Below are 63754 nucleotides of genomic sequence, written 5' to 3' on the forward strand. Positions count from 1 at the left end.
AGTGAAGTACGCTGGTGCACCTGTCACATTTTCACTCAGAACTGAGGTGAAGTGTGCACCATCTGTTGCCAGGCAGCGCCCCCATAGGAAGCCTCAAGCGCGTTCAAAGGGGCTCTCGGCTCAGGTGACCACGTGGGTCTCTCACAAGCGTGCCGCAGCCGGAGCGAGAAGCAGCTCGTGTAGGCGGCCATGATGTATGCTCGCTCCAGATGCGCCTGGCTCGGACCCACTGGCAGCATTGGGACTGAGCACAACATCAAAGCCCCATTCCACCACAGGGAAGGGGTTCATCACAGCAGCTGGAGAGGGGAAGGGCAGTGCTTCCAGGACAATCCACCATTTCAATAAAAGCCAGGAATCTCTTGCTATCTCTCTCACTGTCCCTCCCTTAAGAAAATGTTTCTTTTTTTCTTTTTTAACACTTGGACCAAATGTTTCTCCATTCTATTAGGTCAGCTGTATGACAGGGTGGAAACCAGATTGTGTCAGTAGAGAGGAGGTTACAGGAGGGCACTTGCTGCACCCAGTACTTTCACTTTCAATGCCTGCTATTTGGGTCCTCCTTTTCAGAGGAGGAGTCTTTATAGGTTTCTCTGCAAACAGGATGTTGTATGTGTAATTGGAAATGTGTGTGCGTGTGTGTGTGTGTGTGTGCGTGCGTGTGTGCGTGCGTGTGTGCATGCGTGTGTGTATGTGCATGCTTGCATACCTTTTGTGTCACCTAAGAGTGAAAGGTGACACAAAAGTCCCAACCCACAAACAGAAGATGTCTGAGGCTGCTCTGCCCTCCGTGGCTGTGATAATTTGCCCTTTTTATAGGAAATGATTAATGCCATCACCCTATCTCTATACAGGACATACGAAAGACATCTGTAAGTTTCCTGTCATAGAAAGGACTGAAGACTACAACACCATCTTAACCTGCACCACAAACATTGTAGTATTAGTTGCAAAGACGTGCTTTTAAAGTGAAAATGTATGGAGAAACTTGAGAAACTTGGATATAGTAATCATTCAAGTGTAATGCAGCCATGTCAGGTTGTGGACATCAGCGGTGGGTTTAGTAGAAGGGGAGGGGGCTGTGTACTTGTGTGTTTTCCACTTGGTGGGAAACCCCCTGCTTCTGCTAGCAAGCACCACCTTTGTAGCTCCTCCCACCTTAACTCAACCGCCAAGCCAGAATGACAGAGGACATAGCAGCCAAGGTAAAGTAGTGGGTGCTACAACACAGCTGGAAAGATGTGGTTTGGGGGTGGTTAAATCATGGAACATTGTAAAAAATGTTGCAACACCATAGTTATTTGCCACCACCTCACTAAAACTTACTGCAATGTAAAAACTAAATAATAATAATAATAATAATAATAATAATAATAATAATAATAATACTGTTTTATGCTAACTAAGACATGTGGAAGGAACAAACAGCAAGAGTATACAGCCATGGTACCAGATTACTAATAAAATAAAATTAAAATAAATTTAAAAACCTTGGTCATTAGTCACAATCAATGTACAGCACTACTCTTCCAGCTGACATCAACACATTTTTGAGCACACATATTAGAAGTAGCCACAGTACTAATTAATTATTATACACATTAATTAAGAGACATTTTGAGAACACCAAAATAAATGCTTTGGTATGCTTAACTTATCATAACAAGCCAGTCCCAGTGTGTTTTTAAACTGCCAGTTTTCTAAATTTGCTAAATAATCTTCATACCATAAATATACAAATAATATCAATAATATCATTCAACAGCACGTGCAGAAAATTACGTTAAATACATTTCAGGTTCTCGCGCCAAAGAAAAAACAAGATATTTTAGAGCTTGCAGGCATATGCACGAGAGTGTGCATATTTGTGTGAATAACGTTAGATGTTCTTAAAGTAGACTAGCCTATACCCTATTCTATTGTGAAATGATGTGTTTTAATGCACTGTGACTGGAGAGGGTTCATTATTTTAACAGTTTGTAAATGTGCTTTGACTGTAAAAAAAAAAATAGCCTAAAAATAATAAATAAAAAATGAGGTATCTTAATTAATATAGGCTTATTTTTCCTGAACGCCATAAATATGCCAGGAAACCAAAAGTCTTTCACTTCTTACTTTTACTTTCACTTCTGATTGCGTTACAGGTTACTCGTATGATGCGCGCTGACAATTGCAAGATTTTCCTTAGGCCATGTACCGTCGACAAATTTAAGCTTTCCGATCTAGAAATTAATATTTTTTAAGGAAAACTTGTCCTGTAATATAGTGCAGAATTATATTCAAGTAGAACTAAGGCTTTGTGCTGCGAATTTGACGACAGATGGTCGCTGTCTTCAGCGAGTGCCGCAAAGTGGCGAAGTTGGATCGGTAGTACATATTTTAACTAACGCTTGTGTGACTAAATTTCTCCAGTTTAAGATGAACGGTAACGGAATGCATATGCGTCTCCGCCAGTGGCTAATTGCTCAGATAGACAGCGGAAAGTATGCAGGGCTGAGCTGGGAAAATCAGGAGAAAACCATGTTTAGGATACCTTGGAAACACGCAGCAAAACATGATTACAAGCAGGATGAAGACGCTGCGTTATTCAAGGTAAAGTAAACTGTGGACCATAATTTTATCACAGGCTACTGTGACTGCACTATATAAATTGATGAGTTTCTGACATTACTTTTCCATAAAACAAGTGATATTAAGATTAATACCGCCTTCAAAAGAATTTCAACAGAGGTTGTTAGATTCACCTTCAAAGCTATTTTATTTGTGATGATATACATTTCATGATCGATAAAAAATGAAACATGTCATATTAGGCTACTTGCTCACTGAGTAGGGAACTGAGTAAATTGAAAGGGAACAATATTCTTAGGCCTGGTATGACTGTAAAACGAGTAATATGAGTGTAGTGCACACACATGTACATGTATTTCAGGAAGGAATTTAGTTGGAATCATGATTTTATATTGCCTAGTTTATGTATTCCTCTCTCTCTCTCTCTCTCTCTCTCTCCTGTGTGTGTGTATGTGTGTGTGTCAGGCCTGGGCAGTCTACAAAGGCAAGTATAGAGAAGGACGAGACAAAGCTGACCCTTCCACATGGAAGACCCGTCTGCGCTGTGCCCTGAACAAGAGCACAGACTTCCGAGAGGTCCCCCAGCGCAGCCAGCTGGACATCTCTGAGCCCTACAAGGTTTATCATATTCAGACAGAGGGAAGCAGTGCCATGGGTAAGAGAGCAAGCCTCCATCAGAAGCAGGTGGTAAAACAATGAATGCCCAACAGAACAATGTCCCCTCTGTGCCCTTGAACACACACTCACACTCAGCCAGACCTTGTTTCACTGAGCCCATGGTTCTCTGCATCCCACAGTATCTCCTGTGCCTCAAGAGATCTACCTGGGCAGTCAGCCTGACACCCACCTCAATGTACCAGCCAGTCTCCAGCCACAGGTAACATTGATCCTGACCTGACAACTTTGTTTCATCTGTCTCTGTCTGTTAGAAAAACTTTGAGAGTATCTGCTTCGGTCAGATTTTATGGGGTGTGAAGTCCCATGATGTCACACTTCTGACACCTAGTGTCCAGGAGGTGAAATTCATATATGGAAAATATTCATCTCAGTGATTTAATGAGAATGGACTCTACTCTCCCACAAGTGTGTACAAATGCTTTATCCTACTGAACATAGTCAGAGTCCATCACACCATCAGAGTACAAACAATCTTGTGTCCCACAGTTTAGCTCTCATGTTGTGGTGGATGGTGGTCAGAAGGAGAGGGTGGATTCCAGCAGTCAGGCCCTGCATATTGTCAGCCTGGGCACACAGACACAAGCCTCGCGGGCCTCCACAAACTGCGGTCAGTACCTCTATATTCATTCATCATGGAGGATAGAACTTTACTGTCATAATCTAGCATGTGCGTTAACACTTATTTATGTAAACTTAGGGAATACAAGTATTATCTTCACTTGTTTAGACCAGCTCTGCTGATAAATAGTTGGGCTGATGACTGCTGTGGTTCTCCACAGAGGAGAGCTGGAAGGCTGAGCCCTTCTCATGGTCCGCATCCAGAGTGTCTGACTCTTTGTCAACTGGTTGCTTCCTGCCTGGTGCAGACCTGTCTGGGTTCCGAATCACAGGTAGGGGGACTCCTGTCATGCCTTCCAAAAACCCTGACTCATATGTTTTGTCTGACTCTTCTCTATCAAATTAATATATGGCTTTGCAATCACTTGTTCACTAAATTAAGATGATGGTTTTTAATGGTATGCATAGGTCTCACCTTGTGACTTTTCAGGCACATATGTCAACATCTGGTATCATGCTGCCTATCGTGGCTAACCCCAAACATGTTCAGGCCAATAGATTACATGGAAGTCCTCACTATTATACCGCACATGACCACAGATATTGGAAGTGACATCAATGCATGGACGGATCTAAGCCTGCTCCCTCATGACTGTTCTTTTCTGGCCAGTGGTTTAAACAAGGTGCCACCACAGTAGAGTGATGTGTAGTATGCCACTGTTTCCCCAGATTTCCGTCTGCAGGTGCGTCTGTACTACCAGGGCCGGCTGGTCCGGGACGTGACCACCAGCACGGCGGACGGATGCTGGATCCTGCAGGGCTCGGTCCCCGTGGAGAACGAGCGCATCTACGGGCCCTGTACGGCGGAGCAGGTCCGCTTCCCCCCGCCCAAGCTGGCCCGGGTGCCGCCCGGAATCGCCGAGGCCATGGGCCGTCTGCTGCCCCACCTGGAACGCGGCGTGCTGCTTTGGGTGGCCCCCGACGGGGTCTTCACCAAACGCTTCTGTCAGGGCAGAGTGTTCTGGGGCGGCCCCCTGGCCCAGCACCAGAACAAACCCAACAAGCTGGAGCGGGAGAAGACCTGCAAGCTGCTGGACATGCCCATCTTCCTCAAAGGTGGGTTTTGGGGCTGGACATAGGTGTGACAGCTCTCTCCTAGGGATATCCAGTGTGTTTGACTCACCCAAAGCACAGTGGTGTCAACACTGGAGGGAGGAATATTAAGATTCAGATGCATCCTCAGACTGGTTTAATCTATCCTGAATCTATTCTTCTTAATCGCGTCTGTGTGAAAAACCTTTTCCTTTCCTGTGCCACACCATGCCCTGCTCTCTGTCCTCTGCACACAGAGCTACAAGAGTACCTGCATGGACGTGGCCCCAAACCACGCTTTGTGATCGACCTCTGCTTTGGGGAGGAATTCCCAGTATCCAACCAGAACAAAGCCACAAAGCTCATCACAGCGCGAGTGAGTGTGTGGCAGAGACCACGTGTTGAACAGGAATAACAATAATGGTGCAAGGTCCAATAACTGGGTTTTGACTATTCAATGACTATTTGACATGTAAAAAACCTTGTTAATTTAACAAGAATTCATTTCAAAATGTCTATGCTCATGCTATGTCTTGTGCTGTCTGTGCTGCAGATACACAATTCAGTCGAATATCAGAAAGGTCAGCAATACAGCGTACATAGCTTGCTATATCATGTTAGCCCAAATAATGATAGCATAGCTTCTAAATGGAGCTAGCAGCATATATAATTACAATAATCACAATGTGTTCATTGCACGATCAGTGCTTAACTGTGTTATTCACACTGCTGCTACCAAGAGGTGTAATGGCATTGGAACCGTAACATTATACAAAGCCATGTGCTATGTGTACAATTCTGTAATGTATTTCACATTATTTTCATTCCCATTGCAGGTGGCACTGACTCTCTGCTGAGCATATTCAGGTTTATTTGGTTAGTGTTAGCTGGATTGGTGCTGTACATTTATCTTGTGTTCCAAACTCAACTTGATGTTATTAATTGAAATGCAAGCAACAGAATTTAGAAATGGCTATTGTGAGCCAACAGAGGGCAGGGTAGCCCACATTTACCGGTTTTTCACACAGTGCTCTTACTGAAATCCATTTCTTGGTAGGTTGAACCCCTGTTTGCCAGAAATATGTTGCTGAACATCAAGAAGTCAGAGAAGGAGGATGCCAGTGCTGTAGGCGATCAAGTCTGGGGCAGAGGAAGACCGACAGAGCTCGCTGCTCCTGGGTCAGTCGTAGCGACTGCAGATACACCGCTTTCACTGAGGCCCCTCATGGAGACAAGAAGAGGGACTGAACAAGAGAGAGAAAGGAGTGAGGTGGGGAGGGATGGAAAGAGGGACGCAGAGCAAGATCAGTTAGACAGCAGTGTTGCATAATAGTTAGGGAATTGACTGGTCTTTTAACTCTGTTTCTGGGTTCCAGTCCCACTGCTGTCATACCCTTGAGCAAAGTTCTTAATCTGAATTGCTTCAGAAAAAAATGGTTTGTATGTAAAAATATAGGTTACTTTAGACAAGCTTGACTGCTAAATGCCAAAATGTAATGTAAGAAAAAGAGACTGGGAACAACCAGGCCAATAAAGATAGAAGGAAACAGAGGGAGAGAGTCCTTGCACGCTTTATTGTTTGGGCTAATGCTCTTTTGACTAAACTCTCTGTGCAAAAATGAGTCAATAAATGCAGAATTTCTTTGTGTGTGTTTAATTGGAGCAGCTAATATACTTTTCTTCTTATTACATAGATGAAAGGTGATTTTTTTGGTGAGATTTATTTTTTTAATTGAAATGTTCTGAAAGTTAATTCTGTCATTTGTACTCTAATTGTTGTCCCTGTGATTTCATTTTTGCAATTAAAGTCTTTAAAATTAATGCAGTTGTAATTACAGTTTTTATTCCAGTGTAAAATCAACCTCTTTTGTACAGCACTTTTCTTTATTAGTTGATTAGTTGATTATTTCATTGTGAAAGTGAAGCCCGTCATCTCTCTTATAAATAGTTTCTGTTAAAGCAGTAAAAAGTAAGCGCAGTTATTTACGGCCTAAGCTGTAAGGCAACACCTTGAATACCTTAAGTGTCTGAAAGAGGCTCCTGTGAAGAAAAGGAAACAGAAGGTATGTGTTAAGCTGCATTGATTTATGTCTGGGTTATGGCAGCTGCAAGATAATAAATGTATAACAATTTCAAATGAAATTCCTTTTACAATTTATAGCCCATCATTGATATTTTATGTAAAAGTATTTTCATTTAAGACACAAAACTATCTCTGTTGACCTGGTAGATTTTTTTTTTCACCTTGCAGAAACAAAAAAAAAACAAATGTCATACTTATAAATCTATAAAGCTCTTTTTTTATTTCTAGCGAACATCATAATACAGATTCACAATTTTAAAAATATACAGTTTTATAGCTATAACATTTACAAAGGAGAAATGACAACAAAATTATGTTCTCAGTCAAAATGAAAAAGAGCTAAAGTGGAGAAAGTGATCATAAGAGATACCCGTATCTGAATTCAAAATACTCTTCTTTGTTTTTCCCTGCACTCAAACATACGATGAACAGAATACAAATAAAGCATAGAGGGGTCAGCAATCACAAAGCAATGTGTTCCAACATGTTATTAGCACCATGACTCTCACTTTGCACATGCTGTTTTAAACACCAATGTACGCCAGAGGCCGGGTCAGGAATGACCATCTACCATGTGCCACTAAGACTTACGTGTGGGTTCGGATCACCCTTCATTAGTGTTTTTTTTTCCTTTCCAAGAAAAAGAAAGTAAAAACAAATTGGAGTATAACGCTTAGTCAGTGAGCGTGTGACGTGACTCCCCCCTCTCTCGAAGAAGGCAAAAGGAATGCATTCATTCACTCTGCCCGCCTCAGACCATCAACCTGTGACTTCGGCTCAGAAGCGAAAAAACGAATTACAAAAGTGACGAAGAAGTTGCATTAAACTGACATATCGCTTTAGCATATTTATGTAACATCTGTAATATATATTTATATATATATATATATATATATGTATTTTCTTTTCCACAGAATTTACTTTCATGATACAGATAAAAAATTTAAATCCTGCAGTAAACACTTTCAATAGGCGTGGGACAACGATTACAAAAACAGAACGTAAACACATTGAGAATGCGCTTTTGATTGTCTCCATTAAAGTCATATTGTCTTTGTGCATTAGACATTGTATTATTTTTTTTTTAAAACATCATCCTCTCTTAACACTAACACAACCAGACACATGCGTGCACAGAGAGAGAAAGCATCCATTTTTTTCCCTGGCATTTCCGAACAGCGTAGATGACGCTGAGCGTTTCTCTGATAGTCTTCCGCATTGAACCTGACAGGCCGAGGTACTGCTGACCCTGAGCTCATTCCTCCTCTCCCCCCTGCGCTGTGTGGGTGTGAAGGAGCGAGTGCATTGCCTTAATCTCTAGGCTGTGCAGGCTACCCATGAGGAACTGTTGTAGGGAGGGGGTTTTGGGGGGGGGGGGGGGGGCTACTGTTGCTTCCTGTGCTTGGAGCTGTGAGGTAAATCTGGGGGGGTCCTGTCAGTCCCTAGGAGCTCGGGTGCAGACCATCGTCTCTTGCGCCCCTGTGTCAGCTCCCCGGAGGGTGGTGCGTGTGCCAGAGGCGGAGGTGGGGCGGGAGCGGGGGGCGCCATCTTCTCTGGCCTCTGCGCGCTGCACTCATACCCCGCTCGATTGTGCACGCCTTGCGCCGCGCGGCCTGGCTCCCCTTCTCGGGCGTGGTTGCGGGGCAGGGCGGTCGAGGGCAGGGCGGGTGGTGCAGGCGTGAGTGCCAGGCACACGTCGCCCACACTGAGCTGGCGGCACCGGAGCCCATACAGCTGGGCAGTTCTCTGTGGGCAGCACGAAGACCAGCCTCGGTCGCGAACAAAGAACGGGTATTCCACTAAGACTTTCAGTAACTCCTGCGGAGATGAAAACACACAGAGCGCAAACAGCGTGAGTGTACCTGCTCTGCCCACAAGGGGGCCCTACAAGCATCTGAATGAAGCACAAACATTCACATGCATAAATCCAACACGTAGATTCCAAAATAAAAAATAATTTTTATTTTTCTTTTTGAAACAAATTATGACAACATTTCTACATTAAATATAAAAAATCAGGATTTTAGATCCCTCAGATGGCACTCTATTATGTCCTGTCAAGATAAATTCATTAGATGGTGCATTTAAATTAATAAAAGGAAAGAATCAGCATAACAGAAGAAAAATGTTTGACAAAAATCTAATTCCAAAATATGAATGCCTTTGAGACATAGAATGCAGTGTCTTTAAACGTAAAATCAGCAGCTAAATTGCAGCTTGTGAATGAGTAGCATGCCTAGTGGGGACATGGCCGCACTGCAGAGTGGATGCCTAGCAGGGACATGGCCCCACTGCAGAGTAGCATGCCTACCAGGGACATGGCCGTACTGCAGACTAGCATGACTAGTGGGGACATGGCCCCACTGCAGGGTGGCATGCCTAGCAGGGACATGGCCTCACTGCAGAGTAGCATGCCTAGCGGAGACATGGCCCCACTGCATAGTACCGTGCATAGTGGGGACATGGCCCCACTGCAGAGTGGCATGCCTAGCGGGGACATGGCCCCACTGCAGAGTATACATGCCTAGCGGGGACATGGCCCCACTGCAGAGTATACATGCCTAGCAGGGACATGGCCCCACTGCAGAGTGGCATGACTAGCAGGGACATGGCCTCACTGCAGAGTAGCATGCCTAGCGGGGACATGGCCCCACTTCAGAGTGGCATGCCTAGCAGGGACATGGCCGCACTGCAGAGTGGCATGCCTAGCAGGGACATAGCTCCACTGCAGAGTGGCATGACTAGCAGGGACATGGCCTCACTGCAGAGTAGCATGACTAGTGGGGACATGGCCCCACTGCAGAGTATACATGCCTGGCAGGGACATGGCCCCACTGCAGAGTATACATGCCTAGCGGGGACATGGCCCCACTGCAGAGTATACATGCCTAGTGGGGACATGGCCCCACTGCAGAGTATACATGCCTAGTGGGGACATGGCCCCACTGCAGAGTGGCATGCCTAGCGGGGACATGGCCCCACTGCAGAGTATACATGCCTAGCAGGGACATGGACCCACTGCAGAGTGGTATGCCTAGCAGGGACATGGCCCCACTGCAGAGTGGCATGCCTAGCAGGGACATGGCCTCACTGCAGACTAGCATGACTAGTGGGGACATGGCCGCACTGCATGTGGTGCACACTCACCTGAGTGTTGCAGTCGGTGAGCAGGACCTGCAGGTGTGAGAAGCCGGAGGCGGGGGACGGAGAGATGAGCAGGATGGTGCAGGAGCTCAGGTGGAACTCTGGGCTGGTGTCAGCACAGAGTAGGAAGTCCTCTGTCTGTAGATCCTCCACCCGCTTCAGTCGCCCGCCACTCAACTCGATTAGGGAGCCCCTGGCAAAGTGAGGTAGGAGGATGGAGGGCTGGGGAGCCGGAGGGGAGCTGGTGGAGGCCCCGCTGTGGTGGGCGGCTGCCGTCGCCGTGCTGTGCGAGCGGTAGCCTCCTGGGGAGGTGCTGGAGTGACTCGGGGGTTTGGGGACGGGGGTTTGATCTGGGCTGTGACTGTTGTGGCGACTGATTGCCTCCACCAATGGCGACAGCTGTGAGTTTCTCAGGGGGTGGGATGTGTCTGTCTGCAGCCCGTAGAGAGGGAGTACAGGGGCCTGGTTGTGGGTACTGTACAGTGGATATGCTAGCGGTGGCTGCTGCAGGCCCGAGTACATCGGTCCCAGTGCATAATAGATATGTGCCTCCCCGGGAGAGCCCGCCATGCTCAGGGCGTCCAGGGGAACTTTGAAGGTCCGCGCGTCAGAGGCGTTAGGGGGCGGAGCTTTGAGTGTGGCTCGGGGGCCCTTATCCTGCAGGGAGGAATGCGTGCTGGGGCCCTCAAGTGCATGGCTGTCTTTTAATGCAGCCCCGCTCATTGACCTCTGCTCGTCCTGGTATCTCCTCTTTCCGTTGGTGTGAGAGGAAGTGGTCTGCTTCACCTTGGTGTCATACAGGTAGTCCTCCGGAGCCGATACCAGCCGCCCAGCGGGCAGGTGCCGGCCGTCCATCCTGTCGAAACCATTGGGCCTCTTGGTTGGGTAGCTCCTCCTGGGGTCCGGGGGGTCCTTTGGGTACAGCGGCGGCTGGGGGAAGAGGTGCGTGTGGGAGAAGAGGGAGGGGCTGAAGCTGTGCTTCCCCGCGTTGTAGTAGCTCCATATTTCGCGGGAGTCGGTGGGGAAGTGGCTCTTGTAGGCGCCGTGAGATGCCTCTCCACGCTGCCACCGGGAGTGGTGGGGCGTGGCCTGGTCAGCGGGGTCCACACCCCGGGCACACTGGTCTCTCCAGGCAGGTGAGTTTGAGCCGCATCTTTCCCCCATCTGGGTGGAGAAGGGGCCTGGTGTCGCCGTCGGGTAAGACAGGGGCCACGGCAGGGCGAACTTGTGGGCCGGGAGGGGTGGGGGCGGGGGCGGCGGCGGGAGTAGGTCCCTGCCGTAGTGCGGAATGGGGGGCGGCCCATCGCCCGGCTCCTTGCTCTCAGGCTGCCTCCCCCCTGGCCGGGTCCTGAGGGGCGCGGGCGGCTTGAAGTCATCGGCGGGGGTGAGCTCGGACGAGCCCTGCCTGGACTCCCTCTTCTTGGGAGGGAGGCATTCTTTGGCGCGGTCCGGAGCGGAACTCATCTGCGTGTCCCGGCAGACGCCTGCGTTCCCCCGGGTGTGGACTCACTAGGTCACATGGGCCTCTTGGGTGAAAGAAGGGTCTGGAGAAGGGCTCGTTCTTTGGCACAGCATCACTGGCACATCAGTGGGCGTCTCCCTCTAAGCAACCACTTACCTGGAAAGAGAAACAATGTCACTGGAAGTGTTGCACAACCTGCTGGGGTTCGTCTAATAGCTAAGCATTTTTCATGGATCGTTTCCTCAACCTTGTAACCACACACTAGTTATTCAACATTCATATGTTCTGTGTGCTCTTGGCGGTACTCATGCTTCCTACAGTATATAATGCCTCCATTCGATGCTGCCTCAAGACCACACAATGAACAAATGCTGGAGGAGTTAATGAGACATCAAGAAAACAGGTACAGAAACAAACCCTGAAACCCTGTTTGGAAAAAACCCTGAAAACTATGAAATGCTGTTGACTTGACAACCTTTAACACTGCTGCCCTGTCTTATGCAAGAGAAGGCGAAGCAGCTGCAGTCTGCGTTAAACATGCTGTTACAGGTGTCTTCCTCTCCTCATCACCCACATCCCTTCTTCTTCCTCTTCCTCCCTAGCAAACCCAATGCCGCTCCGTCGCAGTGAGCCGATGGACGGAGACCGTCCCACCTACCCGGAGCAGATTTGGGAATGATGTCCCGGTTTCCCTGTGGAGGAGTCCCTCTGATATCCTTTGTGTGCTCCAAATGAAATGCTTTGATGTGACTGTGATGCTTGAGGCACATCTGGGCTTTTCTCCGTCTGAGACTGCCGTCTGTGCTAACTGAACCCTGCCAACTTTTCCCGTCTCACTAAGTAATAGTTACTATGGAAACGAAGTACATATATATGTACAGCAAGAGAGGTTAGGTCGGGATACGCAGCGGAAGGGAGCCGAAGCATTATTGCCGACACAAAGAAGAAAATAAAGCTTGGGCTATCGCGTAATCGTCGGGACACACAATTTCATCATTGGCGGTTAATGTTTTTTAGACAGAAGAGAGCGATTATATCGTCGCTACCCTAATTTTACTGCTCTGAGACCCTGCCCATTGAGCACCCTGTATGTATCACCGGATTGAGAGCACTGCACAGCAAGTGCTTTTCATGGTAAAACGCTTTCCATGCTTGTAAGGAACAAAACCCTGCCATTTTTATATACAATGAACATACAGATTATATTCATTTGACAGAATTATGCAGAAAGCACAAAAGCACAATTACAGATGAACGCAGCGAAGTATTTTAGTGCTTAGCAATCCATATTTACCATTCTTTAATGGATGTAAAACACTTCTCTGGTGGGTATGGGGGGGGGGATGTCTGGAGGGGGATTTCCTCCCCAAAAATATCCAAACTTCCTTCAAATGTAGAATTATAATTCTGTACTTTTTTATTGATTTCCAGTCTGTTCATTTTTTTCATGAATTAACACATCCTCAGAAAATACTTGAGAATTTCCTTAAATATACTGAAACATACATTTTACATTTGCAACGACCTTTCCATTCCTATTTAACAATTGCAAGTACTGTGCTGTATGTGTGTGGGTGGGTGTGCACGCAGTTGTCCTTATAACTCGATTCATAACCTTTACATAACCCAAGAAAGTTATTTTATCCTGTATTATAGTAACAAAGTCGATATGTCTTAGCTGTCAGCATTTTTAAAAATAAACAAAGGCTCAGGCCAAAATGAAGAAGACAAGGTTATTCTATATACAGGAAAAGAGCAGCAGCAGAACGCGCTAGGTTTAACATTTCACATAACACCAGTGTCTCACTGCATGGAAAGGAGTCTCATTCTTTTTTTGAAAGCGGGCCATTCTGATGTACCATACCTCGTTTTATAATGCTCAAGTGTTTTATAATACAGTGGGCATGCACAGGAGCCCAATCTGTTTTTAAAGCCTCGGAAGTATGGAGGTGATTTATCCGTTCCTGTAATTTAAGTAATGCACAGTAAACCAGAGTCCATTTCAGCTCTATAATTATAACACACAGGAATAGTAACGGTACCTTTCAGCAGACACTTTTCAAAGAGGGGAAAATAACATTATAACGAGCCGGGGCAGAAAAACATCAGTCACACCAAGCACAAGGAGTTCATGTAACCTGTCAAATTATTCACAAATCAGCAAGGACAGGGCTGGGATCCCTGAATGTCTTTTCCAAGGGTGGCTTACGGCACCAGGAAGTTTACATATTGCATGTTCTGTAACTCATTTCAATACATAAATATTACAGGAGAGTAGCTGAAGGCAACACTCCTTGCTTAAGGGTACGATAGCCAGCTGCCCAGGATACAGACCTTTAGTTCTCAAGTCTAGAGTCCAAAGTTCTAATCAGTACTGAACACTGCTGCCCTACATTTGCAGTGATCTTGTATGACCACTGACCTTTGCAAAAGCAATGTGCTCGGGTTAATAATTACATTGGCGACACTTAAGCTACACGTGAGTTATTCTCTCATACGTAAAATTGCATTGTGGTAAGAATTTTTACAGGAAAAAAAGACTTCAATAAATGCAAAACAAATTTTCACAAAGCCAAACATCTTCCCATATAACCGCATAACATTTACACTTACAAACCAATGGCTTTAAATCTGGATTTAAAAAGATAAGTAAACACATTTAAAATTATATTCTGAGCTGGAGTGCAATTGAAATATTTCTCTCTTTCTAGTCAGTATCTGCTCCTCTCTCACCTGACTGGGAGCACACCTGACTTGCTCAGATCAGCATGATGCTGGTGGAGTTGCTCATATCAATATTCTGGTATGAACTGAATAAGTTAACACCTGACATAAAATGACACATCACACTGAATTTTGACACAGACAAATATTTAGCTGAACTATTTTTTCTTGTGAATGTGATCTGTGTCCAAGATTGTAGAACTGAAACGCCCCAAGAAAGATCACTCAGGAAGAGCCATCAACGTGTGGACAATTTACTGGACTGCATTTTATTAAGAAAACCCCACCCAAAGCCCCCAAAGATGCGCATTGAAACATATTTCCAGATGATAAAATCATCAAAATATATATTTAATTGGATCTCATGTTCACTTCACATGAAATAGATTTAAAAAAAAATTTAAGAACAAATGAAAAGTTCCATTCCAGACCATTTAATTAATTGCATAGGCTTGTGGTAACTAACCTTGGTGCAGGCTCTCCAAATATTCAAGTGAAGACTGCTATCCATGCTAGAATCCCGAAAGCTGACAGCACTACCCACAGAATGAGACCATTAGCAGAACGCTGCCAAACAGTACACTTTTCAGAGCAGAAAATGCCATTGGCTTCTAGTGCTGTTCAAGAGTAGCTGACAAGTCAGAGGCATGAACCTGCAAAAGCCAGAGTTTGCATTTGTGTGTGTGTGTGTTGCATGTGTTGGTGCTTGTCTGAGACTGCTGCACATGGGTCTGAGGAAATGAGTAATAAGTAGCAGTGAGGAACGTCAGCTCTGCAGTGCCATATAACCGCCACCCACTCGCCATTAATCACTGATAAACGCATGGTTGCACACACACACACACACACACAGATATCCACTGACGTACACGCCCATATGCACATGCATGCACACATGCCACACACACACGAATATACTCGTACAAACGCACACATACATATTAAATGAGACTGTTCACAGGTTTTTTTTTTTTTTTTTTTTCCGCCAGGCGGCAAGCATCTGCATGTGAATAGAGCTGAGGAGGCTGTGAAGGACAGGAAGAGAGGAGGAGCTCAGCCCACACTGTCTCAGGCCCCAGGCTGCTGCTGACTCAAACACAAACTGCACCACGCAGCACGCACGCACCCTGTCTGGCTACACACCTAGCACACGGCTCCTCTCCGTGGCCACGGCACGGCAGGGTCTGTGCGCCGGGGTGTGGTGAGAGTGGGGGTGGGATGGATGGGGAGTGCTGTTACGCTGGGAGGGGCCCCGCTGCATTGTGGGAGCAGAGGGAAGACAGGCAGAGGAGGATCCAGGGCAGAGGCGGATCAAGCACGCGGACCAGGCACGAAAGAGCGATGATGAAAGAGATCAGCTGCTAGCCTTTTCACCACCTTTACACCCACCACTCTTCTCACTGCAGCTTCTCCGCCTTGTTATTCATTTAGAAAACTGACTGCAATGTTATGGTGCTTTTCTCTGTCACACAGGCTTCTGTTTGTCTCAGATTCCTTCCCCCTCATGTTTTACCAGCCAGAAACCGCCCAGCACATGACACTCATGCCAAGTCGGCGTGTCACTGTGGCATCGGTGTGACAGCGCAGGGGAAACATTGCAGCAACGTTCTGAGATCGTCCCATCGAAGTTGACTGGGGAATCTGAACGTAAGTGGAGAGATGTCGGATTTGCAGACTTGACTCTGTACATGGACTTGACAGCAGAAGCTGCATGAGCCAGCCAGTTTAGAAATAACTTCCAGAGAAGCATGGAAAATCATTGACCACTGAGAATAAAAACCATGGGCGGCTAGTGGTGTACAGTTTCGGATATGGAAGCAGCCTAGTTATTAAAGGGAGACACAGCAGTGTCCTTGAGCAAAAGACATAAACTGGATTGCTTCAACATACAGTATTTAAGTTTTCCAATTCTTTTAGCATCCTTAAAATACTGTGAGATGTGTTAAATATGCAAGGCATAATTACTCTGGAAAAAAAAGCAAGGAAGTAAGCAAATAAATACAAGAGAAATGCCAGAAGCCGGAGTATATGTCAAATAAGCAGGCTTCAGAGGTTTACAGGCTGTGGCATAGGGTTGGGTAATTTTCAGGTTTTAGTACGTGCGGAGGTCTAGCCCCTGGACACAGCCAATAAGATGCGCAGGCTCGGGCCTGATCAGCTGAGGCTCTAAACGGGGAATCCTCCCACATCCCTGGCACACACTGGCTCCAGCTCGCAGTCCCTGGCTTCCCACTGCACTCACCTTACAGCAAGGCTGCACACATTCACCTGCCAATAAAACAACTAAGTAATGTTACAGACAACCAACTGTAAGAAAGGTTACAATCCCACGCTACACATTGTAATCTAGCATTTTGGCAAGACAACACAGCATCCAGAATATAGAGACTCTAAGCTTAAATACTCGCATATATTGTGAATTAATGCTCAATTCTGATTGCATGACAGTTGTACCATGTATTCATGTAAATGCAGAATAAAATTCAGAATCACAATTCAAAGGCATTGTGCACAACATAACAAAGAGTACTGAAGTTCTGTTTTCATAAATGACACAGCCTTCATTAATTTGATAAATCAAAACACAAGAGTGTATATATAGGTATTATTATTATTATTAATAATAATAATAATAATAATAATAATAATAATAATAATAATTATAATAATAATAAATATTTACTGGTGACAACACTGTCACTCAAAGTATTTATTTGCTGTAATGTCACAGATAATGCCCACCGTTCCCCTATCTTGGCTGCAGTGATTATGGGAATAGGACATAGTACTCTGTAAATCAAGCCTTTTGAAAAATCACAAATATGAAGGTGCCCGACAGTTGTCACTAAATTAGACATGCTGTGGGTGTACAATTTCTATAGCCTCTCCAGCATTTCCAGATGCTGATGGCGAAAGCCGCAGTGAGGTGAAACCACTTGAATTGTACTAATAATTAGCTCTCTCAGGAAGCGGCAGCATGCAAAACAATCCACTGCGAGGGCACACGCTGTGGGGGACATGGGTTAAACTGAAAGGAAAAGACGGTGGGCGCGAAGCTACATGTACAGATAACAGTGAGGCACACGTTCCACTGCGCTTTTCTCATTCTTTGAAAAATGATGTATTTATCAATGTGTCTGTGTATCTGACAGAGAGCGAGTTAGAGACAGAGAGACAGAAAGAAAGAGAGAGAGAGAGAGGAAATCATCATAATGAATGATGAATGTAGGAGGCAGACTGCGGTCAGAATAAGACAATAATGATGATGTGTTCACTTCAGAAAGGTTAACAGTTTTATTATCTTGTAAAATCAACGAAAGCTATGGCCTTTAATCTGGAACACTAGGTATGACAAGGAGTCTGATCTTTCTACAGGCAGACATTTGAATCAGTCAAAAGACCATGTTTGTGTCTCAGAAATATGTCTCTGTAAAAATGTGATATAGGGCAATGCCATGGCAACAGAATTTCTCTTACAGAGAAAATTACTATGACCATTGAATAAAAAATTCACAGACTTATATTATATAATATTTTACCTGTAAAAAAATTAACTGTGTATGTCATCACTATAACAAAATATATTGTTAGTTTGTTTAACATTCATACATACAGAAATTTTCTACTTTTCAAAGTAATTGCTGGAATTGATCATTCCAATCATTTTGGAATAATTTCGCCTTGTTTATATGACATATTTTAGCATCAAGCTACAATCTCACTTAATTTGGTTTTAAATCCGACATAAATTATATATATGGGTCGTAATTACTGAGGAAATACAATAAATTGCAATTGTTTTGTAGTTTAGATTTAAAATACTTTTAAAAATGATATACCTTCAGACATTCGATTTCATGTGTAAATAACAATCATTAATCAGACCTAATAACAATTTTACACAGATCAGCATTGAATAAAGTTGAAAAACTTTGTGCTGTCAAGCTATTCAGCATGTTTATATTTTATTTTATTATTTTATACTGGATATGGATAAAATATGTGAATGTTTTGCAATGCATTCATATATTTATAAGAATGGTGGTAATAGCAAATTTTTCATAGAGCATCTTACATAGACTATAAAAAATGCCTTATATTTTTGCATGTGATATTAGACTCATCTATAAGTAATATATTAGAATGATACATAAATAAATGTTTCATTAAGAAATTAAATGTTCAGCCAAATGTTTAGCCAGCCATCAGTATAGTTGTATTTTTTCTTTTTTTTAATTTAACCAATATTTATGCAGGGAGGTCCTACTGAGACTGAGGTCTCTTTTTCAGAGGACCCCAACCACAGAGAAGCAAACATTAAGACACAATATTAAAATGGTTCGAATGAACATTTAATTATGACATGCAGTATTAAAAGAAACAAGTAGACAGCATATCAACATTATCTAAAACATGTGCTAGTTTAAGTTGGATTAGTGATTTAAAATTACTGAGAGGAGTAAAACAGTGTCATTTGGTAATTCTTTGTCCATGTTCCAGCTCCATGGGGCTTAAAAAGCCATTTTACGCAAAAGCCATTTTATGCAACTTTGAAATGGGTCGAGGCACGGTCAAAAGTAATCTATTATTAGACCAAAGGTCATACTCTGAGATGGACCTGTTAAAAAATCTGCAGACATAGACAAGCACAATGACGCCAATATGGGCTTTGTAAGTGATAGTGCACCAGCGTAACCATCTGAGATGGCTCAGGGACTGAAGACCAGTTAAATTATAAAGGTTACAGTGGTGAGTAAGATGTTTCGCATGACAGATAAAAATGTGCACAGTCAAAATCAGTATCAAATCTATGTAAAATTGTAGGTGATGTGTGCATATACAGAACATCACCATAACCAATCACTGATAAGAACGTGGCTAAAACCAATTTCCTTCATGTTGCCTCAGAAAAACAAACTTTGTTTTATTTTCTACCAGTGAATCAACATAACTCTCAAAGCACAGTTTGTCAAACAACCAGATCCATAGTAATCTGTTCAATAGGCTTACTATTAACAGTTAAAATGCTAACAGAAGTATTATGTTAGGAATGTGGTTTTGAAAAATATCTGACCTTGGTTTTCTCAGCATTCACAACCAGTTTAAGTTCATACAGTTCACATATCAATAAATTAAACGATTCTTGAAGATCCTTGATGGCTTGAGATAAAGAGGCAGCACACCTATACAGAATATTGTCATCAGTATAAAGGTGGACACAGGCCTTTTAGACATATATTTGACTGACCAATATTATTGATATACATGGTGAACAGAACAGGGCCTAGGACAGATCCTTGAGGGATGCCATGGGAAATCAATCTAAAAAATGTGAAAATGTAATGCGTATCACTCACATATTGAGTTAATACCGATAAAGTATGTGGTTGAAATAAAATTAGTATGTAACACTGACAACTCTTTCAGAAAAGCATTAGAATAATGAACATGGTCCAGAATACTCTTTCTGTAGCATATTTCGGAGGCCAATTATACAGTAGATATAAATAGGTAAGAAAATATTAAATGAAGTGTATCAAAACAGTGGACCCTGGTTAATTAGCTTTTTAGAGCATTGTTAAATGCTGGCCTTAAAGAATGTTTGCTTCTAAATAAATGCTAAAAAAAAAAAATTAAGTGCATAATTTGTTTTGTAAATGAATTGCATTATAAATGTAATGTATTTTCTGTCAAATAATACCCAACATAACAGCATTACATTTTGTTCAATCATTATATACATTTATAATGCAATTCATAAACAATATCATAATATTCTATCATATTGTCTGATATATAATCATACAATATCATCAAATAAATAAAAAGGCTTTTTTGTATATTTTAAGATTTGCAATTAATAATGGAGTATTATTTATGTATTCACAGTACAGTATATTGCTTACGTTTTGAAGTTTGTAAGTACTGTATACTGGGAATTTGCCAGTGAAGTATATGAACATATATAAATATATACTCTTCATATATGCATATATTTTGGAGTGAGTATGTTCTCTACATTTGCTAATGTGTGAAGTCTATGTATCTGGGAATGTATAAATACTGTAGGACACTGATATGTTATTGATATACTTCCAAATTCATAAGTAAAGTTTAGCTATATTAACATGTATAAAATGTAATTATTTCTGAACTCCAATATTGTTAGGTTCCTGATTAAATTAATGTTAGCTGTAATGCTGATTTTTGCTGAATTAAATTATTCACATATTAATATTTTAATTCACATTACATGTGAATGAAAATGTGAAAAGAAAATGTTGCATGTGAACTGGACATTTTCATGTGATACTTCAAAAAAAAAAAGAACATAGATCACAGGAAGTCATGTGAAATTTGCATCTTTACTTTTCAAATGTGAACTACAATTTTCACACATGAAAAGAAAACACATGACTTGAAATACCATATTCTATATACCATAACTTTAATAGTTCACATGCATACTCTTCACATGTTGGGTGTCCACATGTGGCTTTTGAACATGTGATGTTTTCATAAAGGAATACCAGCCCTCTACCCATTAGGGATACAAGTTCTGTAAATGTCCTGTGCCGATGGGAAATATTCTTACAAATCACACAGATGGGAGACTGAGAATGTTGGGAGTGGGAGATTTACTTAAAACAAGGTGCTTGGGCCGGCCAGTTTGCTGAACATTTCAGCAGTTTATTCAGGGATTACATTACCCCAGTGAGACTGGACCGGAGAGATATTTGTTCAGATGGTGCATGATTTCTATTTCTTATATTTTATGGTTTATATGATATGCGATGTTACTATGCATTATTTATTAGCTCAGAAATCACTCTTGTCCAGCCAGCTGATAATGGTTACATTTTACAAATAACCAATTAATTTTTTTTACCATTGATTTATATTTACCATCTACTACATATATGTATTTACTCAAGCAATTCAGATTAGTTTGCTTAGTCAGGTTATACACCCACTTCCCTGACCACTAGACCACCCTACTACCCCTATTGAAATAGTGCAGCGATGATTTAATAAAACACATCATTTAGAGAGTGAAGTTACTTCTGTCTTCTATTTAAAACACATGTTAAAACCAAGAACGTGTCTACCCAATCCATTCATAACCCGTGACCTTTAGAGCTACCAAAATTATTTAACATAACTCTCTTTCACACATAATGCAAACAAAGCTAATTTTATTTACTCACTGCTTTGCCTATTCAAATAGATTTGGTTCAGAAGAAGTATTTAATATTTCATTCATTTCACCAAAATTGTATTCATTCAATTTCATTAAATTTGGGTAAAAACATATGCTCTTAAAGCATATGTTCAGCCAGTGCCGCAAAAAAAACATAATTAAAAAAAAACATAATAAAAAAAAAAATGCATTTAAAATGAGTTCATGCTCTGTTTAAAATGGAACTTTTAAACGATACCCTTGCAGCGACACACTCGCGTGTGCATGAGGACACAAAGAGGTCTGCCTCAGCATTACCCAAGGGCAGCTGTCAGGGCCAACAGCAGTGACAGTGTGTTCTGTTTGTGGCTAACATGACAGGGGGCTCAAGGTTCAACGGGTGATCTTTCCAGTTAGCCAATTGAAAAGTTAGTCATGGCAGTGACCCAGAGAGAGGTCTGGAAGGTCTGACAGCAGTGTGTTCAAGTTGAGAATAAGCTTATGGCACAGAGCTGTGGTTAACCAGCCGTGGGATTTGGGGGGTGTTCAGCTTACAACTGCCATTGTGTGGTATGAATACACATGCATACACTTCTACACACTGTGTCCAAGCATGTGAGAAGAATACATTTGAAGATTGTATGTACAGATAGACTAGAGCAACTGTGAAAGCGAGACACTGAAGTAGCACTGGACCAGAAGGACCATGCTGATGATTTTGAAAGAGGTCAGTTTGCACAGGAGGACTGACTCAGTAAGTCTCAACAGACATGTGGCCAGTACTCAGTAAGGGTCACTGGTGCGTCACTGTAAATCTTCCCATGAGCATGGGAACATGCGACACAACACAATGTAGTGCAACACGATGCCATGTAAGGCCGTCTACTCTGTGGTAACATAAGCCAATCACATTTACAAGTTACACAGACTTCATGAAAGGATTGGCTTGTAGTCATGCATCCTATATCCTGTATCACGCTGCAAATGTACCATTTATAAAGTGGAATTCAAGATTGATTGAAACAAGGTTCCATCAAGTGTGAGTGTGTCTGTGTGTGTGTGTGTGTGTGTGTGGGTGCTACTCATCAGATTACTGAGGCTTGTCTGACAGTTCCTAATGGACAGCTTCAAAGGACAGCTGGGGTCAAGGCAGTATTTTACCAGTTCAAAATGGCAACAACAAAACAAGCGCCAGTTATTTTCTGTCCACTCTTTTCAACCCTGAAAAAAATGAATGAAAAGAGAGGAGGAAGAGTTGCACTGAGGCAGTGCAGTCATAATCCCCTAAACGCCCTGTCAGTGGTGGCTAAAGCAGGCTTAGTATAGTTCCCGGCGGTGGGAGAAAATCCCCCCATGCTGCGAGGCCGAGAGTTAGGCCTTCAGGTATAAATAGGGCAGCAATGCCTCCTTAAGCTGGATTTCAGGCAGTATCAGTTAAAAATATGACTGGACTAATTACATACAGGTCAGACCATGTGCATCATAGCCACTATCACTTCCTTCCAAAATCGCCACTCCCCTGAGCACAAGCACTGTGGGCCGGTGGCTCGCAAATGCTATTTAACGAGCCAATGCTGTTTAACTGTGTAAGAGGATGTTCTGGGTGGAGGACACTGGAGCTTTTGCAGTGAATGAGAAGACATTTCCTCCCGATCTACTTACTGCAGTTTCACACAGTCTCCTTTCCTTTCATTACCCTGGGGTGAAGCAAATATCTCCTTTTTTGGTGGCCAATGATGGTTCTGCCCATGTGGCTGCTTGGCACAATATTTCTCACTTTAATGGGGTCACATGGACACTAGAAAACTTGTGCACCACGGGACATGGCTTTAGTCCCTGGAAAATGTCATTTGAGGTTTGCTCACTGCAGTAGGGCACACATTTCCCTTCTTTTTGAATAGATAATTTTTACATTTCTTGCCTTCCTTTCCTGAGTAAACCAGTTGGGAATCAGGTTTGCATTGAGGGTCATTATAATATAAAAGAGTTACATTTTAGCTTTCCCCTGACAGCTTCTGTTTATTATGATTTCTAAGTGGTGTGCAAAACAAGAAAAATCAATAAAATAAGACCTGGTGGTCATCATAAGTAGACTGCATTTGAGCCCTTTTTGATGCAATTTCACTCACAACAATTTTTTTTCTGGGTGAAGGTGAGGTTCCACAACCAGACAAAAGACTTTTAATGATCGGAACATTGTTAAACAGCTTCTATGTTTCACGCAAAGTAACTTATGCATCCTATTAGAGAAATGGCCTGCAGGGGTGTACGGTGGCCCATGGGGGCCCATTTAAAAATTCTATCACGAGGCCCTCTCCACTCCTTTAACTGCTGTCCGACCTGCCACTAGCCCATGAGACAGAACACGTGAATTTTGGCACCACCAAAAGCTTAAGTAGCCTGAGCACTGAGCCTTCTTCACAAAACAACAAAACAAAAAAAAAAAATTAAACGTTTTGTGTTTGTTCTTTCAAGCATTCATGTGTTTCAAAACTGTGTTTCAAAAAACAATATTAAATTTCCACTATGTGCAGGATATACATTTCCATAGCTTTTGTGAGAGACAGGTGTCACACTCGCTCTAAGGAACATACAAAATCTTTGTATTAATTTGAAAACAAAATTTAACACGTTTCGTGAAAGAAAAATGGATATCTATAAGAACAAACTAACATTTTAACATGGGGTAAAATGCGTTCAAACATATGAAACATAACTCAGAAAAACAAATCGTTGAACAGTAGTTGCACGCAATATTGTTGAGTATATGTGACTTTGATTAAGCTGAAGATGTAACATATAGCCTACTTAACTGTGTTAAACCACTATACAATTTTATTGGGTAGGTTAAATCCAATGATTTTTTTTTTCTTTTTATAAAGTAAATAATTTATTTTTCAGTGTACTTAATATTGTTGCCTGCAAACACTGTTCAACATTTTTTGAGTGTATATCACATTGCTATCGTGTAAAAGCTTTTTAACTTATTTCGCATGGGAAATTTAGTATTTCGGTTACGTGTGTCGGTTGGAGTTTGTTATTGAGCACCAACTATTTTCATGATGTTTCTCACATTAGCGCAAGCTAGCTAGCAAGCTTTTGGGGCGCCTCTGCTTATCAGGCCCGTTTCATTTGAAACTGGTAGAACTGCAACAGCACACCACTGATGGCCTGATTGCACCCGGTTGTCTCACTGGTTACTCGGTTCTGCCATGTTTTGAACCTTTGTGTTAATGTTACAGACAGAGGGCTGGAATCTCGGGGTGGGATTTTGGTGGCATGCTGGGTTCTCCCTGGGAAGTGAAGTACGTCAGACAGTGTGCATGTGTTCAGCCTTCACCTCCTGTAGATGCTGAGCAGGAGAATAGTAATCTCATGCTTTGTGCATGCTCTAATTGTTAGCTAGAGGCTGGGTAACTCACGCAGCGTCTCTGTTACTTCGTAGCCACTCAGCAATGTCGCAAGGTTTCCTGGGTTGACTGCCTCAAAAGTGGTGAGTGACAGTGACTAGAGGGTGAGAACTGTGCAAAGCTATCAGGTGTTAAACCTATGTGCAGACCTGTGTGTCGGTATAACCCATGAGAGTACTGGAGTGCAGTTATTACAGTGAGCTTGGTTTTTCCTAATAAATTATCTGTCTGTATATGCTTCAACAGGCCACATAAATATACCTAGACAAGGATTTTCACACTTAAAATGACATGCAGCGAACAGTGCCCAGGGGCTTTCTCATTCTCACTCCATTCCAGCGAGACACTTGAGTATGAGGTTTACAGCATACCTCCACACAATACATACTCATAAGTGCTGTCTGAGCAGCAGCACTGTGGTTCAGTGGTGGGAGAACTGGTCTTGTAACCAGAAGTTTGCAAGTTCAAATACATGAAAATATAGGTCGTGTAAATCTTTCTCATTAACGGTGACTGCAAAGTTAATTCAAAAAATGCTGAGGTGTGGCAAGAGAAGGTTTGCTGCAGTCCGGAAGTGATGTAAATTCCACACTTGTAATAGATGACAGCTCTCTGCAACATGAGACTGAGCTACAACGCATACCCCTTTGCACATAACACAACAAACTGCTGTGAGGATTGGGAAGACTCTCTCAAAATAGCTCAAAGTTGTGATGGTACCGTGCTAAGCTAAATCACAACTTTGCTGGCAAACGTGTCAGAGCATGAGACAAAATGGGTGGCAGGAGCTGAGCGGTGGTGACAGTACGCTGCCAGCGTCTGTGTTTCAGCAGCCGCACGTGTCAGGGGAGGCCGCCACCACGCCTCTGCAGCCGAGCATCTTGAAGATGGTGGCCAAAGAGTCGGCAGTAGGAAGAGGACTGAACGCGCTGTGACTCAAGACAAGAGGTGGTTCTGACTTGAAAGCCATTCTCGATCGAGGACGCCCTTTTGATATTGCATCACAGCGGGGGCAGTCACAAACAACAGCATTTCAGTGACAGGGGGCAACAGTAACCACAACCTAAAATTGTTTGTTAATCTTGATCATATTTCAATCACCTAACCAATTTAAATGACAAGTTGCAAACTGATTCATTTTTACTTGATGGCGCCACATGCGAGTTAGGCCTGTACTTATGCACTTTATTTTAAATCCTTTTCATGCTCAAGTCTCATTGTTTTAATGGAAGCTGTGTAATATAACATTTGACCCTTTGGTATAACTCAATTCATTTAATTTGAAGTGCATAGCTAGATAAAAGTGAATCAAGTGCCAAACTGATATCTTTATTATTATTGAAAGTCTGTTAACCCTGAACTAAGCTCCTTACTGCCAGTCATCTACATTGAAAACACACTGTTTTTGAAACTGACTCTCTGATACAAAAACGTAACTTCTGTAAATTAAAATTAAAATAATAAAAAAATGTAATATATAATTATGTCTACTTACTTTGGATGATTTTCATAAAGAAAATGACGAGATCTGTCGGTGAAGTGTTTTGACGAGAGACCATGGCAATTCTGACTCGAGGTCATATGGATATGATAGAGTCCGTTGGCAGCATTGTGGCTATAGCCTGCCTTCCCAAAGAGCTGACTCTAGCATTGACTGAGCATGGGAAGCCTAGCGATCAGATGAATGACGCAGTGAAGAGGAACACATGGAAAGCAGTCAAGGACAATGTTGGGGATGTGCTAGCCAATCTGCATTCGACAGGAAAGGAGGGAAAAACATTCCAGGAAAGCACTGCTGACTCATGGGTGACCTACGGGCTTCTCGTTGTCACACGCCAGTCGCCACAGGGCCATCTACTGACTGCCGCCCTCGGGCTGCCATTAAAATGGCCCATGCTCTGCTCTGAGCCCAACCTGCTCACTGCTTACAGATGCACAAGACACACCATGATTAAACTGAGAAGACCTGAACTCTACAGCTGAATAGTGTATATTTAACCACTTTATTTCTTTAATTTAGGATTAAAAGTGTTGGAAACAGCACAGCATTGGATTGTTTTGAATGCCTACGATATAGCGAAGAAACATGGCTCTCGCAATTCCCCCTCTGAAAACATTACATTAAAATCTTTCTTTCTCTCTCTCTCAACGTTCAGCCTGTCGCCCCCACCCTAGCGCATCCTCCCATATCCACATTTACACCACTCTGCTCTGGAGGTGAGGGGGCTGGCATGATAGCCCCTCAAACACAGCCTGTTTGCATGATCTTTGCATCCCAGAGTTCTGGGCGTGCTCTCTGAGAGCCGTAACAATGCAGGGAGAGGGCAGAGGCGCGGGCGGAGGGTGTGAGGAAGAGCCACAATAATTACAGCCAGTGCATTATGCAAGCGTGGGTATTGCATAAGGCCCACACATACACACGTATGCGTTTAAAAGAGTGTGAGGTTTAATACATTTGAGCGGTGAGCGCATTCATGCGTCTCTCTTTGAGTATGTCCGTAGGTGCTAGAATCAGTTATCAGTTAAATCCAAGAATGCTGCTTCTTATCAGCACAGCGTCTGAAGTGGAGTGCGTGGCCTCTCCTCGCTGCTCCGTCAGTTAATGAAGCAGCAGTCGCAGCTATGTGGGAGCAGCGCTTCATGACGCTCAGCAAACAATTAGGCTCTTGAAAAGGAAACCCATCTGTCTGCACTCTGAAGTGATTTAGCAGCCAGTCCCCGATGAAGCAGCGCGCTGAGCAGCGGGACTTACGTGAACAAGCAACACCCACTGACTCATTTACTCGCTTCACAATATGCATGAGTGTGCGCCTGTAAAAATAGATCTCTTAAAGTCACAGCATCCAGAGCCAGCTAGAGGCAACTCACAGCACAAGGGGGCGAGCAGGAAGGTGAACTGATGACCCATGCTCTCAACTTTTTTTAAATAAAACCTTTTTCTCGCCTTCAATTTCAGCCATTTTAACTGCTAGAGGAAAGAGAGCTCTATCTCTGCAGGGTGATGCTATCTCCCTTCTTTTCATAGTTGCATTTTAACTCGTTCTCAACCTCTGGTCCCAGTTTCCCCATAACCAAACTTATGTTCTCAGACCCCAACTGCCCAATGAAACAGTGCACTTCACCCTTTGTCACAGTCTGTAGTTGAAGCAGAAATGTAGTGTTTGTGACAGAACCCCAGCTCGTGAACCTGACCTACCACTCAGGTATCTACTGTTGTTACTAAAGTGGACAGTACAAAGATGGAGGATGGCATGGACAAATATAACTCATTCTTCATAGTGCTAGGCATTCAGTGTACCATGGTGCCACTTCTTGTTAATGCTTATCACCATTTTGCACACATATACACTTTGGCACCAGGTATGAGAGGTATTTAGCCACATGTATATCACACCTGTAATTATAAAGAGATAACCTCACTACAGAGAATCAGCCAGATCCTTGAACACAAGTAACACTAAATACAGCAACTAAGCTGAATGCACAGAGCCGAAACAATGGAAGCCATGACTGAATCAGCACCAGAATACCAGTGATAATAACTACCTCGCAAAGAGAAACGCATCCATTTTATAGCTCATTGCAGCACCCTTAGCACCAATCATATTAATGTGCTGTAAAAGTAATACGTATTGCAAAATGGCATAGCGTTCTAATAATTCAAAGCTGTGCTGTAGGCAATGCTGAAAATGTGGCCTTGGTGGATCAGAACCAATATATGCATGCACAGCCCAGTTATGTGCTCCAGTGCATCTATGGGGACATAAAGAGTGAAGAGTTATCTGGAAAACCAATGTCACGGCAACCCTTACAATAACCTGCAAAGGCATAGGTAGCACAGTGCTATTTCTGGAGCTGCCGATGTAGAGAGGCAGTATGGCAACACTTCTCATTTATTATAGATAGTCATTATTATGCATGCATTAACATTTCCTTTTCCATTATAGCAGAGTGGTTTCGCACTGTTGAGGCTGACAAAACTGCACTGAAATGTGTCGTGTCATGTAAAGTACAGCCATTTGACATCAGAGCAGTTACAGGAGAACCGACGATAACGGACAGAATTGTAAAAGCCATTTTATGAAGGGAGGAAAACTTAGTGATAGTGCATAAACAAAGTAAGCTTTGAATAAGATCATATTGATGAGATAAACAGATCTGCTGAGAGAGCAGTCAGCTTTATCTATTTTTAGGGCTTTTAGCTATTAGGGAAGCCTCTAAATACAATGATGGAAAGAACACATCACTCAGAGGGCAAAATTAAAAGGAGCAGTGAGGTGGACACTGCTGCTTGTGAGACTGGCCTCCCACACTCAACCCCTCAAAACAACCTGTTGTTGAAAGCCTGCAGGTATCTCTGCCTCCATGTCTACAGCCAGTGATCGCTGGCCTGTACTCTCACTTCTGTGCTGGACACAATGAGTTTCACACACACACACACACACACACATGCGCACACACCCACGTACACACACGTACACACACGCACACAAGTTTTAAAGGAACAGCTTTGGTCTCTTACCCCACTAGCTATCTTCCTGTGGTGAGTGAAGAAGTGTCTCTTCATTGGTACAGGCAACAGCAGTGCAAATAAGACCATCCAGCTTTGATACAGTTAGCTTCTGTGAGTCTCTTTCACTCACCCTCTCTCTCTTTCTCTCCTTGTCACCCTCCGTGACAGTTCTCTCTCTCTCTCTCCCTCTCACTTGCTCTCGCTCAGTGTGTCTCTCTCTTTCTCGCTCCGCTTTCTCTCGCAGCTCTTCATATCTCTTACCCTCTGTGACTGCACTCTCTCTCACGCTTCAGCTCTCTCACCCTCTCCCTCTGTGAGTGTTCTCTCTCTCTCTCTCTCTCTCTCTCTCGGTGTATAATTAGACTCAGCTCTGCTGTGGTACTCCTCAAGCTCATTGTGGGAGAATGGCTGCCTGCCTGTTCTGGCAATCGGCCCAGAAGCGGCTTTCATTAACCTCGTCGGTACTCAGAATGTGCACAGGAGTGGGCTCTCGCTTTTGGCCAGACACCTCTGCCTTTCAGTCTGCAAAATGCTACAGGAATGCTGGGAAGGTGTGCAGAATTCTTGGATATAGGTAATACAATGTCATGACCAGAGACACCGTAAGCACACAAACGGCACAATAGCACTATAAATAAAAGTGCACAGAACTGCAATTAGGCTTATTCTCGATACAGGACATTTTACGAATATTAAATCAGCAGCAAAAAATTTAAACCTGGCAGTTTTTAACCTACTACAGAATAAATAGAAGGGAAAAAACCTGTACATAGAAACTGTCAAATCAGCAGAGCTTATTTAACTTGTCTGCAAAGGTCATGCCTAATATCTGCAACAAAACCCATCATAGTAGAAGGTCCTGTATTGTATCAATTTAATCCCTAAGCTTCAAATTTCAACTGAATTTTAATGTAATCACAATATTTAAAAAATAATTCTGATGAAGTCACCAGGTACTCTCATTTAATTGTAATTAAACTCAATGGCATTTAATGTTGATTGAATCTCTTCCAATGTCTTACCATTTAAAGCCATAGGAGCCACTCCATCTAATGTGAGCTGGGATACTCAGACTCATACTGTACCTGGATATCTGAATTGTGTTATTGTTGTTTCTAATGTCAGCATGAACTAAATTAGTTATAGCATATTAATATTCTGTGTGGTATCGTGTGTATAATAATACTCTTACACTTGCAATTGACAAGTTCCAAGAGTAGACGGTCTCAATTGTATTGTATTTAATGAATGAATGAACATATACTGAACAAGTCGTCACTGTTCATTATCCAAGTATCATGTGACAAACTGAAGCTCAATCCAGAATTTAAATAGTGCATTGCCATTTATACTTTATTATAAGTCTAGCTCCTGCTAATAATTGATCAAAAATGACTAATAAAAGTAATAAATAACCTGTAGCCTAACAACAGCTCCAGCAATCTCTGACCTTCTAAAATTAATATGCTGATATATAATACTAAAAAAAACTGCAAGGCCACCATGCACATGCTATTCTTACAACATTTGCATAATGTTGTAGAAATATTATAGCATTGCTGCAAGTTAACGTTCATACCACGGGAAAAGGATGGTGCGACCATGCTATACAGTCCAGCAATAGAGAAATACACACTCCTCCGCCCGGCATTTACTCCTCCTGACCCGGACCCGACAGGAAGCGGTTGATGACAGACACGGGATGGGCGCGCGGTGTACTGACTCAGACTTTTTTTTGCCATACCGACAGGTGCTCCCCCCTCAAAAATGTCCACAGGTTTGGAGGGTGAACCGTGAAAAAAACAAGCTGGATGTCTGGACAGGTTAAACAGAGGTGGAGGCCCAGCCAGTAACCCGAGCCAAATTGCCTGCGAAAGAGATTGTGCACACCGGGGAAATGGTGGGGAACAAGGAGGCTACCCCAGTGGATACGGCAGGGAACCCACACCCACTCACTGTGCCGCAGTTGGGTCCATTTCCTGCCTGCCGAATTCAGTGCATCAGGTGACTGGAAAATAAACGCGCTGTCCTTGCGCGGTGTCAGGGCTCTCAGCCTGGCAGTAACAGGGCTAGCATGAGTCAGTTTAGCAAGTGTGTGAAAATTACTCACCCGTGTCAGTTTTCCTAGGCTAAAATGTTCTTTCCTTTTTTCCACTGCTATCCCTCTTGGCTGCCATTTATGTAGCAGATTGGCGTAACAGAAAAAAAAACAAATATCTCCATATATTCAATATTAAGCAACCGTTAAAGGATGGTTGGTGGTGTTGAAGTTCTCCCTAACAGTGGGGGTTGCCAAGGCTGGGCACATGGGATCTTGTCGCAGTGTTAAACAGAGCGTCCCGGGTGGTTTCAGCGGATGTGTGGTGAAAGTGAAAAATATCAGGTTGCGCCGCAAGTCTGGGAGTACGGATCATGTGGATGCAAAGTGCAACCGTAGCTCCTGCCGTGAATGTCCTGTGAAGGTCCTGCAGCCCCAGCGTGGTCACGACAGACACTGCCAGGCTGAGAAACCAGAGCCTGCTAATGCGCTGAGTCAGCTGGCCCCCACCAAATGCATTGTGCTCATACTGTGAATAGCCGGTGTGTGTGTGTGTGTGTGTGTGTGTGTGGAGTGGGGGGGGCTGAGGGGTGGAATGGGAAGTGTTGCTTGTGGACGAAGGCCAAATTCTGTTGATGAGTATAGACTGCCCAGATCTGACTTCTCGGTTTGAAGTTTGAAGGGAGTGACCTGGATGTTCACCAAATGGCTAACAGCTGAAAGGAGTTGCCCCGAGAGGCACTGAATTACACAGACAGTTCTGTGTTATTTTTAGCAGGAGAGAGTGCAGGTAGTATAATAGTATCAGTCAGGTTATATATGTTTGGTGTGCTTTGTTACATGGAAAATGGCTTTGGGAAATATCATTATGCAATGACAGTATGTTATGTTTACCAATTCCTACGTAGACCTATTTAATGTATTAAGGCTGAAAAACACAATTTATAAATAAGACTTTTTAAAATAAATTTATAAAGACAATTTGTTTGGACCAGAAACAATACACTGACAACAAGTTACTGCACACACATATGAGGTTAAAATGCAGACAGTCAGGGATTTACATGCATTTTGGGTGAACTATGCCGGAATCTTTTTATACAGTTCCCCAACTTGGGGGACCACAAGTAACTGTACAATTGACTGGTCAGCTCTTTCTTGGCCAACTGTGTGTTGTTGCATCATTAGTTAATGCATAAAAACACTTACAAAAGGTCTAGAGTTGATACTAGGCATGATATTTCCATTTGGTGTCTAATTTGCTGTTCTCATGAGGACCAAAAAAGTGTCAATGGAAGCATAGCAGGCCATCATCTGGTGTAAAAATCGAAAGAAATCGATCAGAGACAGCCAAAACATTGGGTTTGCCAAAATCAACGGTTAATGAGACAGAGTGCAATGGTGTGCTCAGAAATAGCAAACGAACTGGTAGACCACGAAAGATCACTATAGTGGTTTTTTCAATTGTGAACTGTCCCACAGATCAAGAACATTCTCCAGGCATACAGGCATAGATATGTTAAAGACTAAAATAAAGACGAGCGTAACCTTGGGCCACTGCAGGATACAAACTACTGGTGGTAAGCCCCAAGAATTGAACGGCCAAGTTACGATTTGCTAAAAAAGTACATTTTTAACAAGACCAGGTCAAAACCTAGTATATGGCTGGACCGGCCTTCATAACTCAGCTGACCAATGGTGTAACTTCATCACTCAGTCACAAACATTTGCGTTTGTAGGGCTGGCCCTGCTGTTGCGGTCCAGCCAAAAAACTGTAGCGTGCTGGAAAAAAGTTGTATGGACAGATGAAATTAGTATTAATGTGTACTATAGTGATGGAAAGTGTGGAGAAATCATCTTTGAAACATGGTGGAGATAGTGCTATGGCTTGGGCATATATGGTTGCCACTGGACCTGGTTCACTTGTCTTTATTGATGATGTGACTACTAATGGTAGCAGCAGGATAAATTCTGAAGTGAACAGAAACATCTTATCTGATGGGATCCAATCAAATGTCTCAATGCTCATTGAATGCTTCTTCTCCTTGGAGCAGGACAATAACTCCAAACACTGCTAAAGTAACCAAGGAGTTCTTCAGGGCCAACAAGTGGAATGTTATTGACTGCTCAAGTCAATTACCTGACCTGAACTCAACTCAACATGCATTTAATTTGTCAAAGAAAAGACTGAAGGCAAAATCACACAAAACAAACAGGAAGTGAAGATGGCTGCAGTACCGGCCTGGGAGAAAATCACCAGGAAAGATATCCAGTGTCTGATGACTTTATTTATTATTACTTTAATTTGTCAAATTACTTTTGGTCCCCTAAAATGGGGTGACTACATATAAACAAGGCTGTAATTCATGGATCATTGGATATGGCTGTAAATACCCTTACCTGTTTGCTCTTTAAATTTAATTGAATTCATTTAAAATTTCAAATCCAACATCCACGCCCATGTTAAATGTTGTAGTAGCTATAGAATTGCATTATTTGTTGTAAAATAGTACTAATTCATTTGTAAATTAGCCCAGCTTATAGCTAAAATTTCAGGTCCTGATTTTAGTGCATCTGCTGAGTCACTCTGACCCTGTTGTGTTTCACTGTGTCAGTGATATAGTGTGGCCACAACCTCATGACAAACAAGCTTGCCTGGGATTTTCCAGCTCAGCCATTTACACACATGCAGCTAAGTATGGACAATTTATTCATAGCACTCATTCTGCATTAGTTCTTAGAACTCCTCTTGGCCTTAATGCTTATCTTTTCTCTGATCTTTGCCAAGAGGCTGACAGCTACCTCTCTGTGAGTCTCTTGTTCTCCCAGCGTAGAAATTTGACTATCAAGTCCACGTAAACAGTCTTAAATCCTATGCTGTTTGTTTCAGTTACTTCCTTTGCTGTGAGTGTGATCCAGAAGTGTTCAGTGTCTTATTTTATTTTTATTTTGTACACGAACACGTGAAAAATAGCAGCAGTTGTCTCAGATGGGGAGGCAGTGCCTCTTTGGAGCAATACTGTTTACCAATGAACAGTCCTTCACATTTAGGGCACCAGCAGTCACTCAGGAAATTGTGTGGCCCAGATTCCTCTGAAGACGTTTTCATGACCATTTCTCCATTTATACTACCAGTGAAAACACTGTAAGTTGGGCATTAAATTACATTTTAACGTGAAAGGCATTTCTACTTTTTTCCAGCGATTAGAAGTGTGGAAGGAAATAATTGATTCCACAGAGAGTTAATGCTCTGAAATGACACAGTTACAGAATCTCTGTTTCATTGCAGCCGCTCCAGATTCCTGCAGTGGCAGATTAGGCTTCAGGGTCTGGAAAAGATAACTACACCTCCGTACAGTTCTGTATTGACTAAGTCATCTTGATTAAAGGAGTGAGACATGCATGGAGTCCACTGGATAATGCAGCTCTACTTGTTCTCATTAACCCTATTGCTGCTTGGTTGGATCCCATTTGAGGGATTCATGGATAGAGGGGATGATTTAGGGATGAGGGTACTCTGTGCATCCTGTAGGCTTAAACAACTGTGAAAAACGCACACACTAAAGCCCATGCACCCACTTATGCATATGTGCCTGCATGCATGCATGTTGCACACTTGCACAAATATGCTAATGACCACATATGTGCATGCGCACATACACATTCTCACATGCATGCATGCACACACACACACACACACACACACACATTTGCAGATCACCCTCAAGGTAATAGCATGTGTCACAGGCATCATCTACATCATCAAGTGTTTGGCACGTTTCATGGTTTTGTACGGAAATAAACACAATGACTAGACTTTCAGCCCTTAAGAACATTAACTTCTGTACCTTCTGACCTCATGTAAACAGACAGAATTCACCAAAGAGTTCACATGCCTACACAACAAAGCCCCATCCAGCACTGGCATATGGCATCAATGAAATAACGTTAGCTGGATGGCTAACTAGCCGTCTGCTTAACTAGTGGCTGCCTAGCTATCTCAAAGATTTTAATTAAAATAAATGTCTGTTAAGTCACTATCTATCGCCGAATTAGGTAACACAATGGTGATTTAGCCGATTACTATATTAATTTATATTATTATTATTATAATAAAAATTTATGATTAAAGAACTGGGTGTCTGTGGCGACATTCCCGGGAAAAAATCACAAGCGGCGCATTGTTAGTGACACGTTTTCCATCACCCATCAGTGGTTGTTCCGCCAGAGAGGGTAGGCGGAGCTAACGCAACAGGCTCGCTCTTCAACTCACTTGTGTGGGAGCGGCGTACTGTTTTTTTTACGGTGTCTGCTTGTGTTACCATAACGCGGGGGGGGGGGGGGGTTATGGAACCCTAAAATGTTTGTGTGTAACATGAGGGGTCATATTATTTGTTGATGTAGATTTCGTATTACATTTGATGACAATGTAACGTTACTAAATTACTTAGCTATTTGCACAGCTAACGCTAGCTACCGGACCATGTCAAGAAAGGCAACATTAGTTTAGACAACGTTGTGCACAGTATCCATCTCTCATATCAGGTAACGTTGCGTTAGCTAGCTAGCTAACGTAATTAACACAATCTAATGTCAGCTAACAATTAGAAAAAATGCTAGCTAACCCTACCGACCGGTACCGACCTCGTTAACCGTCTCTCGAATGCAATGCTACCTTGTTGCAACGTTACAATGTAGCTAACTAAAGGCCAGTTCAGATCAATGATTTGCAACGAGACTGGATGCAATCTGCAAAATTCCAAGACGTCTGATTGTAAACGTTCTAAAACTGCACTTGGTGATTTAACAAGGTGGGTCTTTTCAGACCCCAGGCAACGGCTTCAGACGCTCTGCAACTAACCAGTTCACACCGCTGCAATTTTCTCTGCAACATTCTAAAACCGTTTTGTCTCGTTGCGAATCATTGATCTGAACTGGCCTTAACGTTACCGTTATTTACATTGCCATCAAGTTCATCAGTATATTGATCGAAATAAAGCCGGAGTATAGGTGGAGCAGAGCCGGGTCTGATTTCTGTGTAAAAATGTCAAGTCGGAGAAAACTAAATAAAAGAATACGGCAGTATGGATTAGTGTTCTTATTATTTTATTACGCTTCCTCATATGTTCCTTGATGCCCTTTTTTGATGAAATCTCTTTTGTTTTTGTTTTATTCTTCTTGTTCTGATTGCTAATTTAACACCCAGCTCGGCTTTATTCTCGAACAGTTTAGCTAGCAAAACCAGAAACACCAGGGGTAACATTTTTCAAGGCAGTTGTTTCAAAAATATTACACAACAATCATTCACGAAAAAGACTGTTTATTGTGCACGAGATGCTAATTGCACGAGCCACAGCGAATGTCGCAAATTTTTATCTGCACTGTAAAGATGTTCATACCGGGCAAAACGTGGATGAAGAACGTTTGTCGATATTGATCATCTCTAATTTTACCCCAGGTCTGCTACAGCATTTTAACCCAGCTCGGCAGTGTAAAGACAGCTTAAGTTAGCCTAATGTTAAACAATGAATGAGTATGTACATAACGTTACTTTTATAACAACCATTTTTTATTCAGTAAGTGTTATAGTTGGCGTGGCCCAGGTGCCAACTGACTGACGTCACACAGGCGACACTGGTTGGATCCGGTTGGATCTATGGGAAGTGAGGTCCAAAAACACACCTGCAATTACGAAACGGAACGGAAATCTTCGAGATTGTAACTTATAATTAAAACAAAAAATACTGAACAATAGCTAGCTAGCCAGTAACATTAACTATAGTTAAAAGTTAACTACAGTAAATCACCTAGCTGCTAGCAGTTTCCACTCTCCACTCGTATATGGCAAGCCGTTTTAGCTTTAATTCATTTCTAGAGGATATCACAAATTCAATTCTAACTAGTTATAATGCACATATTTGATGTCAGACATTCAGTTGTAACTAGTTATAATGTGTATTTCTGATATCAGAAATTTGATTTTAACTAGTTAAAATGTATATTATTGATATCAGAAATTAAATTTTAACTAGTTAAAATGTATATTCTTGACATCGGAAATTCTATTTTAACTAGTGAGATCTAAAAAGTTTTTCTCATTCATTTCAATGGGAGTTGGAATTTGACCTAGTTAAAATGCCAATTTGTGATATCATATCAGAAAATAAAAATTGATATCAGAAATACAATTTTAACTAGTTGAAAATCCATTTGTTGATATCATTTTATTTAACTAAATTTCCCAAAATGGGTTGTTTTAGCTCTACATGCTGATTTCTTTACCGTGGCTTGTTCTAATGGCTCCTTTAAAGAGAAAGTGCTGATATAAGTTGGCGTAAATAGATCGTTTTCTCATAAAATGTAGTCGATAAAATAGTAGCCTTGGCTAGCCTACTTTGAGACATGTTTTAAAAAAGTATTGTTATTTCATTGAAAATAAACAGCACACTTGACAGTAATGTTTGATTATTATCCATGTATTATCCATTTTTCCATACCGTACCCACTCTCCTCCGCAGAGACTCCTCGCTCCTTGCATTCGCTACAGCAAGAGGAACGAACTAGTGTTGTGTCGTTCGCGAACGATTCGGGCTAGTGTTGTGTCGTTCGCGAATGATTCGGTCTAGTGTTGTGTTGTTCACGAATGATTCGGGCGTACGTCAGTTCAGTGTACCGTGACATCCCTAGTGCGTTCAGTGAACGAATCACTAAACTGATAGTCTGCGACCGATAGTCAGTCAGTGAACGACTAGTTTTTTTTTTGTCGAAAATAAGGTCTGTGGTGAACGTAAGCCTAAGAGAGCTTCACGTTTTGTTCTACAAGATAAATTTCACCCATTAATATCACCACCGTGGATTTAGAATCTGTTATGTGCTTTAAAAAAGTAAGTTGCTAACAAGTTGCTATATTGAAACTGCAACAACGGTCGCTTTCTGGCAACCGTCACTCTAGTTTCCATACTAGCCCGCCAGCATGCGACAACCGTTGTAGTTTCAATATAGGCCTAGCAACTAAACGGTTTCAATATAGCAACTTTAAAGCACATAACAGCAATTCAGGATTGAGACATTAATGGATGTAATTTTCTCATAGAACAAAACACGAAATTGTCGTTGGCATACGTCAACCACAGACCTTATTTTCGGCCGAAAACGAAATCCTTTTGGGAAAAGCATTGGAAATCTGCTGAGGGAACCCATATGGAAGAAACATCCGGGTTGGCCTACAAAAGACTTCATCACTGTAACACTCTATTGAGGTAAGTGTTTTTGTTTATGTAATATTGATATTCAAATAATATCAGAATGTGCAATGCACATGTTTGGGAAAAGACATGAAGGGGGAGGCATATGCTTTTCACGACTGCCGTTTTATTAATTTTTTTAAGTGACAACAGTCAAATTTACCACTGTGGCATTTATACTGTAACTACTTTTTAACTAGCCTACTGTTGCTACCTTGCAAACGCCATGCTTTTAAATTAATGTTAGCTATAGATCATTTACCAACATACAAGCAATTAGAAGGAATATCGTGTATACAATGCTCCATTAAACAAACCTTACTACTATCCATTTTAAAATATGACAAACACTTTTTATTTGTAATTCATGGTAAAGGAAAAATGACTGAATTGACATCTATGTGTTTCTTCGAGTTAGGATGTATGTGTGTTTACATATATAAATGTGTATGGATGTCTCTCCCTAGATTTAATTATCTTATGGTTCATTATATGCATTATTATTATATGCATTTATATAAGTTACTCGCAACAAACACAGTACAAAAAGTTATTTCAGCAAAAACATGTTTACAAATGTATTCACACTTACAAAGCACACTGTTTACAAGTCATTAATCAAAAATGACAAAAAACCTAGGGCCGCTTTTTAAAGCATTGATATCAAAATGAGACTAAGTTACAACAAACAATATTGACTATCTTAGCTCACACAAATTAAACAAGCTGTATTCCAAAGCAATGCTACCCAATGTTTCCTAACATTTTTTATGTGACTTGGCCCTGTGTTTTTTCATTTTACCATTTGAAGAGAATGTGTTCATTCAAACTTTGTGTCACATCAAAGTGTCAAATAACAAAAACTGCCTCATGGAAGAAGACATCATTTAAATGAATGTCTGAGAAAACATATACTCCAAAAAGGATAGGTTTATACTTGATTGTCGAGTTAGTTTAACAAAATGTATAAGTTTATGTATATTTGTAGCTTAAAATAAATACAGATTGTACAATATGTACAATAGATAGAAAGATAGAAATACTTCTTTATCCCTATGGGGAAATAACATTCACATTTACTAACAGATGTTTATACCAAAAAATGTACAATAATTTACGCTACAGAAAGGTGGCAGGGGATGAATAAATAAATACAGATAAAAATGATAAATATTTGGACCAATTAAATATTGAATACTACAAACCTATCCAGACATATCTTTGCCCCATTACTGTACTGCATGTTTGTGGGTCAGATAAAGTTTATTCAATTAAGTAACAATAGTATAATTTCTTTTGCAATGTAAAATTTAAAAACTATTATTTGCAAATACAATTTTATAAACATAATAATAATAATAATAATAATAATAATAATAATAATGCATTTTATTCATGCAGTGCTTTTCATACACCCAAAGCATTGGATACAGACATTTTTTTCAAACGTATAGGCTAATGTGTTCATTTTTACAACTTTGGAGTGAGCTGCAGATTATTTTCATGCTTGTTTAATTTGTGTGAGCTAAGATAGCCAATAATGTTTGTTGTAACTTGCCTCATTTTGACATCAATACTTTTAACGGCAGAGCTAGATTTAGCAAGTTTTAATTAATGACTTTTAGACAGAGCTTTGTCTGTGTGTGAGTAACCTGGCATTTTTGTGCTTTGAAAACATGTTTTTATTGAGATGACACATACAGGGCACATTCAGCATCTATTAATTAGAATATTCATTTGCATATGTGGAAAAACCCAGGCATGGCAAATGGGCTTAACTAGCCAGCTTATTCACTGATTTGCAAAAGGATGATAATATCCAATGCAGATAAATGTCCTTAACAGATTTTAAAGACTCTCACCTCGGTCCTTCACATACTGATTATAGGTTCCATGTGACTGGAATGCCAAATCAGAATTCCACTAGTAACTCACTTGCCGTGGGTTATTACAGTTCCAGACTGTAGAGGTGTGGGTTTCTCTTTATAAAAGCTGTTAACAGTTCACTAACAGCCGTCGTAGTTCTAGTTTGGAGGAAAGAAATACACGATAGCACCACATCAGTCACACCTTCCTTGAAAAAACTCGCGTCGAGAAAGGTGTTTTTCTTTTCAGAAAGAGGGCGTTTTTCTGTGGTGGCAGCTGCCACCTGGCTGCCTCTGCACCTGTCATGTGCCTGCTCCTCTGCCTCCGATCAGCTGAGGCCTTGCTGCGCGGGAGGGAGAGCGGGGAGAGAAGCCCGACAGGCAAGATCAAACAGGACGTGTGTGAGGGACTAGATGGACAACTTGGACACCACATGATCTCCCTGCCAAATACTTTGATACGGCTGATTTATTTTCAAGTCAACCCCAGCCAAATTAGTGGAGGCCGCACGTCAGCCACCCTTGCAGTTTCAGACATAACTGGTTTGCTATTTATATGTGATATATTTATAGATTATGTATATTTACAGTATATATTTCGGTATATATATATATATATATATACAGTTTATATTTTAATTCAGGCACGATTTCACATGATTCTCAATGTTTTTGGCAGTCATCACCTAACATTAACCTCAAATTAAATTTGTGTGGATGCATCACAGTTATCCTCCTTGGTATGTTCCGTTAATTTTAAAACTTCAGTTTTGCTTTAACAAAAATTCTTCTAATAATATTTCTGCCCCAGCCAGTCAAGCCCTGAGCCAGCTTATACTTAGTTTAGTGTTACTGCAAATCCCAGCCAAATGCAAAAATGTAAAAGCATAGTTAAAGAATTCAACTTGAAAATGAAGCTATTTGTGAATCAAATTCCTGCACAACATATAGTACAACGCAACCTGGGAAACAGACTGCATTGCAAATAGTTTTTTTAAAGACATATATTCACTTTAAACTACACAGAAAGGACTACAGAACATCGTTAGGCAGTAGAACTAAACCGTCCCTTCATCAGGATTGTATATTTCTTTAAATGTATAATTTGAGCAGAGAACCAAGATACATTTGTATGTAGTCCATACAGTCATTCTGCTCTTACATAACTAAGCTTTTTCACAGTCACACCCCCCCCCCCCCCAGCATGCAAATGACAGCAACATCTGTGTCACCTTCGACTGAATGTTCTGCAGTGTCTGGCATAGAGCTACTACCTTCTGACAACTGACTGATCCAAAACTGTTTCATGGTTGGCTAATGGCCTGTTATCCAAACGCACTGTATCTCCTAAAAACACCTTTCTGAAAAGCCTACCTTTATTTGTTTTTCCTTAAATTACCCTGACATATTTTGTACATTTTTCTTATGCACATTTTTAGTCCGTATCAATGCACGGTTGATTTTTTCCAAATTCAAATGAGTTTTTTTTAACATGGTTGATGTGTATACAAATGTTACTAAAACAAAAAACGATGACAACATTTCTTGCTAAATAATTTGGGGAAATTATGTTTAATATATTTGGATAATAATTAAATATACAAAAAGTTTTGATGCAAACAAAGTAAAGCAACACCACAACATTGTTCTCACTTGATCATAAGCACAAGATGATCATACCAGTACCCTCCTTATATTGGTTAAATGAAACAAACGGTAATGTTCAGCCAGCCCAAATGTCTGCAAGGGCCTACGGAAAAAAAGTAACAAATGTCCTGTGTATTGGCCTCCAAACACCCCCCCATACAAATGTCCGCAAAGGACGAGAGATGAAATGCAGCAGATGCTTGCCGTCCTCCCCCCACTGCCCCCCCCCCCCCCCCCCCCCCCCAGACGTACCTGCTTTTCTCAGCAAGCTCTCATTTATTATCAGTGACATTTGTGTGGAGCGAATGGAGCCATCTGGATGCTGCCCACACACATGTGAGAGAGGCGAGCTGGGGTTTAGCTTTGAGTCAGATCTCACTGCTGCCCCGCCCACACACTCTCTCTCAGACAGCGCCTCGGCATTGCCAATATTTCAGCGCGGCTTCCAGAAACAGCTAATATCTGACATTTAGAGAGAGGTGGTGTGACGGACTGAAACGAGAGGTGATAGAGTCGTCACAACGTCTTTTCTCTACTCACCCACCTGCGGTCTGCGATTGACAATTAGATTGGCGCGCGCGCTACGCTGAGTGCAATTGTCGAGTGAATTTGCTTGACTACCGCCGGTGTTTCCGCCTGGTGGGCAGTGGAGGAGAAACGGACTCTCGCATTTAAGCCAGAAAGACTGTGGAGCCGTGCCTGGCAAGATCTCAAGGCCCAGGAGAACTCCGCAGCATCAAATCACACAACGCCTCGTGAGACACGCACGCGCTCTGTTTTACACACCACAAAATCACTGTAACAGCCAGGACATGCGTAAAACAGGACGTCAGGAGAGCATGTAAAAAATCCCGGGTGAGATATTCACACCCACCAAGTCCTGGCTAATGCAGAATTTATTTTCAAAAGCAACACCGCAGGAACATTATATTTGAGCTCCTTCCAAAAATCTTTGCAGGAAACTCACACCTCCTGCAATAGGTTCGTCTTTCTTCAAGTTTGCGTTCACACTGCACAATAGATATGTTGTAGATTTTACTAGGTTTTAAACACAGAAGAAAAAAAAACAACAAAAAAATAATTTACTAAGTTCAATACGATTCTATTATTTCGCTCTACATCTTCCTTGAAGCCCTGATGCCAGTTACTACATGTGTGAATGATGTTATATCTTGGGATTTAAGAACTAGGGGTATTCCTGAAGAGGGACTGTCCCCTAAGAGGAGGGACTCTTTTATCAGCATGCACTGCAATACTGAAACATCGCACCAATGATGGCAGATGTAGAATCTAGACATGCCTTTGTGGTGATAACCAATATGGGTCAGATTCACTAAGCAGTAAACATCTTGCACTTTAAGTGACATAACACCATATTTCTACCGATCAAAACGCAGACAGTGCTGATTCAGAGAATATGTAACTGGGCACAAGCACATTTTCAGTATTCTCTTCTGTTGTCTTCAACTATCTCTCTGTTTCTCTCTCTCTCTGTATCTCTCTCTCTCTTTCTCAGTCTCTTGTTTTTTCTCTCTGTATGAGTAAAACTTGTGAAATCCCCACTCCACCAGAGACAAGCGACTTCCCCACCACAAACTTTTCTTATTTTATGATTCATTCACACTTCTTTCATGTTCTGACATGTGCTTTAAGCAGAGAGAGAGAGAAACAGAGAGAGAGAGAGAGAGGAGAGAAAGAGAGATGAGATTTTGTTGCTATTTTTGCAGTAAATGTAATCTACCTATTTCAGAACACAGCATAGGAAGAGTGAAGAACATACACCGATCAGCCACAACATTAAAACCACCTGCCTAATATTGTGTAGCTCCCCCTTGTGCCGCCAAAATATCTCTGACCCGTCGAGAGTTTTTAAAATCTCGTGAAAATAATTCACCCTCTAACGATATCTTAGCTTTTTATAGCAACTAATAATGTAGTAAACTACAAATAGTGTAATAACTTCCAATAATGTAATCCATTTCAATTTTTTTATGTAATAAAAACCAATAATGTAAGTAGTAATAGTAGTAGTAGTAGTGTACTTTATTGATCCCGGGGGGAATTTGCACTGATGCAGCATCAAAGACAAAGTAACACAATCAGATACAAATATACAGTAGATACAAAATATCAGATACAAATATACAGTAGATACAAATATATAAAAAAATCCAAATATGCCAGATGACACCTTCAAAGGTGGAGTCCATGCCTCGAAGGGTCAGAGCTGTTTTGGCGGCACAAGGGGGACCTACACAATATTAGGTAGGTGGTTTTAATGTTGTGGCTGATCGGTGTATGTTTTAAAGGCTTCAAGAGCAACTTCACCAGTTTCTGGTTTGGACTTTTTCACAACTGATTTATTACATTAATTTGCATCTGAAAATTGCACTGTGTCTAATTTCATAATAAAATATAGGAAACCTGTTTAAGTAATCCCAGTTTAGGAACCCCAGTGGCATCTCATTTCATCAGATTTTTTGACCAACGAAAGAAACTGTCATCATCAAGTTGTCAAGGGGATAATTCAGGTATATCCTGCTTTTTACTTGCAATGAGGGGTAGCACGGTTAGAAAGATGCAGAAGATACATTTGAGGAAATAACACATTTATGCAAAATGTGGCACTGTTTATATACAGCACTGGGACAATTCCCAAAATGATTCTCAAACTGAGAAATGTCACAATGACTGGAAATATCTGCAGTGACAACCTCACAACAAAAAGAGGGGTGATACCTCGGTCCCACGCAAAGTAACTAATGACAGACCTGATGGGTTCTTGTCTTACATCCATTACAAAAACGAATGCTTTTTCAGAAATAGAACTTTACATGAAATAAAGACCTCCCTTCACCCCCTCATTCAGGGGACTAACCACACCTGGCTACCTGAGGTGTTACCCACGTATACTTAGCCCTTATGGTGTCAATCAATCATTTTTACTTGCATTTCAATCACTTGTTTTTCCGTTCAGTCCCACTGGTTTACCAGAAAGCATCTACTCTCTTTGGGGACAATTTTGAAAAGTTTAATTCAGAAAACAAATCAAGCTCTGTAATTATCAATAAAGCAAATGACAAGGACATAGCTGTATGAAAATAGATGTCATACACTCAAACAGTTTATTGCTTTTATAGCTAAGGATGAAAAATGGCAGTACTGTTGCTTAATGGTAAATGGACTGCATTTATATAGCGCTTTTATCCAAAGCGCTTTACAATTGATGCCTCTCATTCGCCAGAGCAGTTAGAGGTTAGGTGTCTTGCTCAAGAACACTTTGACACGCCCAGGGCGAGGTTTGAACCAGCAACCCTCCGACTGCCAGACAATCGGTCTTACCTCCTGAGCTATGTCACCCCTTATGTTGCTTATGTTGTGAATTTGTATGTATTTATGTATGCGTGTGAGTGCATGTATTTGTGTGGATGTGTGTGTGTGTGAGAGAGAGAGAGAGAGAGAGAGAGAGTAACAGAGGTGCTGTTACACTTCATCAAAAACTTGCATGCTCAGTTGATTTTAAAGCCACAGTTTATTCATCCATCACTGAATACAGTACTGAATACGGAATTTTATCTGCTGATTTTGAATAATCAATGATACTCTATATGTTGATGCTTGATATTTGGTTGATTTGATATTTTATTGTGTGCCTAACCATCCGATTAAAGGCAAGGCATTAGTTCTCAAAATTGTAGTAAGGAAACTGGTGATGCTCATATCCTTAAATTATATAAATGAGATATACAATGCATATCTCTCTCAGTATGTGAATCATGTAAACGCATTCACCCTTGACTGATCTTAGTCATTCATATGCTGGTAACTTGGCTTTACACCGAATGTCTTCAGTCTTCAGTTCTACTTTAGTTACTTTCCATTGTAGAATTAGCAAGATGCCTTACACACACAGACGGCAAGTGCAATCCAAGCATGCATTGTCAGGCTCTGAGGCATGTGTCCTAAAAGTTACTCTTATCTCTTGCTGATACATAATTCCTCTCAAGAAGTGACACATGTCTATCAATAGTAGTTTCAATTCCACAACTTCATATAAATTTGCAAGCTAGGCAGTTAGAGAGGCAGGCCAGAGATGATGTAACTCAAAAGGTTAAGTTACACAAGTGTGGGTAAGAAAATTATTGCCAGATTCCTGGAAGAACATGTTTGTTATTTGTGGCATTTGGGAGGGTGACGGGTGGGGGCTGCTCTCGCAGCCAACTTGCACTGTCACAGAGTTTATTCACAGGGCTCGGAGCCATAACAAAACAGACACAACAGACGTGCTTGGTCTGGCAAAGACTGGGCGATGGGTTTTGCCGTTGAAAAAGTCAGAGCCACGATGGTTTCTCTTGCCAGTTAGTTGACAGCTGATTTTGACATTTTTTCTTTCCCGAGTGTTGATTGGCCACGTGCGCTTTGGAAACAGCCAGGCAAATGCGCAGCTTCCAGCTCAGCTCTGCCATGTGGTGCTGATGACTCCTCGTCCATGTGCTCTGTGCACTGAGCTAGAGGGGGCTTTAACCCCGACATGACTGAACAGCCAGATCACTCAGAACCCTTCACATGTGAACCAGGGGCTATATTTTTCCTTAATGAAATAAATAAACAAATAAAACAATATAATAATAATAATAATAATAATAATAATAATAATAATAATAATTATTATTATTATTATTATTATTATTATTATTATGTCATGCAATCTAACCCAGAGTGAGTACCAGAGCTAATGTAGCATGATATATAAAATACATCAGAAGTACAGGTGCAGGCCATCCACAACTAATACTGTTAAAACAACAGAGATTACCATTCACAGCAACATAATCACATAATACAACAATGAACATAGAGCCTATGTCAATGGCCTATAAAATCAGGATTGTTTTAAGTCAGGATATTGATATTGGCAACTTAACTGCATGATAAACTTTGTATCATGCAATCATGCTTAGAGTGACTAAGTATTTAATGAAAGAGCAGCCATACACACTGGTATCCTCCACCGTTCTGAAGGCTGTCAGGTGTCTGGACCGCAGTTTCAGACACCACACAGCAGTGAATAGCCAGGACACGACGTGGGCATGCACTTGATGTGGATGAAATAGCATTTGATTGAAAGCCTGCTTTTCTATCATTTGGCTTGCTTTTGTTACGTTCTATACTCTCAAGGGTGTCTGACATGTCTATTTATTTTTCAGCTCCAGACAGACAGTCTTTATTTAATATACTTCAAACCAGGAGCAAATGCTTCGGGCCTATAATTTACTCTGAAAATGTCAGAAAAAGGTGGATTCAGAGGAAAAAAAAACTGAGCTGTACAAGTTTCATGGATGCGAAGCTCAGGTGTTTTAGAGGTAGAACTGATGAAACCACGTGTACAGTCTGTGGGCCTCAAAATAAGCTGCAAATCATATGTCATACTTTGTGTTTCATGTGTGATGCATGCTGTGGCTAATAGCATTGTACGAATAGCACTGTGCTTCTTTCCCTCTGTGTTTCTCTTGATGGCATGATCTCATTTCGAGGCGTATGCCCAAAGCCGTAATCCTTCTTGTGTCCTTACCAGTGGCCCCAGCAGTACATGACACATTATACTTAAAAATACCCTAACTCCCTAATTTCACACCATTAATCTACAGTGTGAAAAACCCTGAGAATGCCTTTGATATAGCATTGCCACTGCAATTATGTTGCAGTTTTGTTTTTGCTTCCTGCTTTCTGAATCAGTCATCCACTAATTTTAACCCAGCCTTCAGATATTGTACTGGTATGTAACTGATCTGACTCAAAAGTGCCAGACAGTACTGAAGGAAATAAAACAGTTACATGTGTCTCCAATAACACGAAGAGCCAATTTAATGACCTTTTTGTGATGGTAGTTTGTAAGTAAATTCAACTAGGGTCCCAAATTATCTTTCTTCTCCCAGTCAGCAAAGTGACTTCAGTAGTTTATAGATTTAAAAAGAACAAAGTGAACATTGATGCTTTTGATATTTGACAGTTTAAAAAAAAAAAATTAGCTGTTGAACCTGCCATGTTGAAACAGTGCTTCTGAGGTGGTGATTAAGCTGTAGTCACTGCAGTTGACCTGGATGTGTTGTACAGAAGGCTGCCTTGCTGGCGTGGATCAGCCATATCTGTTGCCTATGCCCTTCCAGCCTCAAAGAACATTGATAAATCCATACTGTGGGGGCACTGTGTCATCCTGAAATGACACAAAATAGTAAAAGAAAGACATAACTCTTCCATAAAGACTAGTAAGGTCAGTAGTGTGAAGTCTTACTGACACTCCACCACCTCAGCCTGTACAAATTGTGCCAGTATTCATCTGAGTCACCATCACACTATCAAATATGAAATAAAACAGACATGGTGCAACCCCCTGCCCTCCATAACTATTCGTTTTCACACCAGTACTGAGGTTGTTGTAAATGCAAATAGAAAACAACAGGCGTGTTTATTTAGTAGTATGAATTAAAATGGATTAATTCTGGTACAATGTTGTAATTACGTAAGTCAGGAAGTGCTTACAAGAGAACGTTTTTCAGGGGAATAGAAACAAATGAATGTGATTAACATGGCCGTTAGTTCCTGTTTTAAAATGAGCTGAAAGATGAAACCTGAGAAACAAATAACATTGAAGGCTTTGCTTCAAGTTGACTACTTGACTCTGGGTCTGCTGGGACTGAGGCATGCAGCAAACAGGATCTCAGTACAATATTGGAAATGTTAGGAAAACAACGTGGCTAATCAAAGCAGGTCTGTCTTCACATGACAAGGTCCACCCACACATCCTGATCTTTTTCTTACAAAATTCAGAGTTTCTCAGAACTGCATGTGGTCTTAAAACATTACATGTCAGCCTTGATCTAAGTGCACTTCTATTAATGTTCCCTGGTCTGTGTATCCTAGCACCTTCGTCTGTTGTGGATATTGATTAACACAGCAACACCACTGGCAGGATGTCACTGTCCACCCTTTAACCACACAATCGTTTAGTTTTGCTTGTTGTTGGAGACATACACAGCCAAACAGAATTAGAGGATGGATTTTCTCTCTTCTGCATGGAAACTCTGACTGAAATTGATGAAAGACTATCAACTGCTACTTGAAAAAAAGGCTCAAATATATTCCATCAGGGCTCAGCCAAGCTCAAGTGGGTCTGTGTGTGTGTGTGTGTTTGTGTGTGTGTGCATGCACAAGTGGGTGCATGTGTGTGAGTATGTGTGTGTATGTGAGTGTGTTTACACTCCAGCAATGACTCATTAGCCACATACGAGACCACTGCGCTGAAAAATGAGAGAACTCCGCAGTTTCAGAAAGGAAACTGGTACTGCTTGATACAAAGAGCAATACACACATTTCACACTCACACACACACACACGTACGCTGAGAGAGAGAAAGAGAATTTAGTTTATTCATATTTAAAAACATAACACAAACAAAAATAACATTTAAATGACAAAATAACATCTAAAATCATGCAAATTAGTGTCATAGCTGCTCTGTGCTTTATTCACTGAAAACAGAAGGCAATCAAATTCCCTATTCTGCCTGGTATTTCCTGAACACAAATAGACAGATTTCATTAGATGTGCAAACGTCCGTGCATGATTTTTAAAATTTGTTTATACTTTGTTAATTGTACGCTGTAATATTGTTGATAATTTTCAAATAGACAAATTTAGATTTTCCCACACACAGCCACAGCTTAGTTTTTGTCCTTTCCCCTCCAAGTTTCACAGAATGGAACAATAAACGTCAGGTAATTTTTTAGTTTATACTAATCCAGAATTATTACAGTAGAATGAGCAAATTAAATTTAGGTTTCCCCCCCCCCCCGAATGTTATGCTTTCTGTGTATGTGCTCATGCTGTTTATGACATTGCGACCGGCCAGCTAATCTGCATACTCCTTTCTACCACTAGATGGCATAAACATTCTATCAGTTAATTATTAAATTATTCTGCACTTCTGTCATATTGTTTTGTGCATACATACATGCCAATGCAAATAACTAACACCTTCACCCATACACAGTTTACTCCCGACCACCTACATATAATGCAGTAGCTCTAGCATTGTGTTCTTCAGATAAAAAACATTTTACTCATAAAGAGAAATAAAGTTAAATAATGTAATTAATAAATTATATACTTGATTTCTCAAGTAATATGAGGACCGCAGACTGCAAGGGATGGCATTAGTAGTGCTGAGAGAAATTAAACATTTTGTTAGGACACCATGAACATGAAATATTATTAAGACCACTGTGAGTCAGGACCTTGGTTTAGCATCTTAACTGATGGACAGGACCTGTTTCAACACAGTCCCCATCATTACCCTAGGACAGTGGTCCTCAAACTTGTATGCTGGTTGAACGTACTGAGCATGCTCATATGGTTTATGCCTGTGGTGTACATTGAGCATGCTGAGATGGTTCATGCCTGTGTGGTGCACTGAGCATGCTCAAATGGGTCATGCTTTTGGAACACACTGAGCATGCTCAATTTGGTCATACCCGTTTGGTTGTGCTCTTTCCAGAAAGGGCCTGTGTGAGTGCTCACACCTGATTCTACTAATAAACCTTAAACTTAAACTTAAACTTTGTTAAGCACCTTGATTAGTTGAATCTGGTGTGTGTACCCACACGGACCCTTTGTGGATAACACAGGGGATCTCAGTTCTAAAGCATGAAAATCACCTAATTAGGAAGAATTTCCAGCTTATTAAAATTCTGGTATTGCTGTTGAGGTTGGAATGAAAACCAGCATACACAGTGGTCCCCCAGGACCGAGTTTGAGAACCACTGCCCTAGGACATTTGTGTGGTCTATAGGTATACATAAGAGTTCCCTCTACAGGCCATCTAACTCCAAGGTTTCGTGGCAGCCCCATAACATACATTATTCACTGTCATTCAGCAGACGCTCTTATCAAAAATGAACAGAAGTGAACATTAGTGTTACTCTCAGCATCACCATTTAATTTGTGTTTTCAAATGATAACAAAGTCAAACCCTAGTTATATTCAACTTCCAGCATGAAAAGGATGCATGCTGGTATGGGTGCTGGTTTTAAGCATAGTATCAAAATCAGCAAAAAGACAGTGGCAAAATCAACAGTGTTTTGAGGGTTTGAGACCGATTTCAAAAACACTGAAAATGAGATGATGAAGATTTAATCATTATATGCAAGCAACTCCTTTTTCTTGGAGCATTTCTGTCTTTTTCTTAGTGTAGTTATTACACTAAACACTAAACCTTTTGCCACTTTCAAGCAACCAGTCACCTTCAATGCAGGTTGGATGCTCGATTGATGACACTAATAGCTGTCTGTCATAGTGAGGCAAATTTCTTCTTCTGACAAACTTCTGACGGAGACTGAAATATAGTACACAGTAAATGTTTTAGGGGAAAACATGCATTTCACTCATAGATCAGTAGAGGCCGCCATTGCTCTTACATGTACAATCAGAGTGAGCTGAGTCTTCCAGGTGCATTGCAAGAGGAGCAATTTTATATGCATTCTATAGGATCATGCATGTCAATGAGCATGTCCTCTGTGGAATTAGATATCTTTTCTACCTGATCAGGTGGAAAAGATATCTCAGAATACCCTGCTGGTGAGATTCAGTGGATCTGGGGCTGTTTGCACTTCTCAGCTAAAACAGGGAGGTGACACGTGTGTGTCTGCCCAAGGGTAGAGCCAAGTGGTGGGAGCATAAGTTTCCATTTTTGGGGAGTCTGGGCTCAGAGATCCACTCTATGGGATGCATTGCAAGCTGGACAGAAAGGGGTATGTCTATTTGATAATACTGAAGCCTGGGTAGTAATTAAAGGGGCTTTTGGATGGCTATTTGAAAGACCATACAGGGAGTAGTGGTGGGGTAAACATAGTGTTGTGGCTTTAAAGAAGGATGATGGGGAATATGCAACTGAAATACTGTGAAGGGGAGTGGCCAATTGGTAATATTGGTTACATATTGGTACAGAAATATGAAGGGATAGAGGGCGCGCCTGAATAATAGGAATAAAAGATGGAAGACAGAGATCACCTCCACTACAGTGATGGAGGGGTGGCACTTAGTGAATAGGAAGAAATCAGCAACACACCAAAGGATTTTGTTTTGTGTTATAACTAAATAGACCGATCCTATTATAGTATACACTGAAAAATAATCTCTCTCTCTCTCTCTCTCTCTCTCTCTCTGCTGTGGGGAGGCTGTGTGTAGTCTAGCGGAGGAGAATTAATATTTAACATACTAAGATGTTTATTTTTGTAAATGCTTACATTCTATTGCCTTGTTCATCTTCTTTTTCCATATTTTATCTGTTTGTTGTTTTGGTTTTTGTGTCTTGCTATGGTTGATTTTTTTATTTGGTGATTTCTTCATTTTCGCTGCTTTTGCTGTTGCCAAATGGCTGTATATATTGTACAATAACGGTTTGTTAAAACACGAAACTTTGTTTTTCCTCTCTCTGTATGAGTAAAACTTGTGAAATCCCCACTCCACCAGAAACAAGAGACTTCCCCACCAAAAACATTTCCTTTTATGATTCATTCACGCTTCTTTAATATTCTCACTTGTGCCTGAAGCAGAGAGAGAGAGAGAGAGAGAGAGAGAGAGATTTTGCAACTTTATTTTTCTGCTACAGAAGTGATTGCAAATATAATGGCTCTTATAACACAGCATAGGAAGGGTGAAGAATATGAATATATCTGTTATAAAGCTTTCAGACGAGGATGAAGAACTTCAAAAATTTCTCATTTGGAATTGTTCACGGCTGATCTATTACATTGTTTTGCATCTGAAAATGGCACCTGTGACTAATTTCACAATAAAATATCAGTAATCTGTTTAAGTGAATCATACCAGTTTCGGAACCCCCGTGGTGTCTCATTTTGTCAGATTTCTTGAAAAACAACAGAAACTATCATCATCAAGTTGTCACACTGACAATACAAGTATCTTCTGCTTTTTACTTGCAATGAAGGACAGCATGGTTACAGAAAACGCAGTGCAGATGGCACTGTTTATATTCATCGCTGGAACGATCCCCAAAATTTTTATCAATTTTTCTCAAACTGAGAAATGTCACAAGGACTGTGGAAACCTCTCTCTTTTGCTCTCTCTCTCTCTCTCTCTGAGGTTAAGTTAACACAGTATGCTCAACCCACTCTCACATAGAACGGTTAGTCTCCAGAGCCCAGCCTCTGCATTTTATGAGAAATAAAGATGACACAGAGCTCTCTGCTCCTCCTGCCTACAGGGTAAGGTGGAATCCTTTGGGAAGGCTGGTTTTAACGGTTTTACTCCCTTTGTATTTTCTTAGTAGTTTATTCTGTGTCAATTTAGCAATGTCCTTAGAGCACAAAGTGAAGTGAGCTTAAATAGAACTGGTTTCTAAGTGGCAGACTTTTGCGACAAAAAATTCATACAAGAAGATAATGGGATTAATTTATTCACACAGCCATGTGCTTTCACATTGAGAATTAAGGCATGGAAACCCACAGAATGTTGCTAAATGGGATAATAAAGTATCACTTCACCTGACTTATCATCAACCATCAAACTCAAGTGCTTATTACACTCTGAGCATATATTTCTTCCCTTTTGTTTTATTCAGAACAATACATTACTCAGTGATGCACATTTTTTGTTACTCCTAAATTCTGTTTAATGTTATCCCAGTTACTCTTTAACTAAATCATTTTTAGAATATGCCAATGTGTGATTTATAATTTCTATTCATAGTAGGTCACACTAAAGGCGCCAGTATTCACAAAACAAGATTATACTTTTTGTTTGAAACTACCCTTTTCAAAGTGACAAATAAAAAGAGGCCATGTTCTGAGTTCGCAAATCACTGTGTGTTCTTGTCCCCAGTGCAAACTGATCATAAGTGCTACCGAAACAAATTTAGCTCATATAATCACACAAAATCCATACATTGCATTAAGTTGATAAAGACTTTAGGGTGTGGATGAATAATTGTGGGCTCTGTAGTTATAGAAATGATATGTTTAGAACTTTGCGGAGATAATGCCTCTGACATATCTTAAGTTTTTCACTGAAATTGACACTGAATAAACTGAACAGACTACATGACAACTAGGTAAAATGTAAACGATTTGTGTGCGGTCCCTGTCGGAAAAGACTACTTGTTTAAAAAGAAAAATACTGCACTGCATTTCTTTAAGTTCTTTTTTGTCTTGTTTTGCACATTTATTGCTTTTCTCAATGTGCCTGTAATAATGCCTTAATACATTTTTCCTTAGCCTATATAACAAACCACTATAATATAGCAGAAATACAACTGTTGAATTTATTCTAGTGTGTTTTTAATTTCAGCTAACTAGGATTGTGACATATGATTTCATATTATTTAGGAAATTAGGTTGCTGTGGCTGCAGAAAATGATGCTGTAATGAAGTAAGCGGCTTGGAGTGACAATACACAAAGTATATGGTGCTCCTTTTGAGTATACTGACCACGTGTTCATCGGTGGTTTATTATTATTTTTTAAGTTTGCATGTTGTTTGTAGTATATTGCCTACTTACTTAAAAGTTTAATATTAATTTCATTTTTATTAGATTTGATTGAAATTCTTGAAAGCCATTGAATACAGATTAGTTATTCTGATGCAGGTGAAGTAAATTCACTTCCATTCTGTCAAAAATGCCTTTTGTATCAACATAGCTCCATCTACTGGTTGATAAAAGCAATCCTTTTTTTATTCATTATTATTATTTTATGTCATCCTCCAACCAGAATAAAAATATCTTTCATGGCCTTGAAATGTAAATAAAAAACTGATGCTTGGAACTCTAAACCAGGAAGGGAAAGAAAGAATAAACCAAGCAGTTACAGCTGAGCCCAGTTCTTCTTTCTTTATGTCCATGCACTAACAGACCCTTTCCACAAAAACTCAAACACTCACTGGCTGAGATGGGCATTTCTGTGACTGCCCTATCTTGGTTTGCTTCCTATTATTCAGATAGGTCTTACCAGGTCACCTGGATGGGGTCTGTCTCTGCACCTCAATCCGTTGTGACAGGAGTCCCACAGGGATCTGTACTGGGGCCTCCGCTGTTCTCAATTTACACCAAATCTCCTGACTCAGTTATTAATTCACACAGCTTCTCTATCACTGTTATGCTGATGATACACTACTCTTTTATTTTGATGTGTGGACTTCGCATCATAAAAGTGTGAAAGTAAGTGTGACAAAAAAAGACTGCTTTTCCTTACTTGAACTGAATTTTTCTGTGGATCCATAGTGGCTCTAAACCTTGCAAACAAAGACATACTTATATTTGTATGGACATTCTTTTGAGAGGATGTATTTGTACATGACTGTGCACACTCATACGTGCATGTGCGAGTGACAGATGGAGGGGTAATAAATCCTATTCCTCCATTTAACCTGGCATACTAACCTGATTGGAAAATGAATCCACATCCTGAGGTGAAAATATTTTTTTTCCTAGATAATGGTGGTGGAGGGATGCTATATATGTGAAATATTACTACATATAGACAGAGGCCTGTGACTCAGGCCTGTGTGATGCCTTAGATAATGGGAATTATCAGGTACAGGGAGGATGTGAGGGTTGGGTGAGTTCAGACAGGATGGGTAGATCAGGATCACAGGCTCTACGTACCTTGCCTAGCAGAACACCATGTCCCTACCAGCTAGCAGACTTACCATTGTAAGTATGTTTTCACCTTATATGGTCGCTGAACCCTCAGATAACTTTTGAGTTCAACTATGCAATGTGTTTCATGTATTGAATGTAGCCATTCATATAGAGTTTGCTCTGGGGGTAGTGTAGTAAAACATTATCCTTATGTGGTATCAAGACCATGATGACTCCAACCAACGTTTGTAATAAAACGTGAGAATGAACGGATACAGAAATCCAAGCTGTCTCATTTAATTTGTACATTTAATTAAATTACTGTTCATATGCAGCTACGCAGTCATGCACACTGGTGAAACAAGCTTTGTAGAGCTTTTCACAGGGATAATGTATCAAGTACCATAGCAGTCTTCTAAAATCAGACTGAGTTCAGTATTGATCTTTGCAATACAATATCTGCCATCCTCTTTAGATTATTGTGGCCAGTGAGTATGACAAATTGGCTGCAATAGCTTTAGCTACACTGTGAGTTTGGCAGAAGTCATCCTGCATATACACCCTATAATTGCACATAATGCATCACTCTGCATGTGAACATGGTTGACAGGATAGTTGGGGTACAGTGTTGCTTGCTCAAGATTTTTTTTACCTCATGTGCTTACTATTTGGGGGTTCAGACCTGGTGTTTTCTCTGGTTGCCGTGTTACCAAAAAAACATACCGAGAACCATATCAATACCGAGAACCATTCAAAATGAATAATGAGACACTGTATGGCTATTTGCGTGTAAACATACGAAGATGTATTTCTGACCATAAATTTCAGTTCTAAAAAGTAACACATCTGATAAATAAATTGACCAACACAAGATTTTTTTATTTATAAATGGCTGTTAGTGAGGATTGGTGAGGGGTTGGCCTAAGGCCCAAATCAGTCCAAATGTGGCCTATTAACCCAGTGCAATCCAAACCCCCCTGTGATGCCAACACTTTGTCAAAGAGGTTATGGTGCCCTTGACCACAAGCAACCATTGTTGTAGCCCACAGCATTGTGAGTTAATAACACAGTCTTTGTGCAAGTAGATATTGTGGCGTGGTAAGCTTTTCTCTATATCTGCTCAGGCCATTAATAATATACCCCTTTCTCATTGCTGGAACCATTCCCATACAGGGGTTGTAGGTTGGGAAGAGTCCATAAATAAAGCATCTAGAGATGGGAAGATAATAGGCAGCAATGCCACTTTCACCACTTTATTGGGGAAATATGACACCAGGCATACACAGTTCTTACCTAAGGGTGCTACTTAAAGTAGAGCCAAGTTCATGGTACAAAAAATTATAATGATAACAAAGAATGGTAACGTGCAATTACAAATGATATTTAATAGTCTGTTTTCATTACCGGCATGACAGGTCCCTGCCTATCTAATGGTTGTCTCTGACAGCCGAGAAAGTTCCAAGGAATTCTGTATGACCTGACATTGGTACTAAGCCAATGCAAAACGCCCTCATGATAAAATACATTGTAGGTAGAATCCTTGTGGGGCACGTGGTCTGCTAAGGGAACGCCCTCCTGCTCTGCACAGGGAGCAGTGTCATATGTCACTCTCATATGCACTTCCAACAAAAAAGGGACAGTTGATGTTATTCAGTCTCCAAGGGCACCCGCAGGCTGTGGAACAGGATTGTCTGTATATTTTATATTATGCTTGAAGGTATTCTTTTGTGTTAATGTTGTGTGATCTCTGTCGGCACTTTCACTCAATCCTTTTTGAACTTTTTGACAATTACACCACTCTAAACTCTTAGCCCTTGCTTGCTATAACATGATTTGAGGAGAAGTGCCAAATTAATGTAACCTTTTATAGAAGGATGTGACCTTGCAGTGGTTAGGGCCTGATTTCAATATCTGGAAAGTAGGGAAGCTAACAATATTTGTTTTGCAAGCAAAGTTGGAAACTCCCAACCCAGAAAGTAAACACTGCACCTTGAATGTCACATGTCACTGTAACCATTAGACTTTGCACGAGACAGTGCCTGTACCATAAACCAATAGCATGCTGCATTCCTTATACATTGCTATTCCATGGCATCTGTGTCAATCTCAGAAATTTATAATGTGTTTAACACATTTAATGGTGGTACACCTCAATTTTGTAAATACATTAATCAATTCCACAACAGACAATAAATATATGATTCAACTACAAAATCAGTGTTTTGTTAAAAATGCAAGTGAAAATAACTTATTTTGCAAAACAATTACTGGGTGCTTCTAATTAAGATTTTATCAATGCTCACACCCTTTTTATGTGCCTATGATCTGAGTCACCATGTAGGACGAGACCCAAACCGACAACCCCCTGGTAAACAGCTTCTGTTTTCGAGATCAACAATGCAGTGCCTTCAGGGCAGGGCAGAGGCATCACAGTGCATGGCTTCAGATCAAATCGCAGATGACATGAAGTCATATCAGGCCCATTTATACTACCTCTTGGTTGAAACCAGACTCAATTTTTTTTAATGTGAGGAGCAGAAGCAAGCTTTGTTACACCCATCAAAATAACTTCTCCAGCCTTTCAAAACACAATAAAATAAAAACTGAGAAAATACCAGCTCACTGTGGCATGGTACGCTCAGGCTTCAACCATCAGTGAATTATTATTTACAGGACAATCATTAAGCATGTATTTGTCTCTTGAAAACCAACAGTTGTTTCCTGGCAGATCATTGTGTCTTGTTACAGTTTGCGATGCTGGGTTGGACCCCTAGAGGTCACACTGCAATTGAGGCTTGCATCATTTTATGCCACGGGTCAGAGTTTGGGAGAGATGATTAGATGCTGAGTAAAGCCTCCACGTTCGACTTCAACCTCGTGTCTGATTCTTTAATTGTTTATCACCCCTAAGACATTACACATATAATGTAAGGCTGAATAATAATGACAAAAATAATAACTGCAATGATCTTTGCTTAATATTGTGAATGCAATTGTTAATTGTAACATTGGGAAAGAGTAACTCCGATAGGTTTCAATAATTTTTTGGTGACAACAAAGTATAAAGAGAAAGTTAAGGTGGTAGTTATTCGCAAACGATTTAACTGAATGATTAAACACTTCTAAACCAATATAGGAATGTTTATAGTCGGATTATCTTTTGTACATTCATTTGTCAATATAGTGACAATGCTAAATAAACTACTACCTAGTATTGCCTTGAAACTCTAGCTAATTAAAAGTGGTTGATTCAATGTAGCAGCCTCTGGAGTGTACTCATCATAGAATAGTTTTGGACCCATGTTATTTAGTTAATTGCACAAGCCATAATCACAATTACCATCAACATACAATTAGTCATCTAGCCCTATGGTATATATATATACACACACAGTGCAATCTGTAAGTATTCAGGTAATGACACAATTTTTATAGTTTTGGCTTTGTACTCCAGCACATTCGATTTGAAATGAAATAATATATATTAGGTTTAACTGCAGGGATCCTTGTTGGAATTACAGCTCTTTTTATACATAGTCCACCCATTTTAGGGGACCAAAAGTAAATGGACAACTTAACATAATATTCAACAAAGTCATCATATTTGGTACTTGGTTGCAAATCCTTTGCATTTGATGACTAGCTGAAGTCCATGATTCAGAGACATCACCAGATGCCAGACATCTGCCCTGCTGATTCAGCTAAAGTTCCTATTTTGTGAAGCATCTTCAAATGTGTTTTGAGACACTAGTTGGATTTGACTAGTTAAGATGTTTCTGTGCACTTCAGAATTCCTCCTGCTGCTACTGTCATCAATAAAGACAAGTGAGCCAGTTTGAGTGGCAGCCATACTTGCCCAAGCCATTAACAGTACCTCCAGCATATCTCAAAGATGGGGGGGTGGGGGTGGGGGTGGCAGGATCCTGAACAGTTCCTCTCTTTCTCCACACTTTTCTCTTTCCATCACTTTGGTAGAGGTTAATCCTTTATCATCATTTTCAGATGATATTTAATAGTCTGTTTTCATCTGTTGTGACCGTTGAATAAGCAACTTTTTAAAGGCGTGGTTGAGGTATGACAATAGGGTGGGGTGAGATATGTGTTGCACAACTTCTGAGAAAATACATTATCATAAACACCTGCAGGTTGCTGTGAATGGAGGGATTAACCGCAGCTTTTACAGGAACTGAGATTTATGTTCTGCTGTACGGAAGCAAGACCAGTGGAGAGAAGAGAAGGAAGTTAAAGAAGAAAGAAAGGTATAATAATTATTTACAAAAAAGAATGGGAGGAGTAGAAAGAGTGAGAAAGAAGAAATGGTAATCATTTCTCTCACTCCTACGTGATCAATAGATCTCCTCTCAGCCTCTAAGCCTTTTGATCTTAATCTATCAGACCTAAAGTTCTGTTTAATTTACAGTGCACAAGTTTTCACAATAGAAGAAAAAACATTTTAAAGATGTCAACGTGCCATTATTGTTTGCAACCTGCTTATTAGGGAGAATAATAACATAAGCCCATTTGTCTTGGGAATGCAGTCTGGTGCATTTTTGTGCTGCTTATTTGCTCTTTAGATTACTCCTAATTTAGACTGGCTGTTAAAGCACCATCCAATTAGTCAAATCCCTGCCTGCAGACATAAATCCTTAAGTGCCTGACAATGAGTAGTTCAATATATCGACAGGTGGCCAGAGAAGGGTGATGCAAGTTGTGTTGCATGCTTCCTTGCTGTGCCTCTAGGGGTCTGTATTTCTGAGTGGAGTTTTCACATTCTCCCTGTGTCCCAGTCTGAAGATAAGTCTAAATTCAGTGAATGGTGTGTGTGCCCTGTGCTGGATTGGTGACCTGTCCAGGGTGTCTTCCTGCCTTGTCCAATGCATGGGATAGGCTTCAGCCACCCCAAACCACCCCCCAACCCTGATCAGACATGAGCAGGTTAGATAATGGATGGAACTTGTGCAGAACTGGTGTTAATATTGCTTTGAGGTAATACCATAGCTGCCAGTACCCCAAAGATATATAATTAACCTTAGCTTTAAACAAAAGGCAGGCCATCAGAATTCTAGAATTATTTCACAAACATTTTAAAATTACTTTGCTGCACTGATAGTGACTTTTAAGACTGTAGTCTTCCTGAGCTAGGACAAATACATGACCCAGAGCCATGCTGAATTGCATTGATTAAATGAGTACAAAGCATGGCTTGAACCTTTCATGTCTCTCTCCAACATTAGTCTCCCAGTTTAGAACTCCTAATCCTACTCCGAGGCCCTTGCATCACTGCAAAATGATCTGCTAATTTGTGAGGGAGCGAACAATTATGCATCTTCAAAACATGTCAGCAACTGTGCAATCATTGCATCAGAGAACACAATTCTTGCAGAAATTGTGGTCCAGGCAAATCGCAGGTACAGCTGTCGAAGCAGTCAACCTCCTAGGATGAAATTGGGAGAACCCAACCGAATGAAACCTTCCCATCCTGGGTGATATAGTTGATACAATGTTTACCAGCCTCCAGGGCTGCCAGCTACAACCAGCACTGACCCAGTCAGGGGACACCAACCCAGGGAACATGTCACTACATTGAGAAAGTGACATCAGGAAGTGAGAAATAACCTTCCTACTGTACATACACATGCTGTTGATGGATTAAGGTGTCCTGCCTGTCTGTCCCTAAAACTCTGGGTATGTGGAGTGCATGACACTGGTTAATGTTGATTTATAAAAAGGTAAATTAAGAATTTGGGTGTACACTGAAATTAATAGTCACCAATAACTGAACTGTGAATGTAATATTACTGAAGTTGAAGTTTTAATGGCTGCTTACTTTCAAGAACTACTTTTACATTCAAGCACTTATGACCGCCCCCCCCCCCCCCCCCCCCCCCACACACACACACACAAAAGAGTTTTCTACCTTCATTAATGACAGGCTAATATGGTAACCAGAGTGAGTGCAGACTTCCATACCAAGTTACAATGTATCATTTTCCCATCAGGGTACAGGCTGGAATGAGTCATGGAGCTATGTAGATAATTAGTGCTCTGAACCTCATCTGAATCCAACCAGGACCAACTCAAAGTGGCATAATGAAGTGAAAGTGTATGTAGGTTCTATTTCCACTGCCCTTATTCATTTCTCTCTGCCCCCTGCTAGTTACAGTATTTCTCCTTCACTTCTTTGCTCTGCATCCTGCTACCCCCATTTATTCTTTCGCTGTCTCTCTTCTTTTGCATAACACCAGAACTCCCTTCTCTGTTCCCCTTTGGCTTTTTCCATCATCCTATCACTTCTGTCTTTTTGTCAATACACTATAGACTAATGACTCCAGAATATGGCAGCTATAAATGGGATTTAGGCAGCCCACAAGATTGACAGATCAGCTTTGCAAAGTGCTTAGCTGTGCATTGATTTACGTAGCTGTGGGACCATATGTTACATTTACAGAGGAAGAGTTGAGCCACACATTTCTTTGCGCATGAGGAATAAGGATATATGGTGCCCTACAGGTGTGAAGGCCCACAAGCAGGACTGCCTGCTCCTTACACAGGCCCCTCCCACACTATAACAGTAAGTGCCATAAGGAAATGCTTGACTCCAGTTAACCAGTAATTAAAGCATTAAGCTCGACCACTGAATTTATTTATTTTTTGCTTCTTTCCACCTACTAGTACTGCCACCCCTTGGTTATAAAGTGTAAATAAATCGGTGTGCAATTAAATAATTTGCTTTTTGGCCTTTTGCTGGCATAATAATAATAATAATAATAATAATAATAATAATACTGGGGGATACAGTGTAAAACACCCTCTCACCAATTATAAATGAGGGAATAACACAGCTTAACAGAAGATGAACTAGCTAGCTTTGCAGCGTCTACCTTGCACATCTATTTGTTGTTATGCCACTCACTGTCCAGTTAAATGATCACAATAAAAAGCCATTTTATTTAACCCCATGTCTACTTCTAGCATACACTAACTGACTGAAAACAAAGCATGAAAACAAGCAAAGCAAACAATTTGTCCAGGACTCGACTGCTGTCCTGTTCCGGTGTGACGTGTGCTGGTTGGTAGTTAGCACTTGCCAGCTTACTAGCTTGGCTGGAAATCATCTGTCGACATGGGTGGATTCCATTGCTGCCAACTTGTCGCCCACTCGCAGCGTACCTTGGAAGGCAAACACAACACTCCTCAATCCCTCGTCTCTTCCCAAAATCAGTCCATCCAAACTAACGAAAACTTTTCATTTTACTTTCCTGTAGCAGGCAATGCTAAATGCGTCTGGCCTCAGCTGGGAGTTTACTCAGCCCTCTCGCAGTTCAGGGTCCTTTCCCAAGTCCATCCTTTTGCACATCAGCAGCACCTTAAAAAGATCCTCCCATTCAATGGGAGAAAGGTCACGGTCATTCAATAAAACCCCCCATAATTACTAACCCATATCAGGAGGTCTCAGCGGTTATACAACAAATGCTTTGTCTTTATATAGCAATGCTGGCTGTCTTTATTCCCATCAAAGAAGTTCATAACAATGCTGGGGTAAAAAAAAGAAGTTATGGGAAATAAGTTACAGAAAACAACAATGCATTTTTAACACATTTAAGGGCAAATAAATATTGTTTCTACTCTATAAAACACCCCAGGAAGACACAACACATTCCCTCCTGAAATAGCGGTCGTCCCAGCAACTACTCTGCCACTGCCCCAGATTAGGTGAGTGGGAGTGGCGAGGGCCGGGAGCAGGAACATCCCACTTTCATGGACCTCATCCACTGTGTCCATTTCCCCCACTTGGTCCCTGGGTAGGTCTGGGTGCACCTGCTCAACCGCAACTGCTAATGGCTAATGAAGTTTCACCCTAAGATCCCTGTGAGGTTGCACATGCATGCTAG

The 63754-nt window shown here is 41.1% G+C and overlaps 2 protein-coding genes across 5 annotated transcripts; one reads left to right on the forward strand and one right to left on the reverse strand.

The window, feature by feature from the left end:
* The first annotated feature begins 2104 nt into the window (after positions 1-2104).
* On the forward strand, positions 2105-6720 carry irf10 (interferon regulatory factor 10). Its single transcript, XM_035382224.1, has 8 exons — positions 2105-2592; positions 3037-3226; positions 3369-3448; positions 3736-3856; positions 4029-4139; positions 4537-4923; positions 5157-5275; positions 5957-6720. Exons 1-8 carry the CDS (start codon positions 2419-2421, stop codon positions 6227-6229), a joined length of 1455 nt encoding a protein of 484 aa, XP_035238115.1. The 5' UTR covers positions 2105-2418; the 3' UTR covers positions 6230-6720.
* Positions 6721-7173: 453 nt separating this feature from the next.
* Positions 7174-31875, reverse strand: zmp:0000000926 (lysine-specific demethylase 6B). 4 transcript variants are annotated; one of them, XM_035382223.1, is made up of 3 exons: positions 31526-31875; positions 10130-11744; positions 7174-8800 (listed from the first exon to the last, which is right to left on the reverse strand). In XM_035382223.1, the coding sequence occupies exons 2-3, from the start codon at positions 11588-11590 to the stop codon at positions 8366-8368; spliced, it is 1896 nt and encodes a 631-aa protein (XP_035238114.1). In that variant the 5' UTR covers positions 11591-11744; positions 31526-31875; the 3' UTR covers positions 7174-8365. The 4 variants fall into 4 exon arrangements, with proteins under 4 accessions (XP_035238114.1, XP_035238111.1, XP_035238112.1 ...); XM_035382220.1 differs by lacking the exon at positions 31526-31875 and adding an exon at positions 29425-29657; XM_035382221.1 differs by lacking the exon at positions 31526-31875 and adding an exon at positions 14779-15219.
* Between the last annotated feature and the right edge of the window lie 31879 nt (positions 31876-63754).

The sequence above is a fragment of the Anguilla anguilla genome, chromosome 11, assembly GCF_013347855.1.
Source record: "Anguilla anguilla isolate fAngAng1 chromosome 11, fAngAng1.pri, whole genome shotgun sequence".
Classification (NCBI taxonomy): domain Eukaryota; kingdom Metazoa; phylum Chordata; class Actinopteri; order Anguilliformes; family Anguillidae; genus Anguilla; species Anguilla anguilla.

Coding starts and splice junctions, on each gene's coding strand:
- irf10 (XM_035382224.1), top strand. CDS start 2,419: ATGAACGGTAACGGAATGCATATGCGTCTCCGCCAGTGGCTAATTGCT. Junction 2,593..3,036: donor AAGACGCTGCGTTATTCAAG/GTAAAGTAAACT, acceptor TGTGTGTGTCAG/GCCTGGGCAGTCTACAAAGG. Junction 3,227..3,368: donor AGAGGGAAGCAGTGCCATGG/GTAAGAGAGCAA, acceptor TGCATCCCACAG/TATCTCCTGTGCCTCAAGAG.
- zmp:0000000926 (XM_035382223.1), bottom strand. CDS start 11,590: ATGAGTTCCGCTCCGGACCGCGCCAAAGAATGCCTCCCTCCCAAGAAG. Junction 8,801..10,129: donor TCACCGACTGCAACACTCAG/GTGAGTGTGCAC, acceptor TCATCTCCGCAG/GAGTTACTGAAAGTCTTAGT.